The 72089-nt window shown below is 42.4% G+C and overlaps 1 long non-coding RNA gene across 1 annotated transcript; it reads right to left on the bottom strand.

Annotated features, from left to right (window-relative positions):
• Positions 1 to 30413: 30413 nt before the first annotated feature.
• Positions 30414 to 67911, bottom strand: LOC126412842 (uncharacterized). Its single transcript, XR_007575357.1, has 3 exons — positions 67775 to 67911; positions 32558 to 32839; positions 30414 to 30768 (listed from the first exon to the last, which is right to left on the bottom strand). It is a non-coding gene; the product is annotated as an uncharacterized LOC126412842 (long non-coding RNA).
• Positions 67912 to 72089: the final 4178 nt, after the last annotated feature.

Raw genomic sequence — 72089 nt, 5'->3', positions numbered from 1 at the left:
GATTTGGCGCAATGCCCTCACCCGTGATGATATGTCCTAGAAATTTGACGGAGGACGTCCCAAAATTCGATTTTTCGATATTGATAGTCACTCCGTATTCCTTGAATGTCGCAAGGAGTTCACCGAGGACCGCATTGTGCTCTCCCCAAGATTTCTCCGCGATCAGCAAATCGTCCACATAGCTGGTGACATGACGTTTCAAATTATCGCTTAGTATGCCGTCCAGCCCCCGAATGAATGCGGCAGATGAAACGTTCAAACCAAATGGTAGACGACGAAACCGGTAACATCTTCCAAATGCTAAAAAGGCTGTGTACTGTCTGCAATTTGGATGGAGCTCGATCTGCCAGAAACTCGATTTTAGATCAACTGATGAGAAGATTGATATTCCATGGAAGTTTTGTAAGAGTTCCTCTAATCGTTCCGATCTGTCTGTTTCGGGTTCTATTATGGTATTAATTTGTCGCGAGTCCAAGACTAAACGAATACTACCATCTGCCTTCTCGACTACTCTTAACGGGTTATTATAGGCTGAAGCCGTAGGTTCTATTATTCCTTCACTCAGCTTTCGCATAATTTCAGCTGCTACTTTCTGTCGATATGCCAAGCGGATTGGATAGGGTGGCACACGAAACTGGTTGTGCGGATGTACACGAAATTCATATTGGAAGTTCTTTATTGATCCTGTCTTGGGAAGGAAGACCTCCGCATGTTCTACTAGTAATTTATGAACTTCTTTGCGGTGGTCGCACCTTATATTCTTTATTGCTTCCACTTTTTCTCCTATTTTCTCCTTTATTTCTCCCATTATTCCGACTTCATTCTCATCCGTGTCCTCTCCCCTACCCGCAACGTCGACCTGTTCTTCCTTTCTGTCTTTCAGATACGCATAGTTTATCCGTACACAGTTAGACGGTAGTTGAGCTGGGATCAGCTGGTCGTCGAACTTAATGTGGACGGGATTCCCTTTCCTCAAAACCACCTCACCTCGTCCTAGTTCAACTATCGCTTCATGTTCATTTAGGAAGTCCGTTCCTATTATCATGTCGATCGCCAGATTTGGCACGATCTAGAAGTTAGACTCTATTTTGTGTCCTTGGCAGTAGAATTCCAGTCTTGTTTGTTGGGTGACCTCCGTACATTTACCCGCTAATGCCCCTTTTATTTTGGTTTTCTTAACCGATAGGACAGGCCAGTCCATCTCCTGAGAGCACCTCTTGTATGCTGCCTCAGATATTGTTGTTATGTAGCTTCCACTATCTATTATCGCATTCATACTCTTTTCAGCTATTGCTACTGTGATAAGAGGCTGCCGATCTTGTCGAGGAGTTGCTTTATGTTCCTCGAGCAGGATTTCTGATAAATCTTCGTAATGTATCATCCGTAGTTGGCCAGGTCCGAGATTACGTGCGAAATTCCGGCGGCCTGTGTTCGCACTGATCTGGCGTCAATCCCTTGTTAAGCTCCCCCTCCTCTGACGTGCATTAGGATTTGCGGGTCTAGTTTCAATCTCCTGGTTCCACTGTTGTCCTTGGTTTCGCTCTCTCCAATTACGGTCGCTTTGCCGTTCGTTATTCCTCCTCTCCCAGATTCCTTGTCTAGCATGACCCTGTTCCCTGACGTTCTGGTTTCCGTGTCTCTGGTTTCCATAACCTTGAACAGCGTAACCTTGATTTCCGTAACCCTGGTTTCCTAACTGACGAACGCGATTATGCAATCTGTTGTCGTCTGCCCTTGCTGGCCCGTGGTATTTGTTATTTTGCGCCTTCTTCCTGTCCTTTGCGTCTTGTTTGTCGAAGACTACTTCGAGTTCGCGCAACAGACTCTTGAATGCTTCTATGTCAGATCCACACTTGCCGACAAGTGTCTGTTGATACCTAACAGGCAATTTGGAAAAACAGAATTTGATGATTTCTCCCTTGCTATATGGACTATCTAAAAATTGATTCTTCTTGAGTAAATCATCAAAAAATTTGGTTGCGCTCCTTTGCCCGGACACTTCCAGTTCGGGACAAAATATTATTTCCTCTTTAATCCTGTCTTGCGTTTCCTTTGACCAGTATATCCCCAGGAACGCATCAACAAATTCCTGATAAGTCTGACACGTCGCTGCCACACCCCGCATCTTGTTCGCGGCTTGGCCTTCGATGTGTCCACACATGAATTCTAATTTTGTCAGGGTTGGCCTTGATGACGGTAATGAATTTGTAAACTGCATCACCCAGCTCTTGGGATGCATTGACCCTCCATTATCTCTGAACTTTTGGAATTTTAGTATCGACAGGAAGTGATTGTGATCAAAATCCTGTCCGATCCTCGCACTGGTTCTGTCACTCGTTTCCGATACTTGCACGTCTGCTGAGTGTCCTGATCTATCTTGCTGATAACTGTGATGTGCTACATCTGTATCACAGTGGAAGTGGCACTTCGAATTCTCTCTCCTGAGTGGGCTACAATTATTGGAGCTATTACTAGGTGTTTCTGCGTGTGCCTTATTAGTTCTGCGTTCTGTCACTGGGCTAGAGCACGGCGGGCTTTTCCTCGGAGACACAATTCTGTGTACTCCATCATTGGTATCCGAACGCGCAGTGCTCATGTGCCCGTTTCGCTCTAGTTTTGCTATCCGACTCTCTACTTCTTTCATTCGTTTCGTGATGTTCGTAACCGCAATATTACCTTGAGTTTTTAAGAACGCTAGGGATTTTGCGTGGGCTTGTGTCGCACGTCGCAAGCGACCTGCAAGTTGAGAAGTTACTTTTGCGATTTTCACTGCCCCTGTTGCTGCCGTTTTGGCTAGGCCTGTTACTTTTTGTGCTACCATTGACATTTGTTTTGCTTCTCTACATTCTTTCTTTATTGTTAGTAATTCTCCACGAATTTCCCCTATATGCGAAATTATTTCCTCTGTGTCCTTACGCTGTTTCTCATCTTCTTCCTTCTCCTTCTTACGTTGTTTCTCATCTTCTTCCCTCTCCTTCTTACGCTGTTCGTCAGCTTCTTCCTTCTTCTTCTTTCGCTGTTTCTCAGCTTCTTCCTTCTCCTTCTTACGCTGTTTCTCATCTTCTTCCTTCTCCTTCTTACGTTGTTTCTCATCTTCTTCCTTCTCTTTCTTACGCTGTTTCTCATCTTCTTCCTTCTCCTTCTTACGTTGTTTGTCAGCTTCTTCTTTCATTGATCGTAGGAAGCTCAGTATTTGGTTAATGTCATCATTTTGATCCTCGTCGCACATGGGTGATGTAACTCTGGACACCTGGGCGCTAGAGCTCTGATGTGGCCGAGCTGGCCCCTGTCTGCTCTCGTTCGTTTGATTATAAACTTCTGCTACCGTCTCGACCTGTGTGCCTGTATCTGTTCCATCCTCCACTTCACTATCGTAATCACGGTCGCGACGATGCTCTAAGATCGCGTCCAAATCACCTTCCTCATCAATGACCCTGTCGTCCTGTGCTGCTAAAAATGTGCCTATCTCATCTCCGAACCTATCCTCGTCAGTAACCTGCCTCTTATCCATTATGCTATCCTCTTTTGTTTTAGTTTCGCTCGATAATAGTCGTGCCTTACTTCTCGTGATCATTCACGAAAAAAACAAATTTCTCTAAAATTGACAATAAAAATCATCTACTCCCAATATTTTTCCACATAGACATAAAATTTCAACAACGCCGTTCCAACGCAGTAACTACAAGCACGATTTGTTGTGGTACAGAAACTGCACACAAACCCGACAAAGTGTGATGAGGTACGGACACCACATCAAAGAAACACAAAAAAACAATGAACACACAAAAAATATATACACTGAAAACAAAAACTGTAATCATGCGCCGCTAATAAAAACTAATCGCGGAACTACAAGAAAAAGAACTTGGGTACTAATCATAAAAATAGTAGAGCAAAAAAATTTGAATGTTCCTACTAAGAATACTGTTTGTTAATCAGTGATTCACAGGAAAGATCCGAGGCTAAGGGTCGCCATTTTATGCGAGGTGCCGGGGCTAGCAGTGTATTTAACACTAAATTCTTCTAGAATCTACATATGTAAATGATGCTCTAAGCCCCCCCCTATTCTAACTCCGACTTTTGCTGTTGCACAAGGATTAAAAAAAATACGCGAACTGACTCTAATCAACCCTGCCAGTGGAGTAGAAGAGAGTTTGGCACCTGCAATAATTTAATTTGATAAATAAGTTACATAAACGAAGATTTCATTAACATAGTGAGGAATGATAGGGTTGCTCTACCGATTAACAGAATGAAAGTTCTGTCCAAAATAACAATATGATTTATTAAGATTAAACACAAAATAATAAACAAAAACACATGAAACATTTACAATACATCAAATTGGCTCAAATTGGATACTCAAACAAACGCTGTGAATGTGAAGTTGTCCCTAAACTAGATTGTGAGGATTATGACAAAGTGGTATGTGGAGCCAATTCCTTGCAACTCAAATCTTAAGAGAAAACACATAGTCAACCCAACATTAATTGCTGCTACCCAAGACAGAACAAAGTTAGAAAAAGACGAACAGGTGCGCTCTGCTGAGCTCTGATTATCACCTAGGAAAATCCCTGTCTGTCGGTGCTGCGGATATACCTTACCAATCTGTCTTCTTAACTGCAAGAACACGATTTGGCGTACCGGAGGCGATGGCTGGTTGCTTCGACGTCCTCGACCGAAAGGGGAGAGCCGACTACCTAGAGCACCCGTACAGGCCGAACACACAACATTCCCGCCCCCACGACAGTGGCCGTGGTTAAACGTTCCAATCAGCAACTCGAAAACCGGCGGAAAATTCCACTCCATTGCCGGAGCACTACCATTCCACCAATGGAGATTCTTGGCGCCAATTTCTGAGCTGATTTTGCTACGTCATGGAGCTATGCCCTGAGCAAGCCAATCACAGTTACTATTTTGCAGAAAGCGCGGGAATTTTCCCGCCACAACTGCCTGGGTACACAAGTCATTCCCACGCCTCGCTGGTAGCCCGCCAGAAAGTGTTTTCACTAAGATTCTGCGAAGTAACGGAACCTCTAGCCCAGCTGCTACTTCAGACCCCTCCGGGCGTGTCTTTTGACAATGTCGGCGTCTGCAAAGCATTCACTCGACTTCCTCACACCCTGTCGACTTAACCCTTTCCAGATCAGCGGAGCCCGCCTGTCACCAGACCACCCGGGTGACGAGAGACGCTGCGTGGGAAGTCCGCATGTGAAGGAATAGCGACTTTTCACTGCATGCAATTAGAGAGGAAAATCGTAAGATAGAAATATGAGAGGGGGCTCATGCCACCTCTCAATATCATGCGACTGTTTGCGTCCATCTCCGCAGTGCTCGACGGTCCTTGTCCGTCGGTACATGAGGTCTGCCTTGTCTTGCTTTAGCGTGGTTGTTCCTTCTCGTTTCCGCTGCACAATCACATCAGTAACAGTTGAGTTGGGCAGATCTGTAGGTTTGAAATTGTAACAACAACAACGCTGTACTATTGTACATATAAGTAAATTTTTTTTCCATCTGATTTTTCGATAAATTAATGTAATTGATGTTCTGATTTCATTTATTTTTTGTTTCATGTCATTATGTTAAGAAAACTGTAAACAAATTTCAATGTGAATATTAATGTTTATGTCAGATGTCAAGCAATATTGTAATAGAATTGAAATGTAACAAATGTTGAGGCTGTTGTAAGATGTTTAAGATTGTAACTGTGTGTCTGGTCCATACGTAGGCAATGTGTTAGAATATGTAAAATGTAAAACCTCGGGTGAATACCCTGTCTGTAAGGGAGCGGTAAAAGGTGGATGGCAGGCGAGTGGGGCAAAATACACACGGGCGCTGCATGGCATAACGGGCTCAGCAGTGGTAGTTGGAGTTTGGCATTGGTCTGAGCAACACGTTCTGGAGCGAGGAGGCTCTCCTAGAAGATGTAGTTTCATTGAGCCTTGCGTATGCCGTTCCAACGCCTATACAGCATGGCAAAATTCCATAGGCACTAAATGGAAAAGCATTGCGACGCTAAGAAGAATTAAAGTGCCGATACGTCAAGAGCCATAGCTGTGGTTGTATGTGTGCTCTGTGCCTCGCCATCTCGACGCCTGCCAACCGCCGCATCGATACAAACAGGTTGAAACTTTTAGTACTGTATTCGTATGGACCAGTGTTACTTTTGTTCCATACTGTTCAATAACAACTTAATAACAACTTAAATTTTACCAGAACTTTCCTATCATTTAATTATCCTCACAACTAACCTAGACAGGGTCCTTTCCAAATGTTGTGCAATCCGAGTGTCCCAAGATGAAAAATTAAAGTTTGTGTTAATAATAATTATCTGCAGACAAAGCTATGTTAGAATGGTGTTTAAAGAACAGTTTTGTAAATGAACCAGTAAATGAATAACGAAGGTCTGACAAAGTTGGAAGATAATTTTAATATTGATTTAGTAATGAAGTTTAATTATTTCGAGACAGATATAAAGGTATTTAAATAAGCAGGAAATAAGATTAAAAGAGTAGTAACTCATATACTGGAAATCTTGAACGCATAATAAAATCAGTAATCATTTTTTTAATACAGTTTCAGAACCCTCCCCCCCCCCTTTTTATTCATTTGCATTCTGAAGTGTTCTAAACTGGTTTGACCAGCAAAAGTTAAAGTCAATATAAAAGCCAAAATTTATCAATGTTTTATCTTTATTAAAACTGACATTTTGTTTGCGGCTCGAAATTACTATTTCTAGGGTAACCTATGCCCGATTTTAACCAGGTCAATAGACAGTATGAAGTTTTGTAGTATAAATTATAGTGTAGTGTTATGTATTCATGGTTTTTCCATATCAGCACAGAACGTGAAACTATCAGTTCAATAGATTTTCTGGTTCTAAAATTCTACTATATTATGCAGTGTTACTACTTGTTGCTTTGCACGAATATGTGCCAACTTGTACACGGAAGAAACTCAGTTAATGCCCAATTAGGCTGGCGACCGTATTACTAACAAATTGGTAGATCTTCTGTGTTGCTTTTTGTCCGTCCTGACGTGTAGTTGCATTTCGGACTTACTTGACGTATCATTGTTATTACAGAGTGAGTGTAAGTCTGATTTGCCACCATTCAGGTACACGCGGTCAATATCTATACAAAAATCCTATCTCGTAAGGTGAACCCCACTCACTTACCATAGTACAGGCTTTAATGAGTATCGTGTGCCCCACGCGCACGTTACAAAATGTCGCTGATGGTTTTTTTTTTACTCAGGTGCCATGCAGTGACTACTCCACGTTCGAAGTCACTAAGCCCTTTTTAACGACCCATTTTGCTGATACCTCTCCTCTACCGACAAACTCTCCACCTAGTTTTACGAGGGGCGTTTGAAATGTCCGTGCAAAGTCGGAGAGATGGCACCACCGGCTCGTATCGAGGTCATGTTTTATTAGTAGCATCTTTATAAAGGACGCAAACCACGTTTCAGCCATATTGGTCTATTTATTTGTATTTGGCAATCGTATGAATCAAGGAAGTCGAGTGATAGTTAAAAAATGGACAAAGAAGAACTTCTTGTGGCGATTAAACATTGCTTTATGAAAGGCAAAACGCCTCAGGAGACTAAGGACAAGCTTGATAAACATTACGGTGACTCTGCACCTTCGATTAGAATAGTTTATAAGTGGTTTCAAAATTTTCGGAGAGGCCATATGGGCACAAGTGACGCTGAACGTTCTGGTCGCCCTGTGGAGGTTACAGCTCCAGAAATCATTGATAAAATCCACGATATGGTGATGGATGACAGAAGAGTTAAGGTGCGTGAGATTGCTAGTGCTGTGGGCATCTCAAATGAACGGGTACATAATATTTTGCATAAGCATTTGGACACGAGAAAGCTATCTTCAAGATGGGTTCCGCGATTGTTCATGCTTGACGAAAAATGGAATCGTTTGAAGTGTTGCAAGGATGGTTTGCAGCTGTTCAGGAAGAATCCGCAGGACTTTAAGCGTCGTTTCGTCACTGTAGATGAAACATGGATACATTACTATACTTCTGAGACCAAACAACAATCTAAACAATGGGTTACCAAGGGAGAATCTGCACCAAAAAAGGCGAAGACCAGTCCTTCGGCCGGAAAGGTTATGGCGACTGTCTTTTGGGATTCGCAAGGGATAATCCTCATCGACTATATGGAAAAGGGTAAAACTATTACAGTTGCATATTATTCACCGTTATTGGACCGATTGAAAACCGAGCTGCAAGAAAAACGCAGGCGATTGAGCCGCAAAAAAGTCCTTCCCCGTCACGACAATGCACAAACACACACCTCAGCAGTTGTGGTCGCAAAATTAATGGAAATAGGATTCCAACTCGTTTCACATCCCCCCCTATTCTCCAGACTTGGCTCCCTCGGACTACTATTTGTTCCCCAATTTGAAGAAATGGCTGGCGGGACAATGATTTTATTCAAACGAGGAGCTGATTGCAGCAACTAATAACTATTTTTCAGTCTTGGACAATTCCTATTACTAGGAACGGATCGACAAATTAGAACAGCGTTGGACGAAGTGTATAAGTCTGAAAGGAGAGTATGTCGAAAAAAAAAGTTTTACCCCAAACACGCAAGTAGTTTTTATTTTTGCACGGACTTTTCAAACGCCCCTCGTACAATGACCTTGTCTTGTTCGGTCGTAAGACGTGACGCAGCAGCTCCTCGGCTGCGCTGGGCGCGGACACTACGGCGCAAGCGCCACCGCGAGGATGGGTGGAGAGAAGAGGAAGCACGCGAGGAGTCGAGCGTTGGGGAGATAGCAGGCAACAAGTAGCGGGCACACACTAAGAGAGGAAACGGCCGTTGGATATGACTGCACGCCGTGTCTGCCGTGGTGGGACAGCTGCAACAAGGAGGAACGAGCTGGCCGTAACTTACTATATGGCGAGGCTGGGCGCAGCTTGCTTCAGGGCTAGCTAACTGGCCTTTTCCGCAAGCAGAACCTGGAGACAGCAAACTTGCTTGTGTGAGTTTGTTATAAGATGGGGTGTTCTCTACTGGTTGGGTGTCTACTGGTATTATAATAAATCAGTTGTCAGGTGTTGTGTGTACTGAGTGTATTCAGCCTGATCGACACACGTACGAGGGTTGTTCGGAAAATAAGGAACGATCGGTCGCGAAATGGAAACCAGAGTGAAAATCAAAACTGTTTTCTTTGCACACTTAGCTACAACTTCCAGGTACTTCTCTACATAGTCGACGCTTCGACTTAGATATTTGTCGGAGCGTTATACCAAATTTCCAACACCATCGTCATAAAAGGCAGCCGCCTGTCCTTTGCGATAATTCTCTACGCTGGTCTAAACCGCGTTGCCTGCGCCCAAGTGTTGTCTTCGTATCCAGCGTTTCATTTGAATGGGGATGATACTCAGAACGTGCCAATTAGGGCTGTGTTGTGGTGATCGAAAAGGATGCAGGAGCGTCTTCACAGTCCCTGCAGAGTGCAGCTGAGAATTGCCATGAAGAAGGAAATGCGTGGCAGTTGTGTTAGGTGGGTTGCATTCATTAAGGCGAAGTCTCTCAGCGGGCCCTCCTACTTGGCGGGAGACATTGTTGTTCTGGGCACCTTTACTCCCTCACAGTGCACTCACAACTGATCAGAGCGTCATGATGCGATCAATGGGCATACTAGAGACACTGCCTAAAACATCTGTGAAAAGCCTCGTACGATTTTCACAGTGGTTTGCATTTTGCGACTGGTCGTTCCCCACTTTCCGAATAGCCCTCGTATTAACAGCATTCGCTGTCTGATTTGGCCGGCCCGGGTGGCCGAACGGTTCTAGGCGCTACAGTCTGGAACCGCGCGACCACTACAGTCGCAGGTTCGAATCCTGCCTCGGGCATGGATGTGTGTGATGTCCTTAGGTTAGTTAGGTTTAAGTAGTTCTAAGTTCAAGGGGACTGATGACCTCAGAAGTTAAGTCCCATAGTGCTCAGAGCCATTTGAACCATTTTTTCTGTCTGATTTGTATCCACGTGCCTGAACTGCCCAGATGCAACATCCAAATTTGTCCGTTGCTGGTTCGTTTGTCCCCCTTTCAGTCTGATGTAATTTGAGCCTTCACTCGTGTTTTCTGTAACCAACCCATTCTTTATTACCTGCCAGGCTTCCATTTGATGTGTTCCTGTGTGGGCAGATGTCGTTTATCTAAATTATTGTGTATTTCCTTTTAAGATAATGGATGTGTGTGATGTCCTTCTGTTAGTTAGGTTTAAGTAGTTCTAAGTTCTAGGGGACTGATGACCTCAGATGTTAAGTCCCATAGTGCTCAGAGCCATTTATCCGTTGGGCATCTGGATGTCTGGTAGATTGTTCTACTAATTTGCTGCAGAATCGACCTGTTATTTAACAGTAATCTAGCTCTCTTTCTGGCAAGAGTAACTGCCTTAAAATTTATTTAAGTTTACTGTATTTGCGGGAAAATAAATGTTTAAAGTTTGTATAATTTAAAAAAAAATTATTTTAGCAGTGGGCAAAAACCACTCCCAGCTCAACCCAGTCCTACCACTCTCTCTAGAAACACCCATCTATTAGTTAATTCCGCGTTACATAGAGGTGTCCGGCTACTTTTGATCAGATAGTGTTAACCCATGGATGTTCGCATATACGGGGCCTAAAAGCTGCTCCGCAGATATTACAGAGATGGAAAGTGCTATTGATGTGCGATAACGCAGTATGCATTGGTAGTCAGAGGTTTTTATTGCTAGGCAATAAACAGATAGTAATGATTTAAGAAAGTGCATTTTTTGCGAACATAGGCGTTTTTTAAATGGAACAGTACCTTATGACATTAACAAATTAAAAGTAGGGTATATTAGAACAGCAGTGACATTTGTTGCAGTATTCTAGTACAAGTGTTCACGAGATGTATTTTGAAAAGTTCCCAAACTGACACTTGTCTGTGACATTCAGCCTTCGTAGTTACTAGGTGCGATGTTTATATGGTTGCTTACAGTGTGCTTGTGTGTTCCTTGAGTGCAGTGCGACTTGCTAGCCAGTTAGTGTGTGACAGTCCGAGCAGTAGGTCACAAATGGACGACTGCATTTACCAACGCAGAAAAAGCCGACAAGCTCATGGTGTTTGGAGAGTGTAGGAAGAAGGCAGTTCGTTCTTGCATGGTGTGTGCGGCAAGATCTCCCAATAGACGTCAACCGTGTCGGCAACTACTTCAACCAGTTACGTGAAAGTAACAGAAGGAAACAAGTGACGACAGAATAGGGGGAAATTAATGTTCTTATTGATGCTGAGCCGTGACTGGCTCGAGTTATGCTTGTCTTGGGTTAAACCTTGGTTGCAGTCCTGTGGTTTTATTTCTCCTGCGGTTATCGCGATAATGTTGCTGTCCTCTCAGTGAGTGGCACCAACAGCGTGTTTTGATACTAGTACTGCTGTACTATCTTTGGTGCGGCGGATATAGTTTCCGGCTGGGCGGTGTGTGACGAGTCGGTCGGTTGGCGTGGAGCAGCAAGGAAGTCTCCGTCGCGCGTACTCTGGCCGGAGCCGCGGGCGTTGTGCACGCGCGGTTGGAGTGTGAGGTGCAGCTTGCGAGTGCTACGAAGTTCGTCGCTCGCCGATCTTGGACATGAAAGTTGAGTCCTCACTTAACCTACTATCGAGCCTCAACTGTTTACATTTCTCCGTTTGATCCTGGTTGCCGCCTTAGTTACATTCCCGCGAGCAACAACGCGTATGTATTCAGGTCGGCTAAGATTCCAGCCGTCTTCCTGTGTAGTTTAACTTAATTTATTCCCTCTTATTGACGTTGACCAGCGGTATCATCTGCCTTGTGGCCGTCGACGTTCCGGTTACCTACCCTGGTCGTTGATGTACTTTTCGGCAGTGTATTTTCCTCGTCGTGTTGTTGCTGCCCAGCGCGGCGTGTAGTTCGACAGCTGAGGTGTTGTTGGTCGTTGTGGGCGCCAATACTCTGTGTGTCATTGTATTGAAATCTTGTGGTCGTTTTGCTGGTTACGTGGAGCAGAACTTATTTTCTTGATTGGTCGGTCGGCTGTCTGTCGGTTGGGTTGCCTTCAGATTAAGAAGTCGTTTGGACAGGTTGCCTGTCTCACCTAAACTGGAGTTAGTGTTACAATCTCAGGCCGACCCTTTTACACTTCTGAACGCCGTTTCTTGTGTGTTACATAGTAATTTCCCTGTTTGGGTTTTAGTTATTTGGTTAAATTAATGTTCTTGTCTTGCCCTTACGGCATAAGATTGTTATGCTTTTGTATGGGGCCTTCTGCCGAATTTTGCATGAACTGTTTTAAGATAAGGCCTTCTGTCTTTTGATTGTAACTCTTCTTATTGCTTAATAGGCGGCCTCCAGCCAAGTTCCATTAAAATTAAATCGCTAAGGTCTTCAGCCTGTTTAGATTGAAGATTAAGAAAATATTTTTGTTTGAAATCTCCAGAAGATTTTTTGCATAGGCCTTGTGTCTTGCATTTTGAGTGTGGCCTTCAGCCGATCTAAAGTTAATCAAGGGAGATCGATTAAAGTTTTGAGTGTTTCGCATATTTGTCGTAATATTGTGTGTTGATAAATAAAGTTTGTATGTTGAGTGCAACTGACAGCAACTTATTTTGGCCCCTTTCCACAACCTAATCCGCTCTCTCCTGCTAGCCCAGGCATTTCAAGATGTTGCAGTTGATGCGCTCGTTAACTCCTGTGCAACCGCATGAGGAAGTGGCATCAAGCAGGAAAGTATCCTGCACGTTCTCCGACACATGCTCGATCCATACCACATGTTCTTGATCAAGAGCTGCGTGGAAATGATTATAAGACTCATGTTAACTTATGAACATGGGCATTAAGACAGGATACTCCAGATGTATAGTGACTCTTGTTTAGTGGTGAAGCCACACATACCAATCATGGCCAGGTAAGCCGCCGAAAGATGCACCATTGGTCTGATGATAATCGCCGTTGGCCTCGTCAGGTGGAACATCAGCGTCCATGGAGTGTAAAAGTGTGTTGTGGGATAGTGAACCATCAGCTCACAGGTCCGTTTTTCATAGACGGAACACTGAACGTGCACAAGTATCGCAGCCTCCTAAGAAACCATCTTCCACGGATGCTAGAACACGTTTCTTTGCAGACTAGGAGGAAATTGCGATACCAACATGATGGCTGTCCAGCCCATACTGCATAAAGTAATACAGCATGTCTTCACGAATTTTTCTCAAATTCTAAGACTGGGGGTAAAGGGCCTGTACCTTGGCCAGCCCATTCCCTGGATTTAACGCTGTAGACTTCTTTCTGTGGGGAAAGCGAAAATAGGCTATCTACGAGTACAATGCCATGCCAAGTATACTGCTGCCTGCTCGAACATCTCCGCCGAAATGCTAGCATGCGTGAAGCAGTCATTCCTTACCAGACTGGAAGACTGGACTGCTGCTGATGGTAGTCATTTTCGACACATGATGGCCAGTTGTCTCGTCGCTGGTCACCTGTGTCGTTCTTTAGCATGTGCCACCACAGGTGCGGTATAATTGTTGGTGTGGGAACTTTTCAAAATACGATATCTATTAAACCACTCGCACTGGAATCCTGCAACAAACACCTTAACATTCTAATTTACCCTACTTTTAGTGTGTTAATGTCAACAGGCACTGACCGAGTGAGGTGGCGTAGTGATTAACACTCTGGATTCGCATTTGGGAGGACGACAGTACAAATCCACGTCCGACAATCCACATTCAGGTTTTCCGTAATTTCCCTAAATCACTCCAGGCAAATGCCGGGGTGGTTCCTTTGAAAGGACACGGTCAATTTTCCTCTTCATCCATGACACAATCAGAGCTGGTACTCTGCCTCTAATGACCTCGATGTCGACGGCGCGTTAAACCCAAGGCGTTTGATACAGTTTCCCACAGTCGTTTTAATGAACAAAGTAAGAGCATATGGACTATCAGACCCATTGTGTGATTGGATTGAAGAGTTCCTAGATAACAGAACGCAGCATGTCAATCTCAATGGAGCGAAGTCTTCCGAAGTAAGAGTGATTTCAGGTGTGCCTCAGGGGAGTGTCGTAGGACCGTTGCTATTCACAATATACATAAATGACCTTGTGGATAACATCAGAAGTTCACTGAGGCTTTTTGCGGATGATGCTGTAGTATATCAAGAGGTTGTAACAATGGAAAATTGTACTGAAATGCAGGAGTATCTACAACGAATTGACGCATGGTGCAGGGAATGGCAACTGAATCTCAATGCAGGCAAGCGTAATGTGCTGCGAATACATAGAAAGAAATATCCTTTATCATTTAGATACAATATAGCAGGTCAGCAACTGGAAGCAGTTAATTCTATAAATTATCTGGAAGTAGGCATTAGGAGTGTTTAAAATGGAATGACCATATAAAATTAATCGTCGGTAAAGCAGATGCCAAGACTGAGATTCATTGGAAGAATCCTAAGGCGTTCCGTATTACCCTCCTGAACCCACTGATTCCATATTCTGCTAACAGTCACTGGATCTCGACCAACGCGAGCAGCAATGTCGCGATACGATAAACCGAAATCGCGATAGGCTACAATCCGACCTTTACCAAAGTCGGAAACGCGATGGTACGCATTTCTTCTCCTTACACGAGGCGTCAAAACAACGTTTCACTAGGCAACGCCGGTCAAGTGCTGTTTGTGTATGATAAATCGGTTGGAAACTTTCCTCATGTCAACACGTTGTAGGTGTCACGACCGGCGCCAACCTTGTGTCAATGCTCTGAAAAGCTAATCATTTGCATATCACAGCAACTTCTTCCTGTCGGTTAAATTTCGCGTCTGTAGTAATCATCTTCGTGGTGTAGCAATTTTAATGGCCAGTAGTGTACGTTTAATCGATGGCTCACACAATTATTTTTACATGAAATGTATTCACGATTGCAAGTATGGACAACCATCGGCTGTATGATGGAATGACGACAGTGAAAATACGTCCGGATCGCGAACCCGGATTTCCAGCTTATCGTGAGCGGTCGCCTTATAATTAGACTATCCGAGCAGGCTTCAGGGCCAGACCCAAACTTCCATATGTCGTCAGTCATGTGTCTACAAAGTGCACTCGCACACTCATTATGTCCATGTCCAACCTCAGAAGCATTACATAATATTACTTCGGACATTCATGCATGTCCGAAGGAACATTACAACATACTTCTGAGCAAAACAGGCACGGCATTAAGGTATGTAATTATAGCCTATTTCTTACTTCCCATTTAATGTGAAATTGTTGTCATTATTTATCTTTTTGTAAGGTATTCTCAAAATGTTTGTAAAAAGAAACAATTACTCCTACATGTAAGCTCTTTGGATGTAAAATATGCTGTACTTTATCTGTTTATACGTCATCTATATGTATGCAGCTTTACTTGTCGGTTTCTAATACGTTGTAATGTTATTTTTCAACCTGGGCCTGACTGAAGTATGTTTCTCAATGAATTTGTCAATTCTTGCATTCTTATGTTTCCATTTTCGTAATATGTAACGTGTTTTCTTCGACTTTTTATAACTAAATCGGCAGTACAATGAAAGAACCAAATAACGCTTTGTGTCATAAATTTTGTGAAAGATATTTTGTAAGATCAATGTACTACGAGTATTTTTTTATATATATCTTTGTTCACGGAGTTAACATTATTATGGTGTGAGTGAATTGTGGTCTGATCAGGTATGGAGTTCGTTGTTGTCTGTTACAGAATGGACACTGACTTCTGATATTATGAAGAAATATCAAATGAAGAAAATATCGATGGAAAGAAGTGAAACCAGCAGTGTTAAAATTTAAATTAACAAACCTGATGCCTAGACGTAAAAAATCGTTCATTCCACCGAACTATATTTTCAGCGAGCCACATTATCGACGAGGAGCTACAATAACCAGATGAGTCAAATGATAGTATTATTATTTTCGATTATTCCCTTTTTGAGAGAGCGATTGAACTTGAGTTGTCATGATTTCTTCTTCTTTCTTGGTTCTTCCCAAATTCTCTTCATACGTTCACTGTGTTCTCTCTTGCATTCTTCCGACCATCTTCTTCCCGTTCTGTTCTCCACATGTTCTTGTTTAAGTGTGTGTTTCCTTATGATATTTCTAAACTGTTTTCTATTGTTTATGTTGTCTTGTGTGATCCCCAGTTCTTCAATGTCCTCTTCTGCTTCACTGATCCACTCTGTCTTGTTTTTGCTCTTGTTTACTATCTCAAAGATTTGTATTGTGAGCAGGCTCTTATTCATCCTCTGATATGTCCATAAAATATCATCCTTCTCTTTCTAATGGTGTCTGTTATTGTTTCTATGTCTCTGTAAATCTCTCTAGTTTGTCTCTTCATCCAAATTCCTTCCCGAAACACTGGTCCATATATTTTCCTCAGAATTTTTCTTTCCTGCTTTTCAATCTCTATGATCTTCGTATGACCATGAATCACTGTAGTTTCTGCAGCATAAAGTGCTTCTGGTAGCACTACTGTGTTGTAATGCCTTAGTTTCGCATTGACAGAAATAGATTTCTTATTATAGTGATTCCAATTGAGCTTATATGCTATTTTCAATCTGGAGATTCTATCTTTATTGGCTATTTAATTCAGTCCTGATAGTTGGATTATCTCTTCCAGACATCTGAAGTGGGCAACTTGTGACACTTTCCCGTATTGAGTTGTAATGAGGAGATTATCTACAGGTTTGTTTTCCATATACTGTGTTTTCTCCTAGGAGATTTGTAGCCCAGTTTTCTGTGAGATTTAATGTAGTTTTTCCAGTGCAAGTTTGGCTTCTTCTCTATTGTTCGTTAGAATGGCAAGATCGTCTGCGAAAGCCAGACACTTCACCCTAAATCTCTACTCTTTTTTAATCCCAAGCGGAATTCCTGTTATTTCCTTTTCCCACGTCCTCACAATTTTATACAGAACCATGTTAAACGGAAGGGGGGACATTTCACCTCCTTGGCGAACATCAGTATGGATATGAAAGGCTTCTGATGCTTCTCCCACGAATTTAGCTTTGGAGGTTGTAACTGTTAATACCTGTTGAATAATTAATACATTAATATTATTCGATCTTCGATTAGATGGGTAGACCACATAACTAATGAGGAAGTATTGAATAGGATTGGGGAGAAGAGAAGTTTGTGGCACAACTTGACCAGAAAAAGGGATCGGTTGGTAGGACATGTTCTGAGGCATCAAGGGATCACCAATTTAGTATTGGAGGGCAGCGTGGAGGGTAAAAATCGTAGAGGGAGACCAAGAGATGAATACACTAAGCAGATTCAGAAGGATGTAGGTTGCAGTAGGTACTGGGAGATGAAGAGGCTTGCACAGGATAGAGTAGCATGGAGAGCTGCACCAAACCAGTCTCAGGACTGAAGACCACAACAACAACAACATTCGATCTTCCTTCTCGCTCATAATGGCGGCGCTATACTAGAATTGGAATTGCTGAAAGGGTGCTCTTGTATTCAGCTTCGCTCACTGAACTGTTTTTAACGCTGATGGAGGGAAGGTTGTAATACTGTCCACGCTCATGTCTGAATAACATTAGTTGAAGGAAGGCCTAAATTAATGTATAATAAGTTGGGAAGTAGGCTGTAAAGAACTTGCAATTCATTGATGCAATTAGGATGTACACTGGTGAGCCAGAACGCAATGACCACCTGCTTAATACCTTGTTTGTCTGTCTTTGGAACGAGATACATTACTGCGTATCAGGGATCCGACAGTTTGTTGGTATCGCGTAATTAACGGGCCGCTGATTTACGTACACGGTGATGTCGCTCATGGCGACCCAGATGGGTTCCATATGATTTACATCAAGCGAATTTGGCAGTCGAGATTTCAACGTAAGTACACTATAATACTCCTCAAACCAGTGTAGCACGGTTGTGGCACCAAGACACGGACAACTGCTGAAAGACGACATCGCCACCGGGGAGGACATCAAGCGTGAAGGGACGCAGCTGTCAGCGTGTCTTCGAGTATTACACAGGTCCCATGCAAGCGCAGGAGAACGGCTGTAATAGCGTAGTACTGCTTCTACCTGCCGGCGTCCGTGGAACGCTACACGTTTCGATTAACGACTCAGCTCGATAACGGCGTTTGTGGAGACCATCGACCTAGTGCAGCAAAAATGTGATTCGCCTAAATAGCCGACACGTTTCCATTGATCTACAATCGAATCCTGATGGCTTCGTGCCCACTGCAAACGTAATTGTCGGATTCGTGGAAATGGACGCATCTGGTGTCAGGTAAAAGTTTACAAATAGGGGTCGGAATCCTTTGTTTGGGAGATATCGTGACGAGGGCTTGTAAGGTAGCACATTATTCCGAGTCTTTCCAACTTGCAGCGAAGTAAGCGTTCCCGAAGTGCGTCTTGTTCGAATGTGTGTGAACTACTAAGGGACCAGAGTGCTAAGGTCATCGGTCTCTAGACTTACACAACTCCTTAAACTAACTTATACAGACATGCATTAATAATACAACTAGACTGCAAAAATGTCGGTTCAACATCTTCATTACTATTCAGTATTAAACTTTCACCTAAAACCAATGACTTTTCTGGTGTTACGAAACAGAACTAGGGACTGTAACATATTCATCTGCAACTATAACTGTAAATATTCATTTCTAAGAAGTTATTTTTTTAGACTTTTCTTTGCTATAATAACTGCTGACGTTATAGTAACCACATTAAAAATTATTATTTAACTATGTGTTTCTGAAAGAATACACCACCATTTGATTGTATATTACTGTATTTTTCTTCTTGTCAGTCTAGATTTCGGCTTTTACGCCATTATCGAGCACAATGCTAAAAATTCTTAAACCACTAACGTATCATATGTAGTAAAGTCGGCCCAAAGCAGGTAAACAAGACTAGCACATGCCTTTAAGATGTAGCTATTGAAGTGGCCATCTTAAACAAAATCTAGATTGTATAGAAGAAAATTACAGTAATATACAATGTCTTCTTCTTTCAAGAACAGCACATCGAAAACTTATCAAATATGTTTTGTTGAGTGAGAGATGTGGGGAGATTGAGATAGTGTATAGAGGGCGTACGTAATCTGTGGATGCTCTACTTTATTAAAACTATGTAACATGTGTGCGTAGGAAAGTTCTTGTGGAACCAGGACTCACGTGACGTATGTGAGCTTGTGCAGTATGAATGATTTTGTATAAAAGCAGCCAGAAGAAAAGTTAAGTGTCAAATCAATTAGTATATCGTTTCTGGCCGGTGGCCCATACTTCGTTTTACTCAAATTATACTTGGCTTCGTAAATTCAGAATATCTTTTACAAACTGCTCGCTGTAAATCCACTGGATGACTTAGGAATTATCGAAAACATTTGAGGGTTGAAGCTTTTCTAATTGGCTGTCTAAATTATCAGTCAATAGGAACTAAGCATTCCAAGTGCTTTGTATAGTACTACGTGCTACAGTTCGGTATCTCTAGGAGTCACTCAGATAGTAACAATAATGATAGTGGCAGATGTAAGAAGAGTTCATTGGTGCTCATCAATATTGACCCTCGCTACACAAATTTGTGCTAAGATGAAGGAAGTCTTAAATTTTATCAGTTCTCATCGGGTAATTATAAAGTGACTTCATTTGTGAACATTTTAGTGGAAGTCTGAATTTTTTAAGTGGTTTTACTTGGAAGTTATTTACGTGTGAACTCTCGTGTAGTACTTAAATTCCGCGCGGCGTGTTTCGAGAACATGGAACAGCTGAGAGGCACGCTGACAGTGGCGCATCAAACTGGATACAGGAGTAGCACCACGTTAGTTTTCAGAAGAGTCCTAGTTCCGTGTACAGTAACACGATGAGCGTAACAGTGCGTGGAAGCACTGAGAGAGCAAATGTGGGCAGACTGCATTGCATGAGTGCACCACGTCGTGTGATGACATGTGGTGCCATTGGTTACACACCACCTCACTTCTGGTTTGCTTCACTGGAAGTCTGTACAACAAGACTTGCTTTCTGATATGTGAAGTCTGATGGTTGTGCTTTATATTCAAGGTCTGTATAATGTTAAAATTCAAAAAGATAGTACAAGGCATCATGTTACCCATGATGTATTGAGCTACCTTAGTACACGGAAGGTTCGGCTGTGGCCTTGGCCAGCATGTTCTTCATATGTCTCACCCATTGCGAACTTATGGTAATGCGTTGCCAAGAGGCTGGTACACCACCACTCTCTAGCCACAACGATTTTGGTAGTGAGTTCCCAAACTGTATGGAGTGTGGTAGCAGGATCCTGATTCATAACATTTTTATTGACAATGCTCAAACTGAAACAATTAATGTATAACCAGTTGTTAACAAACGATATGATCTTGATGTACAGTCAATGAAAATAAACAGTGTTCTAGTCCTGAGGCATGTTCATACAAAGCAGTGAGGCTTTTAGTGGTACCAGCTTACAGTGTTTTAAGAATAAGTTAAAAGAGATGGAATGGGATAGGGCATGGGTAGGAAGAGACACCAATATGAAATTCACTACGTTCAATAACAAATTTGTGTCAATATTTGAAAGTAGCTTTCGCAAAAATGTATCCAGAAAGCCTGTGTAGAAAAAAAAAAAAAAAAAAAAAAAAAGAAAACCTGACCCATAGGTAACTAAGGGGAGTAAGATATAAGAGGAAAACGAAATTTATATATAAGACCAGAACAAGTTAAGATTAAGTGTTACTAGTAATCTACAAAAAATACTGTAATATTTTAATGAAAGGTACTAAAATGTCCAGAAATAAGAATGTCGTGACAGAAATTTATAATGCAGGTAATAAGATGAAAACTATATATCATAGAGGACAGAATAGCCAGTTGGTACACAAGACACTACCACAACTAAAATGAATGATAATATTGTGATTGTTGTTGTTGTTGTGGTCTTCAGTCCTGAGACTGGTTTGATGCAGCTCTCCATGCTACTCTATCCTGTGCAAGCTTCTTCATCTCCCAGTACCTACTGCAACCTACATCCTTCTGAATCTGCTTGGTGTATTCATCTCTTGGTCTCCCTCTACGATTTCTACCCTCCACGCTGCCCTCCAATACTAAATTGGTGATCCCTTGATGCCTCAGAACATGTCCTACCAACCGATCCCTTCTTCTAGTCAAGTTGTGCCACAAACTCCTCCCCAATTCTATTCAACACCTCCTCATTAGTTATGTGATCTATCCATCTAATCTTCAGCATTCTTCTGTAGCACCACATTTCGAAAGCTTCTATTCTCTTCTTGACTAAACTATTTATCATCCATGTTTCACATCCATACATGGCTACACTCCATACAAATACTTTCAAAAACGACTTCCTGACACTTAAATCAATACTCGATGTTAACAAATTTCTCTTCTTTAGAAGCACTTTCCTTGCCATTGCGAGTATACATTTTATATCCTCTCTACTTCGACCATCATCAGTTATTTTGCTCCCCGAATAGCAAAACTCCTTTACTACTTTAAGTGTCTCATTTCATAATCTAACACCCTCAACATCACCCGACTTAATTCGACTACATTCCATTATCCTCGTTTTGCTTTTGTTGATGTCCATCTTATATCCTCCCTTCAAGACACCATCCATTCCGTTCAACTGCTCTTCCAGGTCCTGTGCTGTCTCTGACAGAATTACAATGTCATCGGCGTACCTCAAAGTTTTTATTTCTTCGCCATGGATTTTAATACCTACTCCGAATTTTTCTTTTGTTTCCTTCACTGTTTGCTCAATATACAGATTGAATAACATCGGAGAGAGGCTGCAACCCTGTCTCACTCCCTTCCCAACCACTGCTTCCCTATCACGCCCCTCAACTCTTATAACTGCCATTTGGTTTCTATACAAATTGTAAATAGCCTTTCGCTCCCTATATTTTACCCCTGCCACCTTCAGAATTTGAAAGAGAGTATTCCAGTCAACATTGTCAAAAGCTTTCTCTAAGTCTACAAATGCTAGAAACGTAGGTTTGCCTTTCCTTAATCTAGCTTCTAAGATAAGCCGTAGGGTCAGTATTGCCTCACGTGTTCCAATATTTCTGCGGAATCCAAACTGATCTTCCCCAAGGTCGGCTTCTATTACATTCGTCTGTAAAGAATTCGCGTTAGTATTTTGCAGCCGTGACTTATTAAACTGATAGTTCGATAATTTTCACATCTGTCAACACCTGCTTTCTTTGGGATTGGGATTATTATATTCTTCCTGAAGTCTGAGGGTATGTCGCCTGTCTCATACATCTTGCTCACCAGATGGTAGAGTTTTGTCAGGACTGGCTCTCCCAAGGCCGTCAGTAGTTCTAATAGAATCTTGTCTACTCCAGGGGCCTTGTTTCGACTCAGGTCTTTCAGTGCTCTGTCAAACTCTTCACGCAGTATCATATCTCCCATTTCATCTTCATCTACATACTCTTCCATTTCCATAATATTGTCCTCAAGTACATCGCCCTTGTATAGACCCTCTATATACTCCTTCCACCTTTCTGCTTTCCCTTCTTTGCTTAGAACTGGGTTTCCATCTGAGCTCTTGATATTCATGCAAGTGGTTCTCTTTTCTCCAAAGGTCTCTTCAATTTTCCTGTAGGCAGTATCTATCTTACCCCTCATGAGATAAGCCTCTACATCCTTACATTTATCCTCTAGCCATACCTACTTAGCCATTTTGCACTTCCTGTCGAACTCATTTTTGAGACGTTTGTATTCCTTTTTGCCTGATTCATTTACTGCATTTTTATATTTTCTCCTTTCATCAATTAAATTCAATATTTCTTCTGTTACCCAAGGGTTTCTACTAGCCCTCGTCTTTTTACCTACTTGATCCTCTGCTGCCTTCACTACTTCATCCCTCAAAGCTACCCATTCTTCTTCTACTGTATTTATTTCCCCCATTCCTGCCATTTGTCCCCTTACGCTCTCCCTGAAACTCTCTACAACCTCTGGTTCTTTCAGTTTCTCCAGGTCCCATCTCCTTAAATTCCCACCTTTTTGCAGTTTCTTCAGTTTTAATCTACAGTTCATAACCATTAGATTGTGGTCAGAGTCCACATCTGCCCCTGGAAATGTCTTACAATTTAAAACCTGGTTCCTAAATCTCTGTCTTACCATTGTATAATCTATTTGATACCTTTTAGTATCTCCAGGGTTCTTCCATGTATACAACCATCTTTCATGATTCTTGAACCAAGTGTTAACTATGATTAAGTTATGCTTTGCACAAATTTCTACCAGGCGTCTTCCTCTTTCATTTCTTACCCCCAATCCATATTCACCTACTACATTTCTTTCTCTCTCTTTCCCTACTCTCGAATTCCAGTCACCCATGACTATTAAATTTTGGTCTCCCTTCACAATCTGAATAATTTCTTTTATTTCATCATACATTTCTTCAATTTCTTCGTCATCTGCAGAGCTAGTTGGCGAATAAACTTGTACTACTGTAGTAGGCGTGGGTTTCGTGTCTATCTTGGCCACAATAACGCGTTCACTATGCTGTTTGTAGTAGCTTACCCACACTTCTATTTTTTTATTCATTATTAAACCTACTCCTGCATTACTCCTATTTGACATTGTATTTATAATCCTGTATTCGCACGCCCAAAAGTCTTGTTCCTCCTGCCACCGAACTTCACTAATTCCCATTATATCTAACTTTAACCTATCCGTTTCCCTTTTTAAATTTTCTAACCTACCTGCCCGATTAAGGGATCTGACATTCCATGCTCCGATCCGTAGAATGCCAGTTTTTTTTCTCCTGATAACGACGTCCTCTTGAGCAGTCCCCGCCCGGAGATCCAAATGGGGGACTATTTTACCTCCGGAATATTTTACCCAAGAGGACGACATCATCATTAACCATACAGTAAAGCTGCATGCCCTCGGGAAAAATTACGGCTGTAGTTTCCCGTTGCTTTTAATATTGTGATTGGTAACTGACAATTTGCGAATATTTTAACAATCTACTTCTTAATGTAGCAGTAAAAATAAGAACACATGGTTCAGTTGCAGAAGCAAGAGGATATATTTAAGATATCATACAAAAAAACTTCGAGCAACTAGTAGTAGCAGCAAGATCCCTCACTGAAATTAACAGACATATAAAAGTTCTCACATGGGGTTGATGGAATTTAAGAGAGAATCCCGAAGAGTTTCTTTAACTTTATGAGTACCATCCTTAGTGGAAAAATCAGAGCATGAAATTTCCCCAGATGGATTAGATTATGGCATTATTAAACCTCTTAATCGTAAATGCGACAAGAAAACTTAAATAATCATCGTACAGTTTCCTTACTGACATCTTTTCTAAAATATTTGGGATGAAGACTAGTCTCACTTTTAAGTACAAAGAGTTTACTCACAATATCACAGTTTGGATTCCAGAAGGGTTGCTTGACTGAGAATGCTGTTTTCACATTCATCCACTAAATATTCCAAGTCTTAAATAATAAAACATCTCCAGTTGGTATTTACAGAGATCTTTCCAAGGAGTTTGAGTGTGTAGATAGTTACTCTCTGAGAAAAATTCAAGGTTTTGAAATTGATGCCTTTACAAACAACTGTGTTCTATCATACTCAACAAACAGAATGCAAAGTATTGTGCTGAATAATTCAGTGTTGGAAGGCGAGAAAATTTTAGTGACTGGGAAGAAATCATGGAAGGAGCCCTGCAGGGTTCAATTTTTGGCCCACTCCTATTACTTATGTATGTGAATGGCCTTCCACTTAACATTCAGCAAGTAGAACTAGTACTTTTTGCAGCTGATACTAGTGTTATCATAAATCTCATTACCGAGAAAGTGAAACAAAATGTATCAAATGAGCAGATCTTTGAAAACGGTCCCTTTCTAAGTTCTGAGAAAACACTACATATAGTTCTGTGCAACAAATAGAGTCACACAAACAACTGATGTAGCAAACGAAAAGGAGTAGAATATTCCAAATTCTTTGGTGTACTCACTGATCAAAACTTGAACTGGGAGAAATATATTACTAAACTGCTCAGAAATTGGGTTAGGGTACTTTTACTGTTCGTGTAATTTTTAGTCCTGCAAGCAAAGAAATCCATGCTCTAACATATTTAGCATATTTCAATCTATGGAATAGCTTTCAATTTGTGGAATAATTTAGTTGGATGGCTCATTAGTTAGAACGAAAGTACTGCCTGCACGAAACTGAGTAGTAAGAATAATATGCGGCTTTCACTTGCACTCATCTTGTAGGTGCCTCTTTAAGGAGCTAGGTACTTATATTACAACTGCATCTTCACAATATGAGCATATGCAATAAATAATCTATCATAATTTGAGAATAATTGTAATGTTCGTACATACAATGCTAGAAGAAAAAAATGACACTTATTACCCATTATTAATGTTGTCTGTAGCTCTGACATCAGTTCAAAATGGACCAAAAAATAGTTTTGATCCTTTGCCCAGTAACATAAAATGTTTGACAAGTAGCAAACCAAGTTTTAAATGTAACCTAAGGTTATTTCTGGACAACGCCTTCTATTCCATAGAGGAATTTTTATTTAAAAACATGTAGCCTGTAAAAAAATCTAGTTTTACATGTAGTTGCCGGGGAAGGACTCATAAATAATATGTTCATTAATATTAATTTCAGGCCAGTGTGCCATTTAGAATCTTGTAAATGGCCAGATTGTAGCCATCCACTGAAACTAATGATGTATTCGTATTCTTAGTCTGACTTGTTGCACATCGTTACGGTAAAAAGAATCTTTCAAATGATCTACGGAGCATATACTTATGTGATCAAAAGTATCCGGACATTTTTCATATCAGGTGCATTGTGCTGCCACCTACGACCAGGTACTCCGTATCAGCGACCTCAGTAGTCATTAGACATCATGAGAGAGCAGAATGGGGCGCTCTGAAGAACTCACGGATTTCGAACGTGGTAAGGTGATTGGGTGTCACTTGTTTCACACGTCTGTACGCGAGATTTCCACACTCCGAAACATTCCCAGGTCCAGTGTTTCCGATGTGATAGTGAAGCGGAATCGTGAAGGGACACGTACAGCACAAAAGCGTAAAGGCCGACCTCGTCTGTTGACTGACAGAGACCGCCGACAGTTGAAGATGGTCGTAGTGTGTAATAGACAGACATCTATCCAGACAATCACACAGGAATTCCAAACTGCATCAGGAGCCACTGCAAGTTCTATGACAGTTAGGTGAGAGGTGAGAAAACTTGGCTTTCATGGTCGAGCGGCTGCTCATAAGCCACACATCACGTCGGTAAATGCCAAGCGACGCCTCGCTTGATGTGAGGAGCGTAAACATTGGACGGCTGAACAGAGAAAACACGTTGTGTGGAGTGACGAATCAGGGTACACAATGTGGCGATCCGATGGCAGGGTGCGGTTATGGCGAAAGCCTGGTGAATGTCATCTGCCAGCGTATGTAGCACCAACACTAAAATTCGGAGGCGGTGGTGTTATGGTGTGATCTCGGTTTTCATGGAGGGGGCTTGTTGTTTTGCGTGGCGCTATCACAGCACAGGCCTACGTTGATGTTTTAAGCAACTTCGTGCTTCCCAGAGTTGAAGAGCAATTCAGGAATGGCGATTGCATCTTTCAACACGATTGAGCACCTGTTCATAATGCACAGCCTGTGGCGGAGTGGTTGCACGACAATACCATCCCTGTAATGAACTGGCCTGCACAGAGTCCTGACCTGAATCCTATAGAACACCTTTGTGATGTTTTGGAACGCCGACTTCGTGCCACGCCTCACCGACCGATACCTCTCCTCAGTGCATCACTCCGTGAAGAATGGGCTGCCATTTCCCAAGAAACCTTCCAGCTCCTGATTGAAGTGCCTGCGAGAGTGGAAGCCGTCATCAAGGCTAAGGGTGGTCCAACACCATATTGAATTCCAGCATTACCAATGGAGGGCGGCACGAACTTGTAAGGCATTTTCAGCCAGGTGTCCGGATACTTTTGATCACACAGTGTAGGGTAGCTGTGGCACAGATCTGACGCAGCACCTGCATCTGCCATCCATGCTCATTTCACTTCGATGCCTAGTCGGGCTAGACCGTTGCTGTTGCCAGAGGCGGCAGCTCTATGAACTGAATTTCGCACGCTGCATATCCCCACATCACGTTCGAATGCGAGGGGCGTTCAGTAAGTTATGCAATACCTTTTTTTCTGAAAGCAAGTTGATTTTATTCAGGATTAAAATAAACTATATTATTCCCCACTCGTTTGGCTATAAAAACCTATTTTCAAGATAATCTCTGTTCAATGCCACGGCCTTACATGACCTTATTGGGAGAGTTACTATGCTCGCATGGTACCACTCTACTGGTCGACGTCGGAGCCAACGTCTCTTTGCATCACTAACATCCCCATTATCCAGGTACTGGTTCCTGCGCAGTGCATGCTTCGTTGAGCGAGAGAATTGGAAATCGGAAGGTGAATGATCCGGGATGTGGGGTGGATGAGGAAGAATAGTCCAATCAAATTTTGTGATCTCCTCTCGGGTATGTAGACTTGCGCGAGACCATACGTTGTCGTGGAGAAGGAGAAGTTCGTATAAATTTTTGTGGCGACGAACACGCTGAAGTCGTTTATTCAATTTCCTGAGATTTTCGCAACACACTTCAGAGATATCGTTGCACCAAGAGGGAGAACATCAACCAAAAGTCCAAGAAGACCGTCGCCATGACTATGTGCAGTTCAGAACTTCGAAGATATTTCCTTCTGGTGTGTGTATAAAATATGATGACATGGGAATAGGAGAAGTTGAGAGTGTAAAATTCTGGGGATTTCAACTTGATGATAAATTCAGTTGGGAGCAATATACTAACGAACTGCTAAAGCGCCTAAAAAAGTCTGTGTTTGCAATGCGGATAATGTCAGACATAGGAGATATAAATATAAAAAACTGGCATATTTTGCTTATTTTCACTCCATTATGTCATATGGTATCATATTTTGGGGTAACTCCCCAAATAGAGAAAATTTTTTTAGAGTACAGAAGCGTATAATACACTCCTGGAAATTGAAATAAGAACACCGTGAATTCATTGTCCCAGGAAGGGGAAACTTTATTGACACATTCCTGGGGTCAGATACATCACATGATCACGCTGACAGAACCACAGGCACATAGACACAGGCAACAGAGCATGCACAATGTCGGCACTAGTACAGTGTATATCCACCTTTCGCAGCAATGCAGGCTGCTATTCTCCCATGGAGACGATCGTAGAGATGCTGGATGTAGTCCTGTGGAACGGCTTGCCATGCCATTTCCACCTGGCGCCTCAGTTGGACCAGCGTTCGTGCTGGACGTGCAGACCGCGTGAGACGACGCTTCATCCAGTCCCAAACATGCTCAATGGGGGACAGATCCGGAGATCTTGCTGGCCAGGGTAGTTGACTTACACCTTCTAGAGCACGTTGGGTGGCACGGTATACATGCGGACGTGCATTGTCCTGTTGGAACAGCAAGTTCCCTTGCCGGTCTAGGAATGGTAGAACGATGGGTTCGATGACGGTTTGGATGTACCGTGCACTATTCAGTGTCCCCTCGACGATCACCAGTGGTGTACGGCCAGTGTAGGAGATCGCTCCCCACACCATGATGCCGGGTGTTGGCCCTGTGTGCCTCGGTCGTATGCAGTCCCGATTGTGGCGCTCACCTGCACGGCGCCAAACACGCATACGACCATCATTGGCACCAAGGCAGAAGCGACTCTCATCGCTGAAGACGACACGTCTCCATTCGTCCCTCCATTCACGCCTGTCGCGACACCACTGGAGGCGGGCTGCACGATGTTGGGGCGTGAGCGGAAGACGGTCTAACGGTGTGCGGGACCGTAGCCCAGCTTCATGGAGACGGTTGCGAATGGTCCTCGCCGATACCCCAGGAGCAACAGTGTCCCTAATTTGCTGGGAAGTGGCGGTGCGGTCCCCTACGGCACTGCGTAGGATCCTACGGTTTTGGCGTGCATCCGTGCGTCGCTGCGGTCCGGTCCCAGGTCGACGGGCACGTGCACCTTCCGCCGACCACTGGCGACAACATCGATGTACTGTGGAGAGCTCACGCCCCACGTGTTGAGCAATTCGGCGGTACGTCCACCCGGCCTCCCGCATGCCCACTATACGCGCTCGCTCAAAGTCCGTCAACTGCACATACGGTTCACGTCCACGCTGTCGCGGCATGCTACCAGTGTTAAAGACTGCGATGGAGCTCCGTATGCCACGGCAAACTGGCTGACACTGACGGCGGCGGTGCACAAATGCTGCGCAGCTAGCGCCATTCGACGGCCAACACCGCGGTTCCTGGTGTGTCCGCTGTGCCGTGCGTGTGATCATTGCTTGTACAGCCCTCTCGCAGTGTCCGGAGCAAGTATGGTGGGTCTGACACACCGGTGTCAATGTGTTCTTTTTTCCATTTCCAGGAGTGTAAGAGTAATGAGTAGTGTAAATCGAAGAACATCATGTCGAAACCTATTCAAAGAATTGGGCATATTAACCACAGCTTCTCAGTATATTTATTCCTTAATGAAGTTTGTTGTGAATAATACATGCCGGCCGGGATGGCCAAGCGGTTCTAGGCGCTACAGTCTGGAACCGCGAGACCACTACGATCGCAGGTTCGAATCCTGCCTCGGGCATGGATGTGTGTGATGTCCTTAGGTTAGTTAGGTTTAAGTAGTTCTAAGTTCTAGGGGACTGATGACCTTAGTGCTCAGAGCCATTTGAACCATTTGAAATAATACATCTCTTTTTCCAACTAACTGCTTAGTACACAGTATCAATACTAGGAATAAGAACAATATACATAAAGATTTAAAATCACTTACTCTTGCCCAGAATGGAGTCCAGTATTCAGCAACGCATATTTTCAATAAGTTACCAGCAACCATTAAGAGTTTAGTTTCAGACAAGGTACAATTTAAACATAATTTAAAAGAATTTTTGGTGGCCAACTCCTTCTATTCCATCCATGAGTTTGTCAACAAGTGCAGTAGACCATTTTAATGAAAATTTATTATTCTTTAATTTTTGACAATGCAAGTAACTACCTACTGTGTGAATGATGGATGTATGGAAAGCAGATGTAAGTCTTAAGTCTATAAATAGTGGAAGTTTAATTTTAAATATTGTACATAATCTGACTGTTCTTAACTAAGGATCACTGAAATGAATAATTTTCTTTGATTTTTGACAATACTTGGTTGTAATACCCAAGAAACTAGCAAATGTCTGAATGATGGATTTAATGAAAGCAGATGTAAATATTAAACCTGTAAATATTAGAAGTTTAAATTTAATTCACGTATATAATTTTACTGTTTATTGACTCAGGATCATTAAAATTAATGAAACTCAAGTTTTTCTAACTACATTTTTGTAATGTGTTTATCTGACAAGTTCCACACGCAGGAGGATTCCCTCTTTTGTGGGTATATGGAATGAATAATTAATCTAATCTAATGTAATCTTACCGGCTGAGAGTGTGGCATTGAAGTTTTTCTTCGGAAGAATGGTAGTGTGGGTTGCCTTTTTGTTTCCGCTTCGAAGTGATGAATCCATGTTTCACTGCCTGTGACGAGGTTCAACAATAAACTGTCACGATCAGCCACATAACGCACAAGCAGATCCGCACAGATGGTCCTTCGTTGCTCTTTAGGGTCTTCTGTTAGGCGGCCAGGAACCCAGTAGCCACACACATCTGAGTCCCCAGCTTGCAGACGAGTGGCAGCACTACCAACAGAGAGGTAGAGTTAAACATTGAGGTGTTTGATTGTAATCAGTCGATAATTTCGAATGAGAGTGTCCGCACGTTCCAACATTGCAGGAGTCACAGCCGTGTGCAGCTGGTTGACACGAGGGAGACAGGAGGGTTTGTGCGACCGTGTTGTGATGATGAGAGACACGTCGTCCAACGACTCACCGTGCCTTTGTTCACTGACAGGCCTCCATAGGCATTCTGCAAGCGCCTATTAACATTTGCGATGCTTTGGTTTTCCGCCAAAAGAAACTGAATGATAGTACACTACTGGCCATTAAAATTGCTACACCACGAAGGTGACGTGCTACAGACGCGAAATTTAACCGACAGGAAGACGACGCTGTGATATGCAAATGATTAGCTTTTCAGGGCATTCACACAAGGTTGGCGCCGGTGGCGACAGCTACAACGAGCTGACATGAGGAAAGTATCCAACCGATTTCTCATACACAAACAGCAGTTGACTGGCGTTGCCTGGTGAAACGTTGTTGTGATGCCTCGTGTGAGGAGGAGAAATGCGTACCATCACGTTTCCGACTTTGATAAAGGTCGGATTGTAGCCTATCGCGATTGCCGTTTATCGTACCGCGACATTGCTGCTCGCGTTGGTCGAAATCCAATGACTGTTAGCAGAATATGGAATCGGTGGGTTCAGGAGGGTAATACGGAACGCCGTGCTGGAACGCAGCGGCCTCGTATCCTAGCAGTAGAGATGAGAGGCGTCTTAGGCGCATGGCTGTAACGGATCGTGCAGCCACGTCTCGATCCCTGAATCAACAGATGGGGACGTTAGCAAGACAAGAACCATCTGCACGAACAGTTCGACGACGTTTGCAGCAGCATGGACTATCAGCTCGGAGACCATGGTTGCGGTTACCCTTGACGCTGTATCACAGACAGGAGTGCCTGCGATGGTGTACTCAATAACGAACATGGGTGCACGAATGGCAAAACGTCATTTTTTCGGATGAATCCAGGTTCTGTTTACAGCATCATGATGGTCGCATCCGTGTTTGGCGACATCGCGGTGAACGCACATTGGAAGCGTGCATTCGTCATGGCCATCCTGGCGTACCACCCGGCGTGATGGTATGGGGTGCCATTAGTTACACGTCTCGGTCACCTCTTGTTCGCAATGACGACACTTTGAACAGTCACGTTACATTTCAGATGTGTTACGACCCGTGGCTCTACCCCTAATTCGATCTCTGCGAAACACTACATTTCAGCAGCATAATGCACGACCGCATGTTGCAGGTCCTGTACCGGCCTTTCTGGATACAGAAAATGTTCGACTGCTGACCTGGCGAGCACATTCTCCAGATCTCTCGCCAACTGAAATCGTCTGGTCAACGGTGGCCGAGCAACTGGCTCGTCACAATACGCCAGTCACTACTCTTGATGAACTGTGGTATCGTGTTGAAGCTGCATGGGCAGCTAGCTGTACCTGTACACGCCATCCAAGCTCTATTTGACTCAATGCCCAGGCGTATCAGGGCCGTTATTACGGCCAGAAGTGGTTGTTCTGGGTACTTATTTCTCAGGATCTATGCACCCAAATTGCTTGAAAATGTAATAACATGTCAGTTCTCGTATAATATATTTGTGCAATGAATACCCGTGTATCATCTGCATTTCTTCTTGGTGTAGCAATTTTAATGGCTACTAGTGTATATACTTCTACACAGTATACGGCGGATAAGTGAAATTTCATTATTTGCTATCATTCATGGAGTTGCAGAGTGTAAATGGCAAGCATACCTGCACTTGTCAATGAGGATGGCGACGCCGCGGTGGCTGCGCTTCTGCGCCGCGAGGTACAGCGCAGAGAAGCCGAGCGTGTCGCCGCAGTTGAAGTCGAGCCGCGGGCAGCGCACCAGCAGCTGCAAGCAGCGCTCCAGCGCGTCCACCACTTCTCCAGGCGCCTGTCCGGCCAGCTCCAGCACCGCGCCGCGCAGAGCCGTCCGACCCCCGGCGTCCGTCACGTTGACGCGCGTCTGTGCTTGCGACAGCAGCGCCGCCAGTGCGCCCGGATTGGCCCACCTACGTCACACGACGAGCGTCACTTCAACTGTCAACTGCTGCTTACTGTTAGAAACCATTTTACTGGATTTTCCATAAGTTTGATAAACACAACACATACAATTAACAGCGACTTCTTTTATCAATCATATATTCGACTTCACTATTTACGAGGGTCACTCCAAAAGAAATGCACACTATTTTTGTAAAAATATAGTTTTCATTCTGCACGTGTGAAAGTTTTACAGTGTGTAGATACATCCTTCCCGCTGGTTTTCAAACTTAGTTCAACCTGTTCCCGTGAGTGGCGCCGTCACAGCAAGATGGCTGCAACACTTGACGTTCATCAGAAGCAACGTGCTGTCATAGAATTCCTGTGCTGTGAAAACGAGACAGTGGGCAACATCCACAAGAGGTTGAAAAAGGTGTATGGAGATGCTACTCTCGATCGCAGTACAGTTAGTCGGTGGGCAAGCAGGTTACGTGATGAAAGTTGGCACTGCAATATTGAGGATTGTCCTCGCAGCGGCAGGCCTCGTGCTGCACACACTCCAGACAAAGTGCAGAGAGTTAACGAATTGGCTGCTGCTGACAGACGCATCACAGTGAACGAATTGTCACGCTACGTTGGGATAAGGGAAGGTAGTGTTTGCAGAATACCGAAAGTGTTGGCGTTAAAAAAGGTTTGTGCCAGGTGGGTTCTCAGAATGTTGACAGTGGCTCAGAAAGAAACAAGAAAAACGGTATGCAGCGAACTTTTGGAACACTACGAGAATGGTGGAGATTAATTTCTTGGGATGATTGTGACAGGTGATGAAATATAGCTCCATCATTTTTCACCAGAGATGAAGAGGCAATCAATGGAGGGCCATCATGCAAATTCACCCAAGAAAAAAAAAATTCAAAACCACACCATCTTCTGGAAAAGTTATGGCTACAGTGTTTTTCGATTCCGAAGGACTCTTGCTTGTGGACATCATGCCAAGTGGAACCACCATAAATTCTGATGCATATGTGACGACAATGAAGAATCTTCAAGTTAGACTGAGTCGTGGTCGACCACATCGGCAAAAGCAGGATGTTTTGCTGTTGCATGACAATGCACGGCCACATGTCAGTCAAAAACCATGGAAGCGATCACAAAACTCGGATGGACAACACTGAAACACCCGCTTACAGTCCTGACCTGGCTCCATGTGACTATCATCTCTTTGGGAAACTGAAAGACTCCCTTCGTGGAACAAGGTATGAAGATGATGACTCCCTTGTGCACACTGCCAAACAGTGGCTCCAACAGGTTGGTCCAGAATTTTAGCGTGCGGGTATACAGGCGCAGGTTCCTGGATGGTGTAAGGCAGTTGAGAGGGATGGAAATTATGTGGAGAAATGAAAATATTGGTCTTAAAGGATGTATCTACATACTGTAAAACTTTCAAACATGCAGAATAAAAGGTGGATTTAAGAAAAATAGTGTGCATTTCTTTTGGAGTGACCCTCGTACAACAGTCTGCCAACGCTGGGGTAACTTTTCGATTCAGCGACTGTAGAAATCACGTGGTGCTCAGGCGAAAAACTCATCGAGGCACGTTCGGAGCGTATTTTTATCTGTAAAGGAAGTTCCTTAAAAGTTGTTCCACAGAGAACGGGAAAGGTAGAAATATTAGGGCGCAAGATCAAGTGAATAAGGTGGGTACGGAATAAATTCGCAACCCAGCAACTATATACAGTTTTTTTTCGGTTGCTTTTGTCAGTTTAGCACAATCCGTGCGGGCGTTATCGTGGGGTAGCAATGCTTCACGAAGTCTTCCTGGTCGATGTTTTGAATTACGTCTGCAAGGCGTCTGAGTTGTTGGCAATAAACGTCAGCTGTGATGGTTACACCTCGGGGAAGCAATTGGTAGTACGCCACACCGTCGCTGCTCCACCAGATACATAATACTATTTTTTGTGGGTGCGTGCAAGTCTTTGTACGGGGAGTTGCAGCTTTGTTTCTTTCTTTTCCTTATGTCAACATAAAGACGCCATTTTTCATCACCAGTAACGATACAGGACAGGAATGTTTGGTGTTGTACGCGAGCCAATTGACGACCAGCAAACAGATGCACATATGGTCACCCAATGATTTTTATGATTTTGGCTTAGAGCATATGGTACACATACACCCGATTTTTGAACCTTCCCCATTGAGTGGAACCGTATCACGATGGTGGCATCCTCATAGTTCATCACATATGCCAGTTCTCGAGTGCACAGACGTGGATCATTGTGGATTAATGCGTTTAAACGATCTTTATCAAACGAAGAACCCCTTCTATACGCGGGGTGTCACAAATGTCCAAACAATCCTCATTAAAACAAGAAAAGCTTCTTGTCGTGATCTGTCCAATGGCATTACCCCTACACATGGGGCAAATGTTTGTGCTGCTTCCACTGCTGTCATCCCTCTACTGAACTCAAACAGAAGAATACATGGGAAATGATCCGATTCCTCCACTTGGAACTCCATTTCCCAGCGTTGACAGTTCAACTCACTATCTCCAAATGACAAAATGGCAATATGTAAACTCAAATATCAACAGTGAACTACGAATAAAAATGACAATAGATAAATAAACCCATAGCAAGTGGAACACCAAAATGCAAAACAAAAACACTTCGAATTATTCACTAACCTATAATGATTCAGGCCATGATGAACGAAGACACCACTGGCAGCTGGTAAAAGTTGGTTTCAATTGACCACACAACCAGTTTCACGGCTTAGAGCTCTACATATTTATGAACTGAAATACAACAGTATTGCAAATTTGTGCTATTATATAAGATTATTTGAAGACCTACACTCACAAAAATTGTTACATCAATGCATTATACATCAACCCAACGTTCTCAGTCAAGGTATTGCCATTCTGTGAATACTGTCAGTATTTCAAAAACTAGTCGAACGAAGGATAATTGAGAAGGTGGTCCATGTAATATTTTCTAATAATGCTGCTGGATAGATCGAATCGATATACTGGCCATTCACTGCATGAGCAAGTATCTATGAGATAAAGAAACATGCTCATGGTTAAAACCACTTTCGAAGATGTAGCTCATAACGTAATTAACGGTGCAAATAGTGCAAGACAGAAGGTACTAAGCAGGATAAACTAGTCACTTTTACATGAAATAGAGAATGGGAAAGGAAGGGAAGAACTGGATGGGAATTCGTAGCTTCCAGCAGCCCAGGGCACTGTGGTAAGTAATTATTGTAGTGCAATGGACAAAGTTGAAAATTTGTGGCGGACTGGGACTGGACCCCAGATTTACCGCTTCTCATGAGCGGTTGCCTTAACCGTTTCGGCTATCTGCACATGGTCCCTGACCAAATCAAATTTCCAACCTATTGTACCCTGCAACAGCGTCCCTCGTTAATTAACGTGCATGCACACAATTTAAAAAAAAGCGTAGGGGGTGTGGTCTTAACTTGTGTGAGTGAGTGAATCAGACTGGGGGTGTTTTCGCTATAATTTGGGGAGGGGGGATGTCCTTATTTGTGTGTATGTGTGTGTGTGTGTGTGTGTGTGTGTGTGTGTGTGCGCGCGCGCGCGCGTTTGTGTGTGTGTGTGTGTGTGTGTGTGTGGGACAAAACATTTACTAACGTTTGTGTGCAGAGGTAATGCTACTTTACTGTGGTATTGTGGTAGGTGATCATGATAGGATATGTTGGCTGGTTTATGTGATACTATTTTTCTTGCTGTTCATCTATTACGTGTTTCATTAGTTTAAATAACGTTGGTTGCTAATATTTGTTCGGTCATTTATTATGCATTTCTTTTCTGCGATTGCCTCTTCAATTTGGAAGTTTTCTTGTAGTGTTACGAGATGATTTTTGTTATTAAATCTGTTTATTTCCATCTCCGTTTCTATTGTGGTAAGGTGGTGGTTTTCTAGTCAGAGGTTGTTCTGTAAATGTTGAGTTGCTGATTCCTCATTTCCATGCTTTTGATGCTATTTATATCTTATTTTTAATGTTCTGCTAGACTATCGTAAGCACGGAACATTACAGCTGTTACGCTGAAGTCCGTAAATACCATATTGTTTTATATACGTCAGTGTCATCCTGGCCTGAATTGATTTATTACTTTGGTAAGCTATTTTAACCCTTGCTTCTTAAGGATGTTACCAATTCTATGCGAAGTTTGTCTCGTTATGTGGTTGTGTACCAACTTCACTGTTCAGTTTTAATATTGTGTCCTGGTATAGTGGTGGTTTGGTGTGTTTGTGTTGAGTATAGTGGGTCCTTAGATATGTGTGGTCTTTTGGTTTGCTTGTTTTATTTTTATGTCTTCCTTGATTTTCTTATTTAATTTGGTAACTAAAGATTCATAGTATTTATTGTTTTTTCCTATCTGCGTTATTGTGTCTAGCTCCTCACTGCAGCTGTTTTTATGAAATGGCACTGCATTTAATCATCTGTGGATCATGTGTCTGACTGCTACTTGTTTCAGAAATTGCGGGTGATTTGATCACTGATGTAGTACTGTGCCTACTGTAGTGGCTTTTCTGCATAACTATTCATTGTGATAAATATATCTAGAAAGTTTATTTGCTTTGCTTGTCTTTCTCTAGGGCAAACTGTACAGTTTTGTGTAGTGTGTTTATCTGCGCACGTAGTTGTTCTGTTTTCATTTCTAGGTTATCTACCAAACGTATACTCACCAGTATAGTAGATTGTATTTTGCTGGTACTATTTTCTGAAACATTATTTCTTCTACCGTATTTTGTTAATGAAGATATTTCCTAATTTTTGTGAAAATGGGATCTTATTGGGAACTGTCCTCTTGTAAGTAGAAATTTTTATTAAATTTAAAGTAGATGTTTTGGTCAGTAATAAGGTGTAAGAGTGTGCATGTCCTTGAGATGTGTTCTTGTGTAAACTGTACGTTTCAGGTTCTTGTTCTGTTATCTTGATTGTTTCTTTGACTGGGATTGTGGAGTACATGTTCTTTACGTTAACTGAATTCAAAATAACTGAATCCAAAATATATGTGTATTTTATGCGGCAAACAGGTTTGTAAGGAAAACCATTTTGTTACAAGAGCTTTGAAGGTGCTTTGAAATAAAGCAAAACATTTATGGTCTAAATAAGACTACTATGACAGTCACAAAAGATAATATATAACCTAATTTACTTGTGTAACTTTGACTGCAGAAAGGAGGCCTAACAGCAAAATAGATAAACGGTATGTGGTACCCAGTCAAGCATGTCCTGGGAGTCTTCCTTTTAGTACCAAAGTATCCACCTGAAGATACATCAGACGAGTCAATATATCTGTTTTAATAAACGTGTTAAATGTAATAAGCTAGTTCAAAAATGGTTCAAATGGCTCTGAGCACTACGGGACTTAACATCTTAGGTCATCAGTCCCCTAGAACTTAGAAATATTTAAACCTAACTAACCTAAGGACATCACACACATCCATGCCCGAGGCAGGATTCGAACCTGTGACCGCAGCAGTCTCGCGGTTCCGGACTGCAGCGCCTAGAACCGCACGGCCACCGCGGCCGGCAATAAGCTAGTACCTAAGTATGTAGGGAGCCTACCAAGTACTCTTAATGTTGTGGTCTTCAGTCAGAAGATTGGTCTGATGCCACTCTCCATGCTTCTGTATCCTGTGCAAACCTCTTCATCTCCGAATAACTACTGCAACTTACATCCTTCTGAGTCTGCTTACTATAATCATCTCCTCGTCTCACTCTACAATTTTTACCCTCCCCTCCCTCTCCCCCCCCCCCCCCTCCAACGCTTCTCTCTGATACTAAATTGATGATCCCTTCATGTCTCAGAATGTGTCCTATCAATTGATCACATTTTCTGTTCAGGTTGTGCACAAATTTCTTTTCTTCCTAATTATATTCAGCACTACTCATTAGTTAAGTGATCCACCCACCTATTCTTCTCCATTCTTCCGTAGCATCATATTTCAAAAAGTTCTATTTTCTACTTGTCTAATTTGTTTAATCATCCATGTTTTATTTCCATACATGGCTACACTCCACATTAGTACTTACAGAAAATATTCCCTAAGTTTTAAATCTATATTTGATGTTAAAAATTTATTTTCTTCAGAAGCGCTTTTCTTGCCAGTGCCGTCCTACATTTTATATCCTGTCTACTTTGTTATTTTGCTGCCCAATAACAAAGCTCATCTGCTACTTTAAGTGTCTATTTTCCTAATCTAATTCCTTCAGTATCCATCTTTTTAATTCAACTACATTCCATTACCCTTGTTTCGTTTTTGTTGATATTCATCTTATACCCTTCTGTCAAGACATCGTCAATTCTGTTCAGCTGCTGTTCCAAGTCCTTTGATGAATGCGACAGAATTACAATGTCATTGGCAAACCTCAAAGTTTTTATTTTTTCTCCCTGAACTTTAATTCCTATATCAAATTTTTCTTTGGCTTCCTTTACTGCTTGCTCAATATACAGATTGAATAACATTGGGGATAGGCTACAACCATGTCTAACTCTCTTCTCAACCACTGCTTCCCTTTTGTGCCCTCAACTCTTGAAACTACCGTCTGGTTTCTGAACAAGTTGTAAATAGCGTTTCGCTCCCTGAATTTATTCCTACTACCATCAGAATTTCAAACAGAGTATTACAGTCTGCATTGACAAAATCTTTATGTAATTCCTACCTACCATTTACTTAATGGTGAGTATAGCTTGTATGAGCATGCAGTCAAGAGATGTGGACAAATGGAACTACAGCTTTGAATAGTTTTGGATGAAACCAGCACTGACACATGCAGGTGTGCTTGCAAACCACCAGAGATCACTGCTAGAAAAAGCATACCATCGATTCTAACAGGGTGGAACTTAAATTAAATGGATGAATAGAGTGGCGAGTTTGTGTAAGTTTTGGACGGCACCAGTACTGAACCCTGAGGCACTCACCTGGCAGCAAAGTGTACTGGCTCTGGCACCGGGCTGTCGAATTTGGGCCTGTTGCCGCTGTCGAGCAGCTGCTGCGTAAAGCACACTGGCACGTCGGGGTGTCGGCAGGCCAGCTCCAGGCATGTGCAGCCCCCCAGTGCTTCGTACTGCTCATTGGGCCGTACATCATGACTCTTCAGCAGGTTGCAGAAAGCCCGCCAAGAGCGCGGCCACCAGCGACGGGAGCCCAGTGCTGTTCTCTTCTCCCAGCCAACCCACTGGCTCCTCTTTCTGACGACGACTGACCACAACGATTCGCACTCACAAAATTAGGCAAAATACAATACTCCTGGATTACGATTGGCAACGGAGGGATGCCTTCAACACTGTCTAACGGTATGCTCTTTGAAGGGTCAGCGACGCCTCTCCATATTTGACATCAGTTCATGCATAGAGCTATCGGCATCCTTACCAGAGCTCAACGAAGCATTTCAATGTCAGTTTGCAAATTTCTCTACTTTTCTGGAACATTGAGGACTGTTGTGACTGTCAGGTGTAGTCGACAAGGTGTTCAGAACTTAGCCTGGGTTTCGTCCAGTGGGGAGGGGGCGTCAGTGTTGGGACTTTGTCAACGGTAGATGTGTTTCGTCTGAGCAAGCCACGAAAGTAATGAACTGGCAGAAACGATATCAGTGAACGGTTTTAAGTGTCAAGGACCGTGAAGTAATAAGTGAGATTTGTGAAAGTTGGCCTCGCTTAAATTGTTTAATGGTAAAGGGAGAAACTTGGCCGACGGTTAGCACTACTACGAACAACCTTGTGAAACACACCTTCCACCTGATGATGATTAACCATCGAAAACACCGAGCGGGGTGGCGCAGTGGTTAGACACTGGACTCGCATTCGGGAGGACGACGGTTCAATCCCGCGTCCGGCCATTCTGATTTAGGTTTTCCGTGATTTCCCTAAATCACTCCAGGCAAATGCCGGGATGGTTCCTCTGAAAGGGCACGGCCGACTTCTTTCCCAATCCTTCCCTAATCCGATGAGACCGATGACCACGCTGTCTGGTCTTCTTCCCAAAACCAACCAACCAACCAACCAACCATCGAAAACAGTCGTGGATGAAATAAAACTTGGCACAAAATTATATATTTCTTTTAATTCAATTTTATGCAAAGCATTTCGACGAAGGACCCAATCGTCATCACGTGAAGAGAACTGTGTTGTTATGTGTAAAGTAATTGACTCGGCTGAACACCCCAAAGCACGCCAGTAATCAGTCACGCAGAGAAAAACTGAGATATGGGATCAGCTTTGTATCCAGCAAGGTATTCAGCACAGCATCTTTGGTGTTTTAACACGTAGAGAACCGTTACAAGCAGAGTAACGTTGTCAGCGAGAACCTGAGACGCTCACAGATAGCTTATTCAGTGAGACCATTGTCCTTGAAAGGCAAGGACGCTAGTTTAAGTCCTCTCAATTTTAGTGTCAACATGTCATGAACTACCTTTGCAGGGTACGCTACACTACACAGTGAAAAGATCGCAATGATAATAGAGGATTACTCAGCTCTAAAATCAGTGTTACACTTGAGGCCACCGAGGAGAGTCTTCTTTTTACTACATCTGTCAGTAAGAATAATGTAAGGGCTCCGGATTGCAGTGTTTGAGTTAGTGCGTTGAAGAAAATTCCAGGACAGAAAGGTGCCAGGAATATTCAATACATATTATGGCTTTCAGCAGCTTTAAAATAGGCACTTTCCAAGAAACAAAAATGAGAAAGATATTTAAGACATTCCAATGTGAAGCTATTACCAATAGATCTAGGTTACTGAAGACTAAGTAAAGGAAAGTGCAAGGAAATACGAGCGATCCTCTAGCTCTTCCTCACTGACGTCTGCGCTTAACAGCGGTCGCAAGACGTACTAGGAGCACCTTCTCCTGTGTTGCTGTAGAGAACCAGCGGTTATTGCTTGATGTTCTTTCCAAAACTTGAATTTACGCAATGAAAAGCACAAAAATATCAAGAGAAGACAGAATATCACTATTACTGGAAGTATTAGAAAATGGAGAGGACGACAGTCACATGTGATGGATGGCACTTGGCATGCCAAACAATATCGAGAGTGGTGTGAAAATCTACAGAATGAAGGAGGCCACATTTCTCGAGTGCAGCTTGAAAAGGAACTAAAAAAATGTTGTAATTTAATCTCAAAGATACAAGAAGAAAATTCGTTCAACTGTCATACCAGAGGAATACTCTAAAAAACTTTTTTATCATTGAGAGACAAAGGGCTAATTTCGAGATTCTTTTATTAGTTCTAGTATTAACTACCTTTTTTGTTCTGATGTGCTGGCGTAAAGACGTACTGTATAGTTTCATGTCTACGTGTGTGTTAAATGAAGGTGTTAAATGATGACAAGTAAAGCATGGAGATCTCCATCAAACCAATCTCAGGACTGAAGACCACAACAACAACAAATGATGAAAAATGTGTTTTGTAATTTCTATCAAGATCCAGCCTAAATCCCATACCAATGGAGTACAAATTATTCTGTTAATTCGAGAAGGCGAATTTTAGATGGAGGCGACGATCTTTACGATGGCGCTGCTCAACAATAGAGGTACGTGATTGTGCTCACTACTTTCCTTTGGTGGCCGCTAAGATTAATTTCGATGTGTTTTTTCCGAGACATACAGAACCTGCAATCTTCCTTTTCGTATAAAAATAGGAGTCCGATTGAAAAAGAAATATTCTTAAATTTAAATAATTGCAATTCTTTTACCCAGGCCACGGGGAATGATAGAAAGTACGTGCCTCCACCCTGATTGTACGTTCGCAATTTCCGAGTGTGTTACGACGTAATTATTTTACACAAAAAAAATTAAGATAGATCTTTCTCATCAGATAGCAACCACTCGTACGCGAATGTACGTACCCTCTGAATGTGTCTAGTCAGTCGTGCTCATTGTTCTAAAACTTTTCTGTAAATATTCTGTGAATTGCATCTCCGCAATTAATTTTTGTTTATGCTGCAAATCGCACTTCACGCGAAATATTTATTACGTAAGTTTCAGGCTCCATTTAATGTCAAAAACTTCCGAAGTACGGCTGATTAAGTAAACCGCTACAATAATTTCATATCTCTACAACTACAATAACAAAAACCAATAACAAAAAACAAAAAACAATAACAGAGAGAGGGTACGTTACAAGCTCCGGATTTTTAGTGGCACGTAACGAATATATTAACTAAGCAACTTAATTATTTTGAAGATGATAAAGCTTTGTGATTGCCCTTCGTAGATATTCAACATAGTGTAGTTGGCCAGTCAATAATTCTGAATTTTAAACCTATGTGCAACTTAACAAAATTATGCAATTTATATAAAATAAATTTACATATACGTAATTCTCTAGAAATAGTTATTCTTTTTAGTAACTAGGTAATATTACTGTAAAATAAATTTGAATTTACATACAATTCTATCAAACTAAGAATAATTTCTGGTAATGTAACATTTTAATTTACAATGCTGGGATATGACAGCAAGCATATTACGAGTATTAGAGAGGGTATAAGACAGGGATGTAGTTTTTCGCCTCTACTGTTCCATCAATCATATTTATCAAAGAAGAAATGATGGAAATAAAAAGGAAGCTCAAAAGTGTCATAAACTCAGAGTGAAATTATACCAATGATAAGATAAACTGCCTCCCCCCCTACATGAACCATGGAACTTGTTGTTGGTGGAGAGGCTTGCGAGCCTCAGCGATACAGATAGCCGTACCGTAGGTGCAACCACAGTGGAAGGGTCTCTGTTGAGAGGCCAGACATACGTGTGGTTCCTGAAGAGTGGCAGCAGCCATTTCAGTAGTTGCAGGGGCAACAGTCTGGATGATTGACTGATCTGGCCTTGTAACACTAACCAAAACGGCCTTGCTGTGCTGGTACTGCGAACGGATGAATGCAAGGGGAAACTACAGCCGCAGTTTTTCCCGAGGGCATGTAGCTTTTACTGTATGGTTAAATGATAATGGTATCCTCTTGGGTAAAATATTCCGGAGGTAAAGTAGTCCTCCATTCGGATCTCCGGGCGGGGACTACTCAAAAGAACGTCGTTATCAGGAGTAAGAAGACGCGTTCTACGGATTGGAGCGTGGAATGTCAGATCCCTTAATCGCGCAGTTTGGTTAGAAAATTTAAAAAGGGAAATGGATAGGTTGAAGTTAGAGATTTAAAAAGGGAAATGGATAGGTGGGATAGATAGATAGATAGGTAGATGGATAGATAGAGTGGCAATTAATGAAGTTCGGTTGCAGAAGGAACAAGACTTCTGGTCAGGTGAATACAGGGTTATACACACAAAGTCAAATAAGGGTAACTCAGAAGTAGGTTTAATAATGAATAAAAAAATACGAGCGCAGATAAGCAACAATGAACAGCATAGTGAAGACCTCTCCTGCCACAGTAGTACAAGTTTATTGCCAACCAGCTCCGCAGAGATTGGGAAATGTACGATACGATAAAAGAAATTATCACATAGTTCAAAAAGACGAAAATTTAATTGTCATTGGGGACTGGAATTCGATAATAGGAAAAGGAAGAGAAGGAAAAATAGTAGGTGAATATGGGGGTAAGGAATGAAAGAGGAAGCCTGGTAGAATTTTCCACAGAGCATCACTTAATCATAGCTAACACTTGGTTCAAGAATCATGAAAGGAGGTTGTGTACGTGGAAGAAGCCTGAAGACACTAGAAGGTTTCAGATAGATTATGTAACGGTAAGACAGAGATTTAGGAACCAGGTTTTAAATTGTAAGAGATTTCCCGTGGCAGATGGTGACTCTGACCACAATTTATTGTTTATGAACTGTGGATTAAAACTGAAAGACCTGGATGAACTGAAAGAACCAGAAGTTGCAGAGACTTTGAGAGAGAGCATTAGGGAACGACTGACAAGAACAGGGGAAAGAAATACAGTAGAAGAAGATTGGGTAGCTTCGAGAGATGAAATAGTGAAGGCAACATAGGATCAAGTAGGTAAAAAGACGAGAGCTAGTTGAAATCCTTGGGTAACAAAAGATATATTGTATTTAATTAAAGAAAGGAGAAAATATAAAAATGCAGTAAATGAAGCAGGCAAAAAGAAATCCAAACGTCTCAAAAATGAGATCGACAGGAAGTGCAAAATGGCTAAGCAGGGATGGCTAGAGGACAAATGTAAGGATGTACAGGCATATATCATTAGGGATGAGGTAGATACTGCCTACAGGAAAATTAAAGAGACCTTTGGAGAAAAGATAACCACTTGTATGAATATCAAGAGCTCAGATGGAAAACCAGTTCTAATCAAAGAAGGGAAAGGAGAAAGGTGGGAGGAGTTATAGAGGCTTTATACAGGGGCGATGTACTTGAGGGCAATATTATGGAAATGGAAGAAGACGTAGATGAAGATGAAATGGGAGATATGATACTGCCTGAAGAATTTGACAGAGCACTGAAAGACTTAAGTCGAAACAAGGCCCCGAGAGTGGACAGCATTCCATTAGAACTACTGAAAGCCTCAAGAGAGAGCCAGACGTGACAAAACTCTACCATCTATTGATCAAGATGTATGAGAAACGCGAAATATCCTCATACTTCAAGAAGAATATAATAACTCCAATCCCGAAGAAAGCAGATCTTGACAGGAATGAAAATTACCGAACTACAGTTTAATAAGCCACTGCTGCAAAATACTAACACGAATTCTTTACAGACGACTGGAAAAACTGGTAGAAACCGACATCGGAGAAAATAAGATTGGATTTCGTAGATATTTTGGAACACGCCAGCCAATACTGACCCTACGACTTATCTTAGAAAATAGATTAAGCAAAGGCAAACCTACGTTTCTAGCATTTGTAGACTTTGAGGAAACTTTTGACAATGTTGACTAGAATACTCTCTTTCAAATTCTGAAGGTGGCAGGAGTAAAATAAAGGGAGCGAAAGACTATTTAAAATTTGTACAGAAACCAGATGGTAGTTATAAGAGTCGAGGGGCATGAAAGGTAAGAAATGATTGAGAAGGAAGTGAGACAACGTTGTATCATATCCCTGATGTTATTCAATTGATATATTGAGCAAGTAGTAAAGGAAACAAAAGAAAAATTCGGAGCAGGAATTAAAATCCATGGATAAGAAATAAAAGCTTTGAGATTTGCCGATGTCATTGTAATTCTGTCAGAGACAGCAAAGGACCTGGAAGAGCAGTTGAACGGAATGAACAATGTCTTGAAAGGAGGGTATAAGATGAACATCAACAAAAACAAAACGAGGGTAATGGAATGTAGTAGAACTAAAACAGACGATGCTAATAAAAGTACGCGAGTAAGTCAATTATTATGTGCAATTTAGTTATATTTTTATTTTGGTAGTACTGTCGTTTTACGTTGATGACGAATGCTTTGTTTATTTGTTGTTATATGTTTACAATTTTCAAGCTCTTAGGTTAGTTTCCTTATCGTTGTCGTGTTGTTAATCATGGCTGCTCCACCGTCTATTTGCACTAAAGAAGAGCAACATCCAGTGATCCGTTTTTTGTGGTCGGAAGGCGTGTCAGGGAAGAAATTCATGGAAGACTTTCGGTACAGTACAGGAACAGTGTTTTGACACAACGGAGTGTCTACGAATGTATTGAAGAATTCCGAAATGGTTGCACAAGTATTAAGCACGATGAAGGAGCCGGGCGACCGTTTACCGCCACAAATTAAGAAACGACTGAGCGTTCACGTGAAATGATTCTCTTAGACAGACGAATGACTGTTGACGAAGTGGCACATCATCTGCAAATTAGTCACGTTCTGCCTTCGAAATCATCCACAAAGGACTTGAGTTTCATAAAGTTTGTGCAAGATGGGTCCCGAAAAAAACTCAGACAGTTGCACAAACAAACGCACTTGGACATCTGCGGAAAACATTTGGGTCGCTATGATAAGAAGAAGAAAAATTTGTTAAGGTAGAATAAAGATATAGGTTTTAGGAAGTCTTTACGATGGTATTTGTCTGGAGTGTTGCCATGTATGGAAGTGAAACATAGGCGATAAATAGTTGAGACAAAAAGAGACCAGAAGCTTTCAAAATGTGGTACTACAGAAGAATATTGAAGATTGGATGGGTAGATCACACAACTTATGAGGAGTTACTGAACAGAATCGGGGAGACAAAAAATTTGTGGCAAAACGTGACAAAAAAAAGGGATCGGTTGACAGGACACATTCTGAGACATCAAAGGATCACAAATTTAGTATTGGAGGGAAGTGTGGGGGGTAAAAATCGTAGAGGGAGAGCAAGAGATGAATAAAGTAAGCAGATTCAGAAGGTTCTAGGTTGCGTAGTTATTCGGAGATTTAGAGGGTCGCACAGGATAGAGTAGGATGCATAGCTGCATCAAACCAGGCTCTGGACTGAAGCATACAAAATCAGTAACAACAGCAACAACAACAAGATAAACCTATGACACTGGTATATCAGTGAAATTGAGGAAGAATCGCAGGACCTATTGAATGGAATGAACAGTCTAATCTGAGAACACACTATGAACTGAGACTAAACCAAAGGAAGACGCAAGTAAGGAGGAGTATCAAAACTGAGGCTCACACAGTACATGAACTGAAGGAATTCTGCTACTTTGGAGGCAAAGTAACACATGACAGACGACGCTAAGAGGACGTAAGGAGCAGACAGCAGACGCGAAGGAGGATTTCCTAGGCAAAAGAAGTCAGTTAGTATCAAACGCTGACCGAGGAAGAAATGTTTGAGGATGTATGTCTGGAGTACGGGACACTGCTGAAGAGAATCATGGACTGTGGAAAAAACTGGAAAAGGAAAGAGCAGAAGTGCTTGAGATATGGTATTGTGGAAATATGATGGAAGTTAGCTGGACTGATAAGACAAGGAATGTGGAGGTTCTCTGCAGCATTGTCGAGGGGAGAAACGTATGGAAAACAATGGGAAGAGACAAAATGACATGGCATGTGTTAATACATCAAGGAAAAAACTGCATGGTACTTGGGTGTGCAGTAGAGATTTAAACTGTAGTGGAAGACAGAGACTGCAATGAAATGTTAAAGACGTTGGATGAAAATAATACTTTGTGATGAAGTGGTTGACACAGGACACGAATTCATGCTGGACAGCATCAAACCAATCAGAAACTAATGACTCAATATACAGGGTGAGTCACTAACTATTGTCACCTAGAATAACTCCGTAAGTATGATAGTAGCTGAAACGTTTGTGGGACAAATTTTACATGGGAAAACGGGGGCCTTAATATGACGTTGCTGTTTTGTTTGTAGGTGGGGTCGCGTCAGAGATATGAAGGTCAACTTTTTTTTATGGGATGCTATAGTTTGGTTCTTCTTTTCTGATAGTGGCTATCGGGAGGAATCCAATGATGTGTAATAGTAAGGTCTTTGAAGGTCAACGAAGTCAAAAAGGTGGCATGAACGTCCATTTGCAGAAGTGTTCGAAGTGATGACCATGGTATCAATGCAGTGCTGCAATCTTCTTGTCATGGATTGAGTGGTATTCCTTATCATTTTGGCACTTGTCGAAGCATATGCTCTGACAATTTTCTCTCGTATATCGTGCAAATAGTAAATATTCTCCGAATACGGTGTATCCATCTCAGCGTGCCATTGACATTTAAACACCATTCTACGGTTTCGGAATACAACGCTAATAGGAACGGTAAGACTAATAACGTCGAATCAAGCGAATGTGAATGATGTATTCCTTCGAAGAACAAGTCGATATGCTTCTCATTTACGGAGAATAGCAACGAAATGCAGTGAGAGCTACAGGATTTTCACGGATGACACTCTTGTACACAAGGAAGTCTCAATGCTAGAAAATTATAGCGAACGGAGGAAGACTCATAGAGGCTCGACGCTCGATGCAGAGTTTGCCAGTTGACCCTCAACGTACAGAAATATAATTTATTGCGTATACATGGACGAAAGACCCATTATTATATGATTACAAGATTTCAGAACAGTCACTACAAGCAGCTACTTCCATGAAATATTTAGGAGCATGCGAACAAAACGATTAAAAAGTAATCGCAGGAATGGCAAATGCCAGACTGAAACTAATTTTAAGAATCCTCAGGAAACATAATCCACTCAAATCGGAGGTAGCTTACAAAACCTTCGTTCGACCAATACTTGACTATTGCTCGTTAGTCTGGAATCCGTACCAGACAGAATTTATAAAGGAGATATACAAGATCCAAAGAAGAATAGCGCGTTTCGTTACACGTCCATTTAGTAAATGCTAAAGCGTGATGGATATGCTCAGTCAGTACCAGTGGCAGAGGCTGCAAGAGAGGCAGCCTGCATCACAATGTGGTTTACTGTTAAAATTGTAAGAGCAGATGTTGCTAAAAGAGTCAACCAATATATTACTCCCTTCTACATATACATCGAGAAAAGACGGTACACATAAAATTAGAAATACTGGAGGGCGAACGGAGGTTTACGAAAAATCGTTCTTCCGGCGAACGATATGCAACTGGAACAGGAAAGGGGAAAATGACAGTGGTACACAAAGTACCTTCCGACACATACCGGAGTATAGATGCAGATGAAGAAGGAAAAAATCCTTTAAGGAAATGCATCAGCTACCAACTGTTTTAAATCTTTATTATATTCTCTTGGAACAGCTATAGGGGCCGAAGGGCATTCGTATACTGGAGACATTACAAGTGGTTTCATTCATTTCTTTATTGTAGCGTCATGAAATTATCTGGAAAGAGGGAGAGGTTTCTTTGCATTCATTCATTTACACAGCCGTGTCACTGACCATTTTTCGCAGATTTATTTCAAGATATATGATCAATATATTAGTTTGAAATGCTACTTATCTGCTCGTTAGTGGACCAGTGCTCGTTTTAACATGTTACAAATATTCAGTGTTTTAGATACTATAATCACTTTTTGTGCGAGACGAAAACCGTAAGTAGCATGGTCTAACAAACGACTGTGCTTCTCAGATAAGTTTTGTTGCCGATAACGAGTTTACTTTTGTCATGATGTTTGCTGCAGCGTAGCACAAGAGTCTTTAAATACATTTGTAGTTTGTGGAACACTTTAATGAATATACTGTAATGTATGCTAAGATTTTTCCCGTTGCATTTACGGAAGGAGCATAAGAGAAGGATTGCTTGTTTGTCACTCTGAAAAATGTTGTTAGTTTAATTTTATCTTCACGGTCTCTATGTGATACACAAGTAGGGATCTGAAGAATGTGATAAATAGAGGTCCGAAGAATATTCAAGATATTTCTGCGCTGAAAGCTGGTTCTCAAAATTTTCTAAGTAGACTTTGGCGAGGTGTACAGTGTCTTTCTTCCAAAGTTGCCAATTAAGATTAGTCAATGCTTCTGCTACATGTCGTCACCATTCTGACAAGCATTTGCTCGATGTCCACTGTTAGCCCAATTTTATATGCATCCCACACACTAGAGCAATGTCCTAGTTTGAATGGTACAAATATTCAATTTCCGATTCATTACTCAAGTAGTCGAAGGTTACTACATTTATAATGGCTTGTATAGTTTAACATTTCTATTAATGAAAAGTTAGATAGCCACTACATGCACAAGGCTGACACTTTGATAAGGTTTGTCGTCCTTCGTTATTGTTTTTTTTATTAAACTTCCTCATAGATATCTGCATTATCTGCGAAAACTCTAAGAGTGCAAATAACTCTATTTGATAAGCCACTCTGTAGAGCAATGGCCGTATCACACTGCCATGGGCCGCCAAAGACTTTACTTCAGTTTAATAGCAGACTCTTCACCATGCATTCTACCAGGGCAGAAATTTTAAGTTCAGTCGAAAGCCTAGATGTATGTAAAATAAGATCGTATTTTCTTTTGTAGAGATTGGTGAGTTGTTGAATCGATAGATTTCCGAAACTCCAGGAACACCGAATCGACCTTATTACGCCTGTACATGAATAAAGTACGTGAAGAACGTGAGATGTAATCATCATGAAAGACGTTTTCAAAATTCAGCATTTTGTTCCGTTCATCTATCTTGGCCCAGGTGTGATATCAGAACTCAGAACATTTTGTAGCATTTTGCTACAAACAGAGGCGAGCTATACAGAATGGAAGCTCTGTGGATTAATTACTCTGTCCTTTTGTGTATAGGTATCACCAGACAGTGAGTCGTATGACTTAAATAAAACAAAAAGCCAAATAAACTCCTGGAAATGGAAAAAAGAACACATTGACACCGGTGTGTCAGACCCACCATACTTGCTCCGGACACTGCGAGAGGGCTGTACAAGCAATGATCACACGCACGGCACAGCGGACACACCAGGAACCGCGGTGTTGGCCGTCGAATGGCGCTAGCTGCGCAGCATTTGTGCACCGCCGCCGTCAGTGTCAGCCAGTTTGCCGTGGCATACGGAGCTCCATCGCAGTCTTTAACACTGGTAGCATGCCGCGACAGCGTGGACGTGAACCGTATGTGCAGTTGACGGACTTTGAGCGAGGGCGTATAGTGGGCATGCGGGAGTCCGGGTGGACGTACCGCCGAATTGCTCAACACGTGGGGCGTGAGCTCTCCACAGTACATCGATGTTGTCGCCAGTGGTCGGCGGAAGGTGCACGTGCCCGTCGATCTGGGACCGGACCGCAGCGACGCACGGATGCACGCCAAGACCGTAGGATCCTACGCAGTGCCGTAGGGGACCGCACCGCCACTTCCCAGCAAATTAGGGACACTGTTGCTCCTGGGGAATCGGCGAGGACCATTCGCAACCGTCTCCATGAAGCTGGGCTACGGTCCCGCACACCGTTAGGCCGTCTTCCCCTCACGCCCCAACATCGTGCAGCCCGCCTCCAGTGGTGTCGCGACAGGCGTGAATGGAGGGACGAATGGAGACGTGTCGTCTTCAGCGATGAGAGTCGCTTCTGCCTTGGTGCCAATGATGGTCGTATGCGTGTTTGGCGCCGTGCAGGTGAGCGCCACAATCAGGACTGCATACGACCGAGGCACACAGGGCCAACACCCGGCATAATGGTGTGGGGAGCGATCTCCTACACTGGCCGTACACCACTGGTGATCGTCGAGGGGACACTGAATAGTGCACGGTACATCCAAACCGTCATCGAACCCATCGTTCTACCATTCCTAGACCGGCAAGGGAACTTGCTGTTCCAACAGGACAATGCACGCCCGCATGTATCCCGTGCCACCCAACGTGCTCTAGAAGGTGTAAGTCAACTACCCTGGCCAGCAAGATCTCCGGATCTGTCCCCCATTGAGCATGTTTGGGACTGGATGAAGCGTCGTCTCACGCGGTCTGCACGTCCAGCACGAACGCTGGTCCAACTGAGGCGCCAGGTGGAAATGGCATGGCAAGCCATTCCACAGGACTACATCCAGCATCTCTACGATCGTCTCCATGGGAGAATAGCAGCCTGCATTGCTGCGAAAGGTGGATATACACTGTACTAGTGCCGACATTGTGCATGCTCTGTTGCCTGTGTCTATGTGCCTGTGGTTCTGTCAGTGTGATCATGTGATGTATCTGACCCCAGGAATGTGTCAATAAAGTTTCCCCTTCCTGGGACAATGAATTCACGGTGTTCTTATTTCAATTTCCAGGAGTGTAGTTTATTAAAAAAGTTACTGGTTTCGGGGTACTGACCACTATAAGATCTATTTTTTAAATTCTAAGGTTTAATAAGCAAAAAAGAAATATAAATGCTGGTAATAATACAAAAATTGACAGAGCACGTTTCCACCAGCACAAAGCAGTCACAGAATGGGAATTTTAAGTGTAGTTGAGTGAGTGGAACTAAAAAATTACATGTCCATTAATGTCAAGACTATTCAGGTATACATATCCTGTAAACTGACTCGTTCCACATCATTTCGATAAAGAATCGTTCATATGATCCGTAGAATATGTAAACAGTTAAGGGAACACTGCCTTAGCGTAACACTCTCCGTGCAGGCGAGTGGAGTAAACCCTTAAAAGAAAATCAGTTGGGTTGGATGACCGCAAAGTGGCAGTCGCACTATCCAACTATACTTACGCAGTCCTCGTAAGGTGGCCAGCTGAATATTCCTAATTACCAGTAGTACAGCCCCGTGAGATATACCGATGCCGAACCCGGAGAATAGAATTGTTAAGAATAAATGGAATTAAGAATAAATGGATTGTTCATACAATTAAGGCAGCAACATGGAATTTCAGAAGTTTGGCAAACGAAGAAGAAGAGCTGGCAGAAATTTTAAAAAGGCCAAGGTAGACACAGCTTCCGTAACAGAAACAAAGATAAAGTTACAGGGTAACAAATATGGGGGGCAATATTTGATTTTATATAGCAGAACACGAAAACAGGAGAGAGCGAGTAAAGAGGTTGCCATTTACGTACATAAGCGATGAGAAAAGAGAACTGTAGTGTACAGTTTTATAAATGATTATAGTTTTAACTGTCAAAGAAGAGAAAAAACTTGACTCTCATTGCGGAAAAAAGAACAGCCCATAGATTTCTATGACAAACTGCAAACGGTTTTGAACAAGTATAACAATACGCATCAATACTATTAAACGGAGATTTAAACGCAAGGGTAAGGAATAAACCTATCCCAAGGACTGTGGGAACAATGGTACAAAATATCTTAAATAACAATGGACTGTTGCTTAGAGATTTTGTTTCTTTTAACAAACTAAGGAAGATAAGTACATTCTTCCGCAAAAAAAGAACAAAAAATCCTCAAATATACAAGTCCAGCTCGAGGATTTAAGTCTCTTATTGACTACATTATCACTAATGAAAAATTAGAAAGCAAAGTAAGAGACACTAGAGTGTACGGTGGATATAGCATGGTTTATGACCATTTCTTGGTGATATCTTAAATAGATACGTACACGAAATGCAGAAAGAACAAAAAGTTTTCAGAAGAAAAAATGAAGGAAGAAATCTAAGAAGTATCTCCACTACATGAACAAAGCATACCAGGCCTGAACCAGAATAAACTTAATAAAGAACTAGAGAAGAAAGAAGAAGCGGAAGAAGTAGAGAAGGACTGGAAAAATATAGAAACTTTAGTTAAGAAAGCTGCTGAAGAAGCCTTAGGAAAAAAGAAAACGAAACGAAGGAAGAAAGGGTCAAAAATTTAGACACCAGAGTCAGATAAAGTTACAGGGAAAAATCAAGACACTTATTTTAAGCATCTAAATGAAGCAATAGAGGAGAAACATGAAATTTACGGACAAGAGAGAAATGCTGCAAGTCGAAGAGTTAAACGAGCTCATCAAGAAGCTTGGGATAGGTTTATAAGCGTAATAGAAGAAGATAGTCACGAAAAGCAAGTGATAGCTCGTAAAACAATGAAATTGCTAAATTAGACGGAAAAAGTGGATGCTCAAATAAATAACATCCAATAAGCAAAATGGATAGAACATGATAAGAAGTTGTGGCATGAACGAAGGTGCTTCACAGAGAATATTGACGAATTAAGACAGGCCCTCAACTTTGTTCTTTTTTAACTTAAAGAAAAGCTTCTGATATTATGGATGGATGGTATAAATGCTGAGTTGCTAAATTATGGAGACACAAAGAAAATTACTGCATTTATTTAGTACCGTTCATGCTGCAGAAAGAGACCTGTTCCAGAAGCATGGTAACAAGCGAAGGTTATTTAAAAAAGGAGACCATAATAGCTGCGACGACTATAGAGGTCTCAGCTTACTGGACACCGCTTACAAGGTTTATGCAAGAACAGTGAATAAGAGGTTAAATATTGTAGCTAAGAATTTATTAGGCGAAGAAAAAACGAGATTTCGGAGGGACAGATGACAACAGATGCAGTGTTTATAATAAAACAAATAGTCTAAAGACAGAAAGAGTACAAAAGGGAAACCCATTTAGCGTTCATCGATTTTATTAAAGCATTCGATAGTGTTGATAGAAAGAAACTGAGTAAAATTATGAGGAAAAGAGGATATCCACAACACCTAATAAAAGTTTTAAAAAGTCTGTACAAACACACGTTCGTAATTTTAAATATAAATGGCATAATAACGAAGCCTTTAGCCACAAACAAAGGAATAAAACAAGGGTGCAGCATTTCATTTGGCTTTTTAACCTTTATTTAGTTGTCGAAATTCGGAAATCGAAAGAGATTTTTAACGGGGGAATTAAGGTTAACAGTAATTCCCATTTGAATTGCATTTTATATGAAGACGACGCCACACTGCTCGAAGATAATGAAGATGATCTACGAAGGGGAATATTAGTAGGTAAGGTTTGTGAAGAGTGTCATTTGACAAGTTCAGAAAAGAAGACAAAATCAATGGCTTTCAAAGGGAAATATCCTATACGGACAAAGTTTGTGATCAACAATAAAACAATATAACAACTCAAAGATTTTAACTATTCATATTGTGACGTCCCATTGAAGTATAGCTATGACATAGAGAGGAAATTAGCAAAGTTTAGGAATATGGGAGGAACAGTAAATAGAAGTCTAAAAAATAAGACGAGGAAAGAAACAAGACTGAAAATTTATAAGACAATAGTAGTTCCAGTACCTGTTTACGGAAGTGAATCGTGGGTTTTCAGTAAATGCCAAGAAAGTCACATACAGGCCACAGAGATGAGGTTTCTAAGAGTAGTAAAAGGATGCACAAGAGCCGACAGATTTCGAAATTCGGAAATCCTCAATAAAATACAAGAAAATAAGAGAAATTAGAATGAACATTTCGAAAGACCGTCCGAAGAAAGATTATATCTTCAGATAAGAAGATTTAAGCCAGCTGGGAGAAATCAAGGATGACTGAGGAAGTGATGGCTGCTGCAACAGGCAAAATAAAAAAGGGCTAATGTTTGCAGATGATGAGCTGACGATGTAAACAACTAAGAAGGGGTCTGATGATGGCCAATGCGCTGTAACCGCCAATGTACAATAAGAGAGAAGTGCGACTTGTACTATTGTCTTATTTACATTGTAACATGAATCAGCTGGCTCGAACCGACATAATGTTCAAATTAATTGTATTTAATAATAATGTCAGTAATTCATGACAGTCTTCCTTGTCTGAAAAGTCTAGTTATTTATATTTGCTTCTGATTATTTTCTTGACTCTGCCCTTCTGATTATTTTCTTGAATTCGTCTAAGTTCGCTTCCTTTCCAAGTTACTCAGGATATCTCAAGAAACTAAATTTCAACATACCATCACAACAAATAATCTTCTAGATTTCTGATTTAAACCTTTGCGCATCTTTACCCATACAATATGCCTCCAGAAGTTGCAAATGTTGAGATGATGTCATGTTTGTAAGATATCCGAAAATGTTGTACATTAAATGGGTCATTGAATGTGAACTGGTCGACAGGTACCCATTTAACCATCACAAATATTTCCGATAAGGATAAAAGCTGAAGCAATGGATTAAAATTTGTGCCACAGTCTGGACTTGAATTCAGGTCACCTGCTTACTCGACAGATGCACTACTCCATTCATTGAGAAATATTGTAATAAATATGAGAGACGCAGTGCAAATTGTCGGCTAGACGTAATCGAAAGTGTCGTTGATTTGAAAGGGTTGCTGGACGTTGGTTCGAAAACCGTTGTGGGCAACAGTTTTTTTGTTCTGTTTGAATACCTAAATCATTCAAATATGAAATTTATCAATATGCGGTAATTAATTCATACATAACCATAATTTTTCCCAGAAAAATGCACGTCTTCTGGTTTGTAATTACATATCACACGCAGAATTCTGGTTTTCATTGCAAATACACATTCTTAATTATCTATACATTAAAAAGATAGTTACAGATTTTGAAGTTACGAAAACATTACGCAATTAATTTTTTTGGAGAAAAATGAAAAATTAAATACTCTTTGTTTGAATATGTCGTTTTATAGGACAGATGTGGTCTCTCACACAAGCCGAAGTGAAAAGCTTAGTAGAAACACGGAAAACAATTTTCACGGCGTCGAGCACACTGCACAAATGCTGTATTTTTACGGTTGTCACGGTAACAATGCTATCTGAACCCGACAGAATTGATCTGGAACCAAGTTAAGGGATTTGTCGCGAGAAATAACAAGACGTTTAAGCTACCAAACTTACTGGAACTAATGCACGAAGCTTTGTGACACGTCACTGTCGAACGATGGCGAAATGCAGAGCAGTACGTCATGAAAGAGGACGAGGCGGACATGTCAAATCTTCATCCCTTCAACTTCATTTTTATCTTAGGATTCTGGTGTCTTGGAATTCTGCCGTTGGTCGTCTAGCTATTAGTGTAGTGGTACTGAAGTGTACCACTTTCGTCGGAGTCCGATATGGAAGATGTTCAGAGATTACCAGGCGACTGACTGTAATACCTTCGGTGGCTTCAATATTTAACTACATGGTGAAATCCCAGAGCGCACTTTAACGCCGCAGATAGTTCATGTAGAAAAATTACCCTTGTTAAAGTCAGGAATTTGCATCACTCTCGTTTTTAACTACAGTACCACGTTAGCTAAGATCGAGAGCATGTTTTCCTTCAGATCACCTAAGAAGGGTATGGACTGAGTTTTACCTTTATTTACTTCTGTTTGAAAATTAATTGACACTCAAGGCTATGTTGTTCTCAGTTCGCCTCTTGTCTTTACTACAACTGTTCACATCACTGTAGTTCGTTTGACCAGGTGGCTAGGCAGTACTTTCCAAGTTAAATGCGCCGGTAAAGTTGTTGTCCAGTATTATCACCGAGTCGATGTACGCGTAACGAACAGCATAAAACGTATCCTCATTATCGTACTTAACTGTACTCGAGACAGAGTGGCTTCCGCTTCACCTGAAACGAAATCCAATGGGGTCACAGCAAACGCGGAAGAATACATAGTGTAATGTTTACACGAGGTTTATTCTTATGATGAACGGAGTATAACCACTACACCAAGGTAGCTTTATGGCTAGGATAGCTGCACGGACTATCCTAGTCCAAACTTCAATGCACACATTCAGCAAAAAAAAAAAAAAAAAAAAAAAAGTTCAAATGGCTCTAAGCACTATGGGACTTAACATCTGAGGTCATCAGTCCCCTAGACTTAGAACTACTTAAACCTAGCTAACCTAAGGACATCACACCCATCCACGCCCGAGGCAGGATTCGAACCTGCGACCGTAGCTGCAGCGTGGTTCCGGACTGAAGCGCCTAGAACCGATCGGCCATATTGGCCGGCACATTCAGCACATTTAATCATCATTAGTAGTGTAGTGGTTAGTGACGTAGTGCTTAGCACATTTTCCTTGTAAGCAGGAGCCCCAGGTTGAAATCCCAGTTATGGCACAAATTCTAATTCATTGCTTCAGCTTCTATCCTTATCGAAGATAAAGTTGAGATTTATATGTCTCCATCAAATCACAGATAATGTTCAAATTTTGTGTGAAGTTTTTCTAAGCGACCAAAGGAAGATGTAGTAATTCCCACCAAACAAAATTTAATACTTTGTGAGTAGAAGCTTCTTAAGTCAAGGGCAACAAAATATCAGGGTTGCATTTCAAAATCTTCGGCCAAGCTCGAACTGTCTGACTTCAGTGAATAATTATGATACAGCTGCCAAATATGTCAAGATGACTGAAAAAATTGCAATGTGCACTTTCTATATGATATACGTCACCTGATTCACTATTTTTACCCCCCTTCTTGCAGCGGTGTACCGTAGGTCTCTAGAAGAGCGTAGCGTTCCAAAGGATTGGAAAAGGGCACAGGTCATCCCCGTTTTCAAGAAGGGACGTCGAGCAGATGTGCAGAACTATAGACCTATATCTCTAACGTCGATCAGTTGTAGAATTTTGGAACACGTATTGTGTTCGAGTATAATGACTTTCCTGTAGACAAGAAATCTACTCTGTAGGAATCAGCATGGGTTTCGAAAAAGACGGTCATGTGAAACTCAGCTCGCGCTATTCGTCCACGAGACTCAGAGGGCCATAGACACGGGTTCACAAGTAGATGCCGTGTTTCTTGACTTCCGCAAGGCGTTCGATACAGTTCCCCACAGTCGTTTAATGAACAAAGTAAGAGCATATGGACTATCAGACCAATTGTGTGATTGGATTGAGGAGTTCCTAGATAACAGGACGCAGCATGTCATTCTCAATGGAGAGAAGTCTTCCGAAGTAAGAGTGATTTCAGGTGTGCCGCAGGGGAGTGTCATAGGACCGTTGCTATTCATAATATACATAAATGACCTTGTGGATGACATCGGAAGTTCACTGAGGCTTTTTGCGGATGATGCTGTGGTGTATCGAGAGGTTGTAACAATGGAAAATTGTACTGAAATGCAGGAGGATCTGCAGCGAATTGACGCATGGTGCAGGGAATGGCAATTGAATCTCAATGTAGACAAGTGTAATGTGCTGCGAATACACAGAAAGATAGATCCTTTATCATTTAGCTACAAAATAGCAGATCAGCAACTGGAAGCAGTTAATACCATAAATTATCTGGGAGTACGCATTAGGAGTGACTTAAAATGGAATGATCATATAATGTTGATCGTCGGTAAAGCAGATGCCAGACTGAGATTCATTGGAAGAATCCTAAGGAAATGCAATCCGAAAACAAAGGAAGTAGGTTACAGTACGCTTGTTCGCCCACTGCTTGAATACTGCTCAGCAGTGTGGGATCCGTACCAGATAGGGTTGATAGAAGATATAGAGAAGATCCAACGGAGAGCAGCGCGCTTCGTTACAGGATCATTTAGTAATCACGAAAGCGTTACGGAGATGAAAGATAAACTCCAGTGGATGACTCTGCAGGAGAGATGCTCAGTAGCTCGGTACGGGCTTTTGTCAAAGTTTCGAGAACATACCTTCACCGAAGAGTCAAGCAGTATATTGCTCCCTCCTACGTATATCTCGCGAAGAGACCATGAGGACAAAATCAGAGAGATTAGAGCCCACACAGAGGCATACCGACAATCCTTCTTTCCACGAACAATACGAGACTGGAATAGAAGGGAGAACCGATAGAGGTACTCAAGGTACCCTCCGCCACACACCGTCAGGTGGTTTGCGGAGTATGGATGTAGATGTAGATGTAGTGGCACTCAAAGTCGTGAATAAATTTTGTTTGACAATGTTTCTCTTAATATTGAGTTTTTTATCTCTTCAATGGTTGGTTGATCACCAGTTAGTAGTCGTGTGGTTTGCATTGCTGACTTTCGAAAACAGGCCCCCAGGTTTGATTGCCAGGAAGGTCAGGGAGGGGTGGGGAGGGAGGAGGGGGAGGGAAATTTTCCCGTCAATGGACTGGGTGACTGTGTTGTCATCATCATTTCATCATCATCATCAACACGCAAGACCCCCAAGTGGTGTCAAATAAAAAGACTTGCATCAGATGGCCGAACTCCCTGGAAGGGGACTTCTGGCCGAAGTGCCATACACAAATTTCTTTTTTTCGTTAGCTGGTTTATGGAATCCTCCTCTCGTTATTTTGTTGTCTAGTCGTTTATTTACAAAACCTGCAAGTTAGATCACTTTTGGGTTCACAGTTATTAAGATATACATTACTGGCCATTAAAACTGCTACACCACGAAGATGACGTGCTACAGACGCGAAATTTAACCAACAGGAAGAAGATGCTGTGATACGCAGATGATTAGCTTTTCAGAGCATTCACACAAGGTTGGTACCGGTGGCGACACATACAACGTGCTGACATGAGGAAAGTTTTCAACCGATTTCTCATACACAAACAGCAGTTGACCGGCGTTGCCTGGTGAAACGTTGTTGTGATGCCTAGTGTAAGGAGGAGAAATGCGTATCATCACGTTTCTGACATTGATAAAGGTCGGCTTGTAGCCTATCGCGATTGCCGTTTATCGTATCGCGACATTGGTGCTCGCGTTGGTCGAGATCCAATGACTGTTAGCAGAATATGGAATCGGTGGGTTCAGGAGCGTAATACGGAACGCCTTGCTGGATCCCAACGGCCTCGTATCACTAGCAGTCGAGATGACAGGCATCTTATCTGGATGGCTATAACGGATCGTGCAGCCACGTCTCGATCCTTGAGTCAACAGATGGGGACGTCTGCAAGACAACAACCATCTGCACGAACAGTTCGACGACGTTTGCAGCAGCATGTACTATCAGCTCGGAGACCATGGTTGCGGTTACCCTTGACGCTGTATCACAGACAGGAGTGCCTGCGATGGTGTACTCAATAACGAACCTGGGTGCACGAATGGTAAAACGTCATTTTTTCGGATGAATAAGGCGTTTGTGGAACAACAGGAATCCTTTTTGTGGTAAAAAATATCCTGATAAAAGTGGCCATGTGACATGGTGCGTTGTCATAATGCAACTTCCACTATGTGCAAACCTTCTGCAGGTGCAAATCATCGATCAAAATTTGATGTTCGATGAAAATGTGTAAGTTTATTAGGACACCCGTCATCCTCATTGTTAAACGTCATTCTGATCTCACAAGAGCACACACACACGTTCGACTTTTTCATTGGTTTTTCCATTTGAAGGTTTCCCTGACCGAGGTTTGTCTCCAATGTGTTCTCCGGCCTCCAAAAACGATTTTCATCAGCGAAAAACTTGTGCTCTTGATAAGGAATGTCCCCTGTACGCCTGTTTCAACTTTTCACACTCAGAAATTCCCCAAGTTTAACACAAAACATGATGGCATAACGTTGCTCTAATTTTCACTCTTCCATTTTCGTAACGCACAAGAAAAACACAGCTCCACTGATGGCCTTCTCCAAAATCACATGACGGCTGTAAAGAGCTGAAATTCGAGCTGAGCATCTGGAATGGTCATACCGCTTTTCGTAAGTAGAACAACACAGTGTTGCCAGATCGCGCGCAGTGTTGTCGCTTTTCTCACGTACCCTGTATGTGGTAATGAAATTAGCCAAGAAATTGTCAGCAAAAATTAATGATTTTACCCTCGGATCTCAAAAGAAAAGACTGAATTTTCTTCGACGACATATTTCTTTGAAGATCTAAAATTATCTCATAAAGATTGTCATGTAAACCACTGTTACGATGCATCGTGTTCTTAGAGCATATAGTTTGATGGAAATTAGTGCTCAAGTTCAGTACGCCTTCAATAGAAAGTGAAATGGAAGGATTTATCTGTAATATTTCAAATTTAGAGCTATACAACACATGAAAAACTGATCGACTGTTAAAAAATTGAATCCACTTTAATTTCTGCAAGTGACTGCCTGCTGTTGCTCTGAAAATCTTATGAATTTAGCAAGTAAATAAGGCCTACCGCCGGCCGAAGTGGCCGTGCGGTTAAAGGCGCTGCAGTCTGGAACCGCAAGACCGCTACGGTCGCAGGTTCGAATCCTGCCTCGGGCACGGATGTTTGTGATGTCCTTAGGTTAGTTAGGTTTAACTAGTTCTAAGTTCTAGGGGACTAATGACCTCCGCAGTTGAGTCCCATAGTGCTCAGAGCCATTTGAACCATTTTTTTAAGGCCTACCAAACAGTACTTTCGATAATTTGTTTCCTTCGGGTGTTCAGTTGCTAACCTATGATTTGCTAACCTATGATTTTAGCAAAATATAGGAGACCTTTATTAGGAACAAAAGAAACGGTTGGGGATTCTTTCGGAACAGAGGATCAACGATAAATCCACAACTTGTTTTCATCAAAACGTCATTTTGTGACAAAATTGGAATCTGTGCAACAATCATACAGGAACTCTTTTTCAAAAATGTTTCATCACGCTCGGAAAAAACGATATTAATGAAACTCTGGCAAATTAAAAATTACAAAAATCAAGAAAGGATGATAAGGTTGCGCAAAAATAGTCTGAAAACTGATACGTGGAACTTTGCAACAAATTAGCATATGTTACCGCTTCAGTGCTATCTGATCATATTAAGGCAGAAATTCGTATGAAGTTTAGTAGCAGGTTGAGCTTACCAGTAAATTTATGCAAAAGAATATGTAAAACGTACAGTTTGTCAGACACAAAGTTTAGTACACAGTAAGTATCATCTACTGAAGGCTTTGACCCAGGTGAGTTACAGCGGCCAGCAGAGTAAACAGCAGTGCGTCAGCTTCTCTGATTGTACTCAGCTATTGCCAGACTTGCAACTTTTTACCTATGTGGAGAAAATTCAGATTTTCATAATGACACCAAATACACAACAGGCCATTAAAATTGCTACAACAAGAAGAAATGCAGATGATAAACGGGTATTCTTTGGACAAATACATTGTACTAGAACTGACATTTGATTACATTTTCAAGCAATTTGGGTGCATAGATCCTGAGAAATCAGTACCCAGAACAACCATCTCTCAACCAGAGCTTGGATGGCTAGTACAGGTACAGTTGCCGATATTGTGACGAGCCAGTTGCTCGGCCACCATTGACCACACGTTTTCAGTTGGTAAGAGATCTGGAAAACGTGCTCGCCAGGGTAGCAGTCGAACATTTTCTGTATCCAGAAAGGCCCGTACAGGACCTGCAACATACGGTCGTGCATTATCCAGCTGAAATGTAGGGTTTCGCAGGGATCGAATGAAGGGTAGAGCCACGGGGTGTAACACATCTGAAATGTAACGTCCACTGTTCAAAGTGCCGTCAACGCGAACAGGAGATGACCGAGACGTGTAACCAGTGGCACCCCATACTATCAAGCCGGGTGATACGGCAGTATGGCGATGACCAATACACGCTTCCTATGTGCGTTCACCGCGATGTTACCAAACACGGATGCGACTATCATGATGCTGTAAACAGAACCTGGATTCATTCGAAAAAACGACGTTTTGCCATTCGTGCATCCAGGTTCGTCGTCGAGTACACCATCGCAGGCACTCCTGTCTGTGATGCAGCGTCAAGGGTAACAGCAACCATGGTCTCCGAGCTGATAGTCCATGCTGCTGTACACTTCGTCGAACTGTTCGTGCAGTGGTTGTTGTCTTGCAGACGTCCCCATCTGTTGACTCAGGGATCGAAAGGTGGCTGCACGATCCGTTACATCCATGCGGATAAGATGCCTGTCATCTCGACTGCTAGTGATACGAGGCCGTTGGGATCCAGCACGGCGTTCCGTATTAACCTCCTGAACCCACCGATTTCATATTCTGCTAACAGTCACTGGATCTCGACCAAAGCGAGGAGCAATGTCGCGATACGATAAACCGCAATCGCGATAGGCTACAATCCGACCTTTATCAAAGTCGGAAACGTGATGGTACGCATTTCTCCTCCTTACACTAGGCATCACAACAACGTTTCACCAGGCAACGCCGGTCAACTGCTGTTTGTGTATGAGAAATCGGTTGGAAACTTTCCTCATGTCAGCACGTTGTAGGTGTCGCCACCGGCGCCAACCTTGTGTGAATGCTCTGAAAAGCTAATCATTTGCGTATCACAGCATCTTCTTCCTGTTGGTTAAATTTCGCGTCTGTAGCACGCCATCTTCGTGGTGTAGCAATTTTAATGGCCAGTAGTGTAGTTGGTCCATTAAAAAATACATTCAGTAAAAATTTGAGTTGATGCGATGTTGGTTGAAACGGCTGGACAGTCGAAATTTGAAAAAGGTGCGCTAAAAACACCAGGTAAAAAGTCTCATTGACTGGTGTAGAATTCTCTTTAGTGAGGAATCCCGCTTCCAACTGAGCACATATGACCAGTAAAGACGTGTCTGGAGACGACGCAGACGGTGGTGGGACACAAAACTAACTGTCGACCGCCGGCCATAGTGGCCGAGCGGTTCAAGGCGCTACAGTCTGGAACCGCCCGACCGCTACAGTCGCAGGTTCGAATCCTGCCTCGGACATGGATGTGTGTGATGTCTTTAGGTTAGTTAGGTTTAAGTAGTTCTAAGTTCTAGGGGACTGATGACCTCAGCAGTTAAGTCCCATAGTGCTCGGAGCCATTTGAACCATTTTTTGACTGTCGACCGCCATGCGGCCCGCCAACCAGGAGTGATTGTCTGGGGTGCCATTTCTTTTCATAGCAGGACCCTTTTGGCTGTCACACGCTGCACCGTTCAGCACAGCGGTACGTCGACGATATTCTTACGTATCAGAAAAATAATGTTCGCCTTCATGAGGTGAGAGTGTCTACTACTTGTCTTCGTGCTCGCAAAACGTCCAAACCCTACCTTGTCCAGTAAGTTTGCCGGATTTCTCCCCAATCGAGAACATTTGGAGCATTGTGGGCGGGGCTCTCCAACAGCTCGGCATTTTGACGATCCAACGCTCCAGTTGGACAGAATTTGGCACGATGTACCTCAGGAAGACATCCACATCTACATCATCTACATCTACGCGATTACTCTGCTGTTCACAATAAAGTGCCTGGCAGAGGGTTCAGGTTGTGTTTCTAGCGTTCCACTCTCGAACGGCACGTGGGAAAAACGAACACTTAAATTTTTGTGTGCGAGCCCTGATTTCTCTCATTATATCGTGATGATCACTTCTGCCTAAGTAGGTGGGCGCCAACAGAATGTTTTCGCAATCGGAGGAGAAAACAGGTGATAGAAATTTCATAAGAAGATCTCGTCGCAACGAAAAATGCCGTTGTTTTAATGACTGCCACTTCAATTCACGTATTATGTCTATAACACCATTTCCTCTATTTCGCGATAATACAAAACGAGCTGCCCTTCTTTGTACTTTTTCGATGTCATCCGTCAGTCCTACCTGATGTGGATCCCACACCGCACAGCAATACTCCAGAATTGGGCGGACAAGCGTAGTGTAAGCAGTCTCTTTGGTAGACCTGTTGCAGCTTCTAAGTGTTCTGCCAATGAACCGCAGTCTTTGGTTTGCTCTACCCACAATATTATCTATGTGATCGTTCCAATTTAGGTTATTTATTATTGTAATCCCTAAGTATTTTGCTGAATTTACAGCCTTCAGATTTGTGTGACTTATTGCGTAATCGAAATTTAGCTGATTTCTTTTAGTACTCATGTGAATAACTTCACACTTTTCCTTATTCAGGGTCATTTGCCAATTTTCGCACCATACAGATATCTTATCTAAATCATTTTGCAATTCGTTTTGATCATCTGATGACTTTTGCATTTCGTTTTGATCATTTGATGACTTAACAAGACGGTAAATGACAGCATCATCTGCAAACAATCTAAGACGGCTACTCAGATTGTCTCCTATGTCGTTAATGTATATCAGGAACAACAGAGGGCCTATAACACTTCCTTGGGGAACACCGGATATTACTTCTGTTTCACTCGATGACTTTCCGTCTATTACTACGAACTGTGACCTTTCTGACAGGAAATCACGAATCCAGTCGCACAACTGAGGCGATACTCTGTAGGCACGCAGTATGGTTAGAAGACGCTTGTGAGGAACGGTGTCGAAAGCCTTCTGGAAATCTAAAAATATGGAATCAATTTGACATCCCCTGTCGATAGCACTTATTACTTCATGAGTATAAGAGCTAGTTGTGTTTCACAAGAATGATATTTTCTGAATGCGTGCTGACTATGTGCCAATAAATCGTTTTTTTCGTGGTACTTCATAGTGTTCGAAGATAGTATATGTTCCAAAACCCTAGTGCAAATCGACCTTAGTGATATAGGCCTGTAATTCAGCGGATTACTCCTACTTCCCTTTTTGGGTATTGGTGTGACTTGAGCAATTTTACAACCTTTAGATACGGATCTTTCTTTGGGCGAGTGGTTGTATATAATTGCTAAATATGGAGCTATTTTATCAGCATACTCTGAGAGGAACCTGACTGGTATACAATCTGGACCGGAGGCCTTGCTTTTATTTAGTGATTTAAGTTGCTTAGTTACACCGAGGATGTCTACTTCTATGTTTCTCATCTTGGCAATTGTTCTTGACTGGATTTCAGTAATATTTACTTCGTCTTCTTTGGTGAAGGAGTTTCGGAAAACCGAGTTTAATAACTCTGCTTTAGTGGCACTGTCATCAGTGACTTCACCATTGTTATCGCGCAGTGAAGGTATTGATTGCGTCTTGCCAACGCTATTAATCAGTGCCAAGCCGAATAACTGCTTGGGTTAGGGCCAGAGGACGACCAACAAGTCATTGACTTGCTCAATTTCAGAAGCTCTTTCTCTTGAATAAATCATCCTGTTTTTATGAAATTGTAATGATTCGTTTGTCTGTACATGTACATCCCATCTACCGATTTTTGTCCCATTCGTGTCATTCCGTCAGCGCGTCTTTTTTTTAGAGCGTATATTTAAATCCAGTGAAAAGTCAGTGATGTGTAACCAACCAATAATCGCAATGGAAGCTGCTAGATGGACGCTAATTACAAAACCGTCCATGCTGTCGCATGCCAACACCCAACATCACACTATAAAATAGTCACGTGGCCTCCCGTGCACCAACTGAAGTTGAGCCTAAAAGGTTCAAAAACAAGTTTATTGAATAAATATTTCCTACGGTATTTTAGTAGATATGCGCAACATGCAAGAAAGACGACAGGGTAACCTCTAAAACGAGACCTCTTGACATGTAAACACGCCTATCGTTCACGTATTTAACGAAACGCTTACATCTTAAGCACCTGGTGCATACACACTTCGTAAGACTTTACAGTTGTATGTTTTTTTGTGTTAATTCAAGTCCGATCCCAATCCGGACCGGCTGCAAGATAACATTGCCTGCTACGCCGACGTGTATTACAAGTCACGGCAATACTCTTCTTCGATGGCATCTCATGCGATCGGCAACGGCTAAAGTGCACCGCACCTGCCGAGTGAGTCATCGAATTTACTTTGTTACGCATTTAAAATGTTGTCCCAGAATTAAATTAAGAATAGTTCCAATTCTATAACGGCTCAACAACTCAACGTAGAGAGCGAAAAGTAAATATAAAAATGAAAATGAACATCTGTAATACTGTAGAATTTAACCCAGAAAATGAAAGTTATGAAGAAGGTGTTGGAGTGTAGTTACCTGTTAACCTAAAGTAATTATTAAAAGTATAAGGTAGTAAGCTTACCACTGTGGTTACTGTTGAGAAGAATATTTTACACATATCACTGAGCTGCCTCTTACGAATTGTCGCGAGGTGGAACAGCTGTTACATCCGAAGTCCCCGTGTATTTCTGTGCGTGTTCGTATTCCGCGATCACTCGCTGTTTCGCGAGAATCGAGCCTCAGCGTTGCTGTGTGGGGATCATTCCACTGACCTTGTTAGTTTGTCCGGTTGCGCACGAGATGTCGCGAGTAGCTCCAACATGAAGTCCTTTCATGTCTAGGGACATTTCACAACTGCCATATCCAGCGCCCCCGAGGTTTTTGAAAGAATTCGTAACACGTAGTAGAGACGAGTGCAGTATTGCACCCAAATCCGACGACACCACGTGGAACACGTCCTTTACCAGCAGTCAGTATGCGGTAAACTGTAACATGTAACCAGTTGGAGTTGTATTTCGCGCTGTTCCATGCGTGAAATTTGATTCCAGTTACATAGGACAACATTTCATGCTGTCATCAATGGCGGTTCGTAACCGTACATTAGCAATGACCTCACAAACAGCTTGTTTGTGGACTCACGTTTACTGAAAAAGTTACTACTTCTGTCACCTTTTACGTCCACCTATGTCAGTTCTGCTATTAATTACGATACACCCTGTATATTTCGCAAAATATCATAAAGGAAAATTAGGGAGATTCAAGCTCTTGCAGATGCTTGCCAACAGTCGTTCTGTCAGCACCACTTGGGCCTGGAACAAGAATGGTGCGGCAATGGAAGGGTGGGAGGTGATAGTTGAACATGGTACACAACGTACCCGCCGTCAGCTAAAGTGGCTTACGGAGTGTAGACGTAGATGTATAAGACGACATATACTTCCAACGTTTCAAATTAGTTTGTGAAGTTACACATTAACAAAATGATTGAATACCTTAGATTAGCGAGTCTCAACTTGATATCACTGATAACACTAAATTGGAGGCGGGAGCTCATTGGTCAGAAAAAATTTGATTTCGGAAAATTGATTAAGTTACTGAAAGGAAAGCAAAGTATATATAATAAAAAATTAACATTCATACACTCCTGGAAATTGAAATAAGAACACCGTGAATTCATTGTCCCAGGAAGGGGAAACTTTTTTGACACATTCCTGGGGTCAGATACATCACATGATCACACTGACAGAACCACAGGCACATAGACACAGGCAACAGAGCATGCACAATGTCGGCACTAGTACAGTGTATATCCACCTTTCGCAGCAATGCAGGCTGCTATTCTCCCATGGAGACGATCGTAGAGATGCTGGATGTAGTCCTGTGGAACGGCTTGCCATGCCATTTCCACCTGGCGCCTCAGTTGGACCAGCGTTCGTGCTGGACGTGCAGACCGCGTGAGACGACGCTTCATCCAGTCCCAAACATGCTCAATGGGGGACAGATCCGGAGATCTTGCTGGCCAGGGTAGTTGACTTACACCTTCTAGAGCACGTTGGGTGGCACGGGATACATGCGGGCGTGCATTGTCCTGTTGGAACAGCAAGTTCCCTTGCCGGTCTAGGAATGGTAGAACGATGGGTTCGATGACGGTTTGGATGTACCGTGCACTATTCAGTGTCCCCTCGACGATCACCAGTGGTGTACGGCCAGTGTAGGAGATCGCTCCCCACACCATGATGCCGGGTGTTGGCCCTGTGTGCCTCGGTCGTATGCAGTCCTGATTGTGGCGCTCACCTGCACGGCGCCAAACACGCATACGACCATCATTGGCACCAAGGCAGAAGCGACTGTCATCGCTGAAGACGACACGTCTCCATTCGTCCCTCCATTCACGCCTGTCGCGACACCACTGGAGGCGGGCTGCACGATGTTGGGGCGTGAGCGGAAGACGGCCTAACGGTGTGCGGGACCGTAGCCCAGCTTCATGGATACGGTTGCGAATGGTCCTCGCCGATACCCCAGGAGCAACAGTGTCCCTAATTTGCTGGGAAGTGGCGGTGCGGTCCCCTACGGCACTGCGTAGGATCCTACGGTCTTGGCGTGCATCCGTGCGTCGCTGCGGTCCGGTCCCAGGTCGACGGGCACGTGCACCTTCCGCCGACCACTGGCGACAACATCGATGTACTGTGGAGACCTCACGCCCCACGTGTTGAGCAATTCGGCGGTACGTCCACCCGGCCTCCCGCATGCCCACTATACGCCCTCGCTCAAAGTCCGTCAACTGCACATACGGTTCACGTCCACGCTGTCGCGGCATGCTACCAGTGTTAAAGACTGCGATGGAGCTCCGTATGCCACGGCAAACTGGCTGACACTGACGGCGGCGGTACACAAATGCTGCGCAGCTAGCGCCATTTGACGGCCAACACCGCGGTTCCTGGTGTGTCCGCTGTGCCGTGCGTGTGATCATTGCTTGTACAGCCCTCTCGCAGTGTCCGGAGCAAGTATGGTGGGTCTGACACACCGGTGTCAATGTGTTCTTTTTTCCATTTCCAGGAGTGTATTTACTATGATGTTATGCACTTAGACATAGGACTATATCAGTACTATACAATGCATTTAACAATTAACTTTTCAAAACTAAATTAAGAGCAAATTTAGCAATTATTAGTGACTCCCTTGGGCCTGGCTTGCAGAATAAAGTTATCTGAACGAGGCTTTGATATTAGAAATAGACACTTAGTTCTTTTTCTATGATTAGAGATCTATATTTTGTCTTCAAAGCAGACAGTACAGAAAATCGATTTCGCTAAGGCAGGCTTTTAAAAATGATTATACGAAGTGCCCGTATTTTCAGTGTAGAAAAATGTCATCCATCCCTGCCCAAAATTCAAAGAGCGATTTATGCTTCTTCGGCAGTTGCGAGACCTTCAGGAGTATTTTGAAATCGATCCGTAACACTCCCGTAACGCCTTGCCAGGTATTATAGTTGTCAGCAAGAAATATTTTTTAAACTTCTTTTCCATCACGTTTAAGTGATTTACAGTAGTTATAAAGACAGTTTTACATGTTTTTGTTCAGAATTATACGTTTTAGCACATTCATCCACATTTGCGGACATTTCAAGTTTTTTTTGCTTTTAATTTCGGATCCGCAATGCCAGTTTTCTACAAAAAGCATTAATTTTGCCAACGGTTTCCGACACATGTCCTTGGAATTGAAGGTTCATGGTATTTAACTTCTTGAATATGTCGATCAAGTATCTCAATTTCTTGTGAAATAAACCATCTCGAAACCTCTCCGCTTCTGTCAACTTTTCCTCTTCCTGAAGATTGGTGATTTCATTACGTAATTCATAAAAACGTTGCAAAAATTTAAATGCACCCCCCCACCCCCCACCCACCCACACACACACACACACACACACACACACACACACACACACACACACACACACACGAAGATTCAGGCACATTTCTCATAGCTTCAAAAATATAGAAAGCCATCGATTCCGGCTTTGTCAATGTAACTGATCGATTTTGCAAAATAGCAATCAATTTACTTATTCTTCGTAATTTGTAAGGTTTCTAACATCGTAACTTTAACGTGAAAATACTCAAATTCTGGGAGAGGGAAGAGGGGGGTATTGGTCGCCACGGAAATAATGTTCGAAAATAGGGTCGCGAATCCTGGGATGTTAAGAAACGCTGCCTTAGACGTACAGTGTGTGATCAAAACTATACGGACACCTGGCTGAAAATGACTTACAAGTTCTTGGCGCCCTCCATCGGTAATGCTGGAATTCAGTATGGTGTCGGCCCACCCTTAGCCTTGATGACAGTTTCCACTTTCGCAGGCATAGTTCAATCAGGAGCTGGAAGGTTTCTTGGGGAATTGCAGCCCACTGTTCACGGAGTGTTGCACTGATGAGAGGTATTGATGTCGGTCTGTGAGGCCTGGCACGAAGTCGGCGTTCCAAAACATCCCAAAGGTGTTCTTTAGGATTCAGGGAAGGACCCTGTGCAGGCCAGTCCATTGCAGGGATGTTATTGTCGTGTAACCACTCCGTCTCAGGCCGTGCATTATGAACAGGTGCTCGACTGTGTTGAAAGACGCAATCGCCATCCCCGAATTGCTGTTCAACAGTGGAAAGCAAGAAGGTGCTTAAAACATCAGTGTAGGCCTGTGTTGTGATAGTGCCACGCAAAACAACAAAGGGTGCAAGCTCCCTTCACGAAAAACACGACCACATCATAACACCACCGTCTCCGAACTTTGCTGTTGGCACTACACACGCCGGCAGATGACGTTCATCTGGCCTTCGCCATACCCACACCCTGCCATCTGATCGCCAAATTGTGTACCGTGATTCGTCCTCCACACAACGTTTTTCCACTGTT

This window comes from Schistocerca serialis, chromosome 7, assembly GCF_023864345.2.
Source record: "Schistocerca serialis cubense isolate TAMUIC-IGC-003099 chromosome 7, iqSchSeri2.2, whole genome shotgun sequence".
Lineage (NCBI taxonomy): Eukaryota > Metazoa > Arthropoda > Insecta > Orthoptera > Acrididae > Schistocerca > Schistocerca serialis.
This window is presented reverse-complemented; position numbering and strand designations above follow the sequence as displayed.